The sequence below is a fragment of the Asparagus officinalis genome, chromosome 8 (assembly GCF_001876935.1).
Source record: "Asparagus officinalis chromosome 8, Aspof.V1, whole genome shotgun sequence".
NCBI classification, from domain to species: domain Eukaryota; kingdom Viridiplantae; phylum Streptophyta; class Magnoliopsida; order Asparagales; family Asparagaceae; genus Asparagus; species Asparagus officinalis.
The window spans coordinates 84,737,020-84,803,792 of record NC_033801.1 but is presented as its reverse complement, the minus strand read 5'-3'; the positions used below and the strand labels follow the sequence as shown (position 1 = coordinate 84,803,792).

At 37.7% G+C, this 66,773-nt stretch overlaps 1 protein-coding gene across 5 annotated transcripts; it reads left to right on the top strand.

Moving 5' to 3' along the window:
- Window positions 32,685-38,601, top strand: LOC109820056. 5 transcript variants are annotated; one of them, XM_020386112.1, is made up of 6 exons: window positions 32,689-33,158; window positions 36,612-36,689; window positions 36,782-36,880; window positions 36,991-37,101; window positions 37,707-37,987; window positions 38,179-38,594. In XM_020386112.1, the coding sequence occupies exons 3-6, from the start codon at window positions 36,809-36,811 to the stop codon at window positions 38,246-38,248; spliced, it is 534 nt and encodes a 177-aa protein (XP_020241701.1). In that variant the 5' UTR covers window positions 32,689-33,158; window positions 36,612-36,689; window positions 36,782-36,808; the 3' UTR covers window positions 38,249-38,594. The 5 variants fall into 5 exon arrangements, 3 of the variants coding, with proteins under 3 accessions (XP_020241701.1, XP_020241700.1, XP_020241702.1); XM_020386111.1 differs by having other exon boundaries at window positions 36,779-36,880; XR_002241712.1 differs by having other exon boundaries at window positions 32,687-33,158; window positions 36,779-37,101; window positions 37,707-38,030; window positions 38,179-38,601.

Sequence of the window (66,773 nt, the reverse complement as noted above, 5' to 3'; positions counted from 1 at the left end):
TCCACAAGGAGTCTGCCTTGCATATCGTTTACCCAAGAAGATATGCAAATCAAGCACAAGTATGACCGATCCTTATACTACACAGGGTATATCGGGTCTTCGAAGATCAATCATGTCCAAGTCAAACCGGGATCCGTCCTCAGTATTATGCCATATAGATTTATGTAGTTCTTGGGGATTCCTCTGCATCAGCTAAACTCAACATAGACCACTATCTTTGGCTTTAACGCTAACAGCACGCGATCCATGGGCAAGATCAAACTCAGATGCCAAATCGGGGACCTCAGATTGGAAGTGACTTTCTACATCATAGATATGGACACGTCCTACAATCTATTGTTGGGACGACCTTGGATTCATGCAAATTGTATTGTCTCGTCTACCCTCCATCAAGTGATGAAGTATGTAGATGACAAGTGAGAAGTCAGAACCCTGATAGCCCAGGGACAATCACTTAAGGGTGTGGAAAACTATCACACTAATTTAGTTTTCTACCTGGACTCCCAAGAGCCAGAGCATCCAAAAGAAGATTCTGATAGCGACAATGAAGCATACGACGAACCCAAACCTAAACCTGAGAAAGAATGTCTGTGAGAGTTAGATTTGAATGTAATGAGCCATAATGAGCTCAACAACAATGATGTGTCTAGTGATGGCGAGTGGTGCATTAATAAAAATTTTAACATGGCTTACTTGTTTGATGTATCCTCTGATGCAGGCGCAGGAACAGATCCATGGCATGCATTGTATACGGAAGCATCGCTTAGCCTACAAATCATCTTTCACTATATTTGAAGAGATGGAAGACGCCCATAGAGCCTTCTTCATAGTCCCAACCAAGAAGAGAGGCGAAAATCCAATCTATTTTGGAAAATTCAACCCTGGGCCACCTAATCAGGTAAGTTCAGAGGAAGACCTCAGAATCCCACAATTCCATCATTATGGGTCCAAGTCCCACGGTATGATGAAGAAGATGTGTTATGAATTTAATAACCCGAAAGGTTTAAACTTCGGGAAAGGAAGACGAGTACCAATTCGGTTTTTCACTCTAGAAGGAAAACCCTTTGATTATTATCATAAAACTGGGAGAGGATTAGGCTACGTTTCAATGCCCCCCTCTTCAAAAAATAAATATCTATGTCAAGACCACTCATTCAAAATATCATCATGGGACTCAGACGTTAGCATTGGTGCAATCTTCAAAGGCTTGTCCGTGAACATGACCTCATCTAGTCATCTAGACGATAACGAAGAGAATGACGAAGAGTTGATTAAATCGATTGGCGATCCTTTGATCAAACGCCTTAACATTTTATGGGATATGCATTTCGAGCAACACGAGTCACCCATGTAAGATAAGTTAATCCAGATAAACATGGGAGATGAAACCGATCCCATGCCCATTTTTATAAGTGAAAGCTTATCACCATCCAAGAAAGAGGATCTTTTATCTTTCATCCGAGAATATATAGATGTCTTCGCTTGGAACTATGAAAACATGCCTAGTCTTGACCCAAAAGTAGCCATGCATTGTCTCAACATTGATCCGGATACAAAACCCGTTAAACAATGACAAAGTCAGTTCCATCCAGAGATCATGAAAGCAATTGAATCAGAAGTCAAAAAACTTATCGATTCAGGCTTTGTCAGGGAGGAACAACATCCTGACTGCTAACATTGTTCCTGTAACCAAGAAAAATGGGAAGATCAGGATTTGCATTGATTTTCGTGACCTAAATGCCGTATGTCCGAAGGATGAATTCCCCTTCCCATCACGGATGTCATGATTGACAATACTTGTGAGTATGAGAGGATGTCTTTCATGGACAGATTCTCAGGGTATAATCAGATCAAAATGCAGCCCAAAAATGAAAAGCACACAACTTTTAGAACACCATTGGGGGTGTACTATTATACAGTAATGCCTTTCGGACTGAAGAATGTTGGTGCAACCTATCAGCATGCTATGAGCACGATCTTCCATAAACATCTATGCAAGAAGGTAGAGTGCTACGTAGAAGACATCGCAATGAAGAGCCAGAAGAAAGGCGACCATATCTCAGACTTGAAGATGATGTTTGACATCATGCGAGTACATCAACTGTAGATAAACCCTACCAAATCCTTCATAGGGGTATCCAGTGGTAAATTTCTTAGATTCATTGTCACCTCTAAAGGGATTTCCCTCGATCCAGAAAAGGTTCGGGCTATCCAAGAAATGCAGTCTCCGAAGAATATCAAGGAACTCAGAGGCCTGCAGGGCAGATTGGCTTACATCCAGAGATTCATATCAAATCTCTCAGGACGCTACCAGTCCTTCACCAAATTAATGAAGAAAGGAGTCTCCTTTGTTTAGGATGGAGACTGCCAAAAGGTATTTGAGTAAATCAAGTAATATCTCACTCAGCCACCCGTCCTAGTGGCCTCAGTGACAGGAAAACCATTCCTATTATATGTGAGGGCCATGAAACATTCTCTGAGAGCTTTACTAGCTCAGAACAATGGTGAGGGCTATGAGCAGGCAATCTACTACCTTAGCAGAATCATGATTGGAGCTGAACACTGGTACAATCTGGTATAAAAAGAATGCCTTGCCTTGGTTTTCGCCATTCAAAAAATGCAACATTACCTAGTTGGACAGACTATTCACGTTATCTTCAAAGTGAACTCTTTGAGAGTTCTTATGCTGAAACCTTCTTTGCTAAATTGTCGCCTCGCAAAATGGGTGATACTTCTATCGTAGTATTCAATGGCAGTTCATGCCTTAGAAGGCTATTAAAGGTCATGCCTTGGCAGATTTCTTAGCTACCCATCTGATGCCTGATTCTTCTAGATTATATGAAGACTTACCAGATGAAGTTGCAGAGGCTTACGTAACTCAAGGAGTCATGCAAGTATGGAAATTATTCTTCGATGATGCATATAGAGCAAGTCCTGACGGAGGAATCATAGCCGGTGTAGGGGTTGTGCTCGTATCCCCAACTGGTCAGGTGATCCCAAGAGGATTTTCCTTAATCAAGCAACGCACCAACAATGTAGCAGAGTATAATTCTTTACTACTAAGAATGCAGCTGGTCGAGGAACTCAACATCCAATACCTTGAAGTCTACGGTGATTCTCAACTCATCATAAATCAAGTTCGAGGAGAATACAAAGTACGTAAGGAGGATTTGGTCCCATACCACTTTACGGTGCTAAAGTTAGCCCAAAAATTTAAGAGCTTCTTTATCGGACACGTTCCACGAGCCCGTAACTATTATGTAGACGTCTTAGCTTCACTAGCAACTTCACTAGCATTACCACCAAAGGCAGAAAAAAGATACTCATGGTAGATTGTGATTTGTATCACCTTAAGTTCCCTCTAGGAAATCGCTCAGAAGAGGCAACAACAGAGATCGTTTGCGAAGCTTCCACAGGTCCTGAACGAAGAGATTAGCAATTCCCGTTCATTGACTATGTCTTGCATGGCATACTACCTGATGACTCTGAAAAAGCAACCACCATTAAACGGAAGACCCTTCGATTCTATTACGGTACGGTATCTTAAACTTTGTATCGAAAATCGCATGATGGAATTTTGCTTCGCTACCTTTCCAGGAAAGAGGTACAAGAAGCTCTCAGAGAAGCTCATGACAGAATGTGTGGAGCTCATAACCCTAGAGCTAAACTAGGGTATCGACTCCGTAGGCTTGGCTATTACTGGCCTAAAATGATCGCTGACACCGTCAATTATGCTAAAAGATGTCACGCGTACCAGGTCCACGGTGATTTCATTCATCAAGCACCAGGGAATCTGCATCCAACATCTCCATCTTGGCCATTCGAGATGTAGGGAATGGATATTGTTGGACCCATTTTCCCTCTAACATCCAAAGGGCATCGGTTTATCTTGGCAATAATCGATTACTTCTCTAAATGGATAGAAGCAGTTCCTTTGAAAGAAGTCAAGGCTTTGGACGTGGTCAAGTTTATCAAACACCATGTCGTCTACCGCTTTGGCGTACCAAGACGAATAGTTCATGACAATGGAGCCTAATTTATCAGCTACAGTTTTCAAAGATTCTGCAATAAGTTTAGAATCCAAAGTTACGTTAATAACATATTATCCGCTAGCTAATAGCCTTGTGGAAGCTTTTAACAAGACAATCGTGAAGATTCTCAAGAAGTTTGTTTCTAAAATCTGACGTGACTGGGACGAATGACTCGGTGAATGTCTATGGGCCCACCACACCATGGTGAGGACCTTGACAAAAGTTACTCCCTTCTCTTTGGTGTATGGCTGTGAGGCTGTACTACCATTAGAAATTTAGATCCCATCCCTAAGACTTGCCCTTATGATCGGGATGACAGATGAGGACCGTCATCAACTATGCCTTCGAGAACTGGAAGCGTTGGATGATAAGCGACTTCATTCTCAATAACAGATCGAGTTATATCCAACTCAGATCTCCAAAGCTTACAACAAAAAGGTCAAAGAAAGGATCTTTAAGAAAGGCAATCTTGTCTTAGCAGTCAGACAACCTATGGTCATGACGCACAAGACGAAAGGGAAGTTCAATCCCAAATAGAAAGGACCCTTCATGGTAGAGTCAATCTACTCAAATGGAGCCTACCGTCTCATCAATCAAAAAGGTGATAGGCTCATGATACCAATCAACAGGAAATTTCTTAAGAAATATTACCCATAGAGAATCATGGGACCCCCTTTCCTCGCCCCAGCTAGGTCTAAAAAGGGAAACTGAACTCACTTAGACTGGGGGTTGATTGCTTGGAATCCACTGGATTAAGAGTAACGAATCTTTTACATTGTTAAGTTAACATTACACTTCTGATGTTTATCATCCCCACAGAGTATAACACTAGTTTTCTTCATTCTTAATATGATAAACTTTTCTGATGACAAAATTCCTGTCATGTTAACACAACACTTCTGACAGTCAACTTATCAATCCTCTCTAATAGGATGATAAGTCCATAAAGTTATTCAAATATAACAAAATTCCTGTCATGTTAATACTACATCTCTGACAGTTAACTTATCAATCCTCTCTAATAGGATGATAGGTCCACAAAGTAGTTCAAATCACAATAAAATTCCTGTCATGTTAACACTACACTTCTGACAGTCAACTTATCAATCTTTTTCAATGGGATGATAGGTCCATAAAGTTTTTAAACCACAACAAAATTCTTATCATGTTAACACTATACCTCTGACAATCAACTTATCAATTTTCTCCAATGGGATAAAAGGTCCACAAAGTTGTTCAAATCATAACAAAATTCGCATTGGTGGGTTACAACCAGATCCCGTTGGTATGAAGTCCTAGAAGTCAATAACAATTGGAAGAAGTGTATTGGAAGAAAGGTAACTTGTCATTCTAGCTTTGGTAGGGGTTCTTTCTTACATTTGTGCTGAGCTCATGACAGCTTGAGACATTTCATTGATGTGGAGACATTGGGGCGACAAGATGAGATGATAGTTTTGATGGGTCGTTCCTTACTAGAGGGGATCGGCGTTGGTTGTCGAGCATTGGTTTTGGTTTTAGAGCTTCGACATATTTGGGTCATCTTGGTCATAGGTTGCCGACTGCTACGTGTAGAGATTTTGGATCTGATGGAGCTGCTTCAAATTTTGGGTTACGTCGGATATTTGGTTGCCCAACATTTGGTCACATCGAGGATGTGAGATTTGATCCGATTGCATGTTTAGGATTCAAAGGTTCGTTTGATTATCAGTTAGGAGCTTCTGATTTTGTTCTAAGCTGGTATGTCACATTTGACTCTTGGCAGGTGGAGAGTGTTGATCAGATCATTGGGATATCACAGTGGGTGAAGGGTGATGCTACTTCACATTGGGTGGAGATTACTGCACATACTCCATATCATACTACATCATTTGGGATTCTAGCTGAGGTGACACAGTTTGGAGATTATTTGGATTTGGATGCAGATGATGAGTTAGTTTTGGATTCGAGTGTAGATGGTGGACATGTTTTGGATACGACCATTGGTTCACCTCAGGTGGAGGTGTTTGATTTGTTTCCATTTGGGGCTATTAGGAGCGCTATCAGTTGCAGATCTATTGATGATATTGGTGAAGAGTTGCAAACTTTTCTATTTGATTAAGGGCCTTTGGAGGCCGTTTGGGTGAACTACGTGAAAGCTTGATTCCTTGGGCAAGAGGATACGTAGGTAGTCATTTATAATGCACCCGATTTGGTGAGTTGATAACGACATTTGGAGTTTGTTCGCATTCTCGTTTGGGTTCTCGACTTGTTGTGGATTGAGTCCGTTGTCGTGGATTTGTTCCACTTCATACTGGACGCAATAAGTGAGACGTTTGGTTGGTATTGGTGTCATCTTAGTTTTAGGAAAACTTTGCTGATATGAAGAATTGTTGAATAGCAGGTTCCTAATATGTTTCCTAATCTGTTTTGGTAATATGATTCTAAATCTGTTTTGATAACATGTTACTAGGATTCCTAATCTGTTTTGTTTTTTATTTTAGAATTCCTAGTATGTTTATGATTTTAGGATTTCTATATATATGGAACAATTGGAAGAGAGAATTGAGAAGAAAATTGGGGATATTTGGAGCACAGAAAAGAGGTATTTTCTGAGCTTTTGGTTAGGGTTTTGCTTGGAGAAAATTAGAGATTTGTTGGTGATATTAATTGGTGAGTTTGAGTGATTTGTAATCTCAGTTTGTACTCTTCTTCTCTATTAATGAAAAACTCTATCCCCTTCTTGCCCTGTGGACGTTGGCAACTTGCCGAACCACATTAAAATTGGTTGTTTGTGTTTATGACATTGATTTGGTTCGTTTGGCCTTCTCTCGACGTTTGTTTGATTTGATTTCTCGTAGCACGTTGGTTTGGTTGTTTGGCTTCCGCAGCGCTCAACATAGAGTAATTATTTAGAGGTGAGATACCATTCTAGAGGATTTGAAGCTAATTTATGATAGATTATTATACAGTTAAAATGTGGGCTTTAGAGAAAGTTTTCTTGCAACTTTTTTTTCTAGATCATTGGTCTACGATATCTCTTTTTTTTTCTTCTTTTACTAGCTTAATAGATATAGTAAATGAATATATATACTAAAGAACATATAATCCACGTGGTTCAGTGCAGCACAAGCCACACATTTTTACTTCTATTATAGAATGCCCGAACAAGGAGACAATATTTGAACTAAGATTCATTTATAATGAGAGCAAAATATTGATATGTAATGTGATAAAAAGAAGAGATGGTAAAGGTTATGTACCTTGCCAGGGACAGGAAGGGAGCTTGTAAGAGCTCTAAGTTGGCAAATTGTGTAGATTAACTTTGGAGTTTTGCAATAAACTTCACTGAATCTCAATAATTCACTGTAAGTAGCTTGAATTTGGTTTGCTTTATCTGTCACTGTTATTATTTTAATCAAAGAGACGATTGAGACAATAAAAAATAAAAAGAGTTTATAAATCATTATTGTTGACTTTAAATGTTTGAGATGACAAATAACTTACTCTTTGAGAAGAAGTCGAGACTCAGACATGGATCCGGATCCTCTCCTCATACATAGTGTTTCCTAATGTTTCCTAATGCATTCATCCCCTCCATCACCCTCCACCCCTCCGATGGGTCCCACATGTGTAAAATGAATGGCCAAGATTGAACATTAGGAAATATTAGGATACTATGTATGAGGAGAGGATCTCATTTCCTCAGGCATGTCCTCTGGATCAATTTTGAATCTTGTGAACATACTTGTCTATAGCCCATATCGTCCTATTTTGTTTTTTTTTTTCTTTGAAAAAATTAAAATTGATTAAAGAATGTGCTATTGACATGAAGACTATGAAGATATGTAGAGGGCATACCACGAAAGTTGTTTCCTCTAAGACTACTTGCAAGAATGACAAATTGTTTCTTAAATGGTAAGGTAAAGATTTTAGTTCTTTCATATTCTTCCTTCCAAATAGTAAGCACACAAACTTTTGGAAATATAGTCTCATCTGTCATGTAGACCTCAGCAAAGTGAATAAGTTTCTTCTTTGTATGTCTTATAGTTGGAGGATGGACATCAATGACAAGTGTCAATACATTTGTAGAAAGAAGGTAACATTAGCAAGTTTCTGAGCTTTTTTCTATGCATTTTCAAATCTCATTCACTAGTATAAAAGTCCATATATTTCTTGTATAAAAAAACTAAACAGCACACAATATATTAGAAAATCGATCAAATTAGCATGAAATATAATTACATAATGTGGAGAAGACATGCAAATTGTGTCACATTAAGAAAATTAAGAGAACATGAGATAGTTACCTTTCAAAAATTTAGTCTTTATAGCTTCTGTCGCTTTTAAACAATGTTTTTTTATTATTGGAGACCATGTAAGGAACTTATTACGCGCTTTTGTTGGTTCTGTTAGAACTGACTCTAGCCTCATGGCTGACACCCATGCCCTTGTGGGTGTTGATGCTGTGGTATCAGAGATTTATGCTAATGTTGCTCGGATTGACTCAAAGTCCCTTGTTCAATCTAATTGGGAAACATTATCCCACTCGGCAACTCTCAAACATGTGGGAAAAGTGGCATCTCTCTTATATCAGAATAATATTAGGCTCTCTCATTGCTGTTGTGAGATTAATTGTGAGATTTAATTTAATGCTAATAGGCTGTCCAAGCTTGGTCAAACCTTACAATATGTTCGGTCTTTGTATCGCATTTATGAGCTTCCAAATGACATTTTGAAGCTTACCGTCTAGGTGTCTTAGGTCACATTTATCTTCATCCTCCTTAAAGATTGTATTTTATTTGTGAGTTGTTTGTTGCTGACACGCCCACTCATCGCGGAAGCGAATCATATCGAGAGAAAAAAAACCTTGGTTGAGTTTACACAAACTCCAACCAGCCTCGATGTTCCTGTTTTGTTTTGGAAACAAGAACAGAAGTGAATATCTTAGCGAGGTAAGATATACACTCTTCCCGATATCAAATTAAGATCAGAATATCAAGGGAAAAACAAGCAATGACAAATACACAGAAAACAATACCCAAAGTAAATGTGGCGAGAGATATACGTGGTTCGGTAAACTTGCCTACATTCACGGGAGGGGTGAAGGGAGATTCCACTATAATGGAGAACACCGACGACTTTCACAACCCACAAGCTCGTCCCAAAGAGATGAAGCTTTAATTTTACCCAAAAGAAGGCATCCTCTTTTTTGTTCAATCCCTCTAAGTTCACTCTCTTTTCTCTCGTCAAGATCTCTCCTTTTCAGATACAAAATCTCTGTTAAAACTCTCCCCTTTTTATATCTATTATAAACCCTAGGAAAGAATGTTCCTATTTATACCAAATCATAGTCCAAAACCAATCTAGAAAATAAAACCGACTACTCTCAGATTCCAAGACACCCTGAGGTGTCTCGGGTGCCGAGACACCTCAGGGTGTCTCGCACGCACAATGCCGAGACACCCTTTCGTGTCTCGCGCCGAGACACCCTTTGGTGTATCACACTATTCACAAATCTCCATCTCGTATATTATTTGATAAACCTTAAATTTTAGACGAACACTAGAAGAACGCTGCGAGCATCATAAGAGAGATCTGAAACACCAAACCAGCTATACTATTATACCATGGCTACCTACGTACTCGCTGACCAGGGATCAAGCTAATCGTAGTTCTGCACATTGTTCTCCATATAGTCTCCACCTCACCCCATCACCGCCCCGAAAAGCCATGCCCTCTTGGGCAAATTAACACGGGCTGATATGAAGCAAGTCCAAGCAATACTGAAACTTGCTATTTGTCATTACTTTGGTCAACATGTCTGCGAGATTCTCATTTGTATGCACCTTCATGAGAGAAATATGACCTTCCTCTATGACATCCTGCACAAAATGTTACCTGACATTGATATGCTTAGTACGAGCATGATGAACTTGATTTTTAGTCAAATGAATCCGCACTCTGACTATCGCACCACAAATTCACACAACCTTGCTCAACCCCTAAATCATCTAGAAGACCCCACAACCATAATACTTCCTTCACTCCCTCTGTCATAGCCATATACTAAGCCTCTGTAGTAGAAAGTGCCGATGTAGCCTATAATATCAATCGCTAACTAACTGGAGCACCATTTATTGTGAACACATAACCTATAGTAGATCGTCATCTATCCAGATCGCTCGTAAAATCTGAATCCACAAACCCACTAATCTGACATGTATCTCCATCAAAATACAGACCCATATCAATGGTAACCTTCAAGTACCTCAGGACCCATTTCACTGCTTTCCAATACGTCTTTCCTGGATTCGCCACGAACCTGACAACACTGACCTCTTGTGAAATATCTGGACATGTACACACCATTGCGTACATCAAACTGCCGATTTCGTTAGCATAAGGTACACACTCCATGTGTTCCTTTTCTTCCACTGTAGTAGGAGATTGTTTACTTAAGAGCCTGAAATGTGAATCCAATGGAGTCACAACTAACTTAGTACTTTGCATCACAAACCTTGTGATAACTCGCTCAATGTAGCCCTTCTAACTCAAGAACAATCGTCGATTCGCCCGCTCTCTTCTAATATTCATACCCAATATTTTCTTAGCAGTGCCCATGTCCTTCATCTCGACTGAATCTATCTTTCTCCACCTTGCTTCTCAAAGTAATATGCATGTCATCCACATACAAAAGAAGATAGATATAATCACCTTCATGAAGCTTCCGAATATAGACACAATAGTCATAATCGCTTCTAGAAAACCCATGTTTTAGCATGAATGGGTTAAATTGCTTGTACCCCTGTCGAGGAGATTGTTTCAATCTATAAAGTAATTTTCTCAAGCAACATACATGATGCTTCTTATCCTCAACCTTGTAACCCTCAGGCTGATGCATATAGATTTTCTCCTCCAAGTCTCCGTACAAGAAGGTCATTTTGACATCAATTTGTTCCAGCTCAAGAACACTATGAGCAATAATACTCAATAGCACCTGAATAGAAGTGTGTTTCACCACATGGGAAAAAATCTTATTATAATCCACACCCACTCTTTGTGCAAACCCCTTAGCCACTAGTCTATCCTTATACCTTGTACCGCCAAGCTCGAAAAAATCCTCCTTTCTCTTGTACACCCACTTACAACCAATAGGTTTCTTCCCTATGAGCAATGAGACTACCTCCCATGTTTGGTTCTATTAGAATCGCTATCCATAGCAAAATCAAGGCATCTTGCAGAATGTGAGCCTCCTGCTCATTTGTATCCTTCTTTGGCGCTTTACAGACTGAAGACATATGGCCTTCTTGGATGCAGTTCCAACACTTTCCTTTGATAGACATAACCTTCGAGTTCGACCTCTTTTTCTTCAACTTTGACCGATTCATGTTCTGGTTACCCTTATTACGGCTTCACCCTATATGTTCGAGATTTAGGGCTAAACCTGAACCTTCTGATTCAGACGATTTTCTTCTAACCTTATCGGATAGAATCATACTAACAACCTTACTCAGCTAGAACGTCTCCTTCCCTGTCGAGTTGCTGATTGCGGTCACACAACCTGCCTAACTATCTGGCAACTATGATATTATCAGTAAGTCATGCACTTCATCATCAAATATGATGTCGACTGAGATGAGTTGATCAACAATCATGTTAAATTAACTAAGATGCAACGTGAAGGAATATCCTTCTGCCATCTTGAGGTTGAAGAGGGTCTTGATGAGATGCACCTTGTTTGCGGCTGACGATTACTTGTACATCTTTGCTAGCGCTTCCATAAGCCCCGCCGTCGTCTTATCCTTTAATATATTATGGGTAACTGATTTGGCGAGCGACAAATGAATCTGTCCTAAAGCCTTTCGATCCATTATTTCTCATTCCTCGTCTGATTCCTCCTTCTTTCTCTTAGCTTTGCCCATCAATGAACGGTAAAGATCATTCTAGTATAGATAGTCCTCCATCTACGACTTCCAGTATGTGAAGTCTAATCCGTCAAACTCCTCCATCTACGACTTCCAGTATGTGAAGTCTAATCCGTCAAACTTCTCAATCTTTAATTTTCTTCTTCTACCATCTCTTACACATATCTTCTGAACAAATCTTTGATACTAGTTGTTGGGGTTGAACACACGACAACATGTGCCCTTTCGGATCTTGTGTCAAAAGTATAGTAAGCAAAAAATCATAGCAAATACAAAAACTTGTAGGAAAGAATAAACAAAGAGAAGAACACCAGATTTAACGAGATTCGGCAAACGTGCCTACGTCCTCAAGAGCAACACCAAAAATTCTTTGATTAACTGAAGAAAATTACAAGGCTGCAAAAATAGGCTACTCTCTCTCAGATCTCTGATAAAATACTCTCCTTTGTTGTAGACCTTACCAACCCTAAAAAAATGTTTAGGGTTTATCTATAATCCCAAGTCAAAATAGAGTTCAACCCGATCTAGGAAACTGAAAAAACCAATATCGGTTGACTGATGCACATGCAATGGTTGATCGGCCACAACATATTTTTCAAGTGCACTGCCTGTGCACGTTATCAGTCAATTGATAACTCCCATTGGTCGACTGATGAGCTCCTATCAGTCGACTGATAAGTATTGGTCAACTGAGAAAAAACTTTTCTCAATTATAGAGGGTTTTGTCAGTCGACTAATGGCTTCTTCGGTCGACTGATAAGGGAATCGGTCGACTGATTTGCCTCGTCGGTCGACTGATCAGAGGCTTTTCCTACTGTCGATTTGTTTTCATGTTTCGGTCTTCACACATCTAAAACCAACACTTTTCTAGTCTTGAACACTATGACCCCTTTGTGACGGCCCAACACACTGCTTATTTCCTATCAATATGCATCATCGCTGTGAGAACGAAGATCCATTGAAGTGCTACTTTCCTGAATAAAGCATGTAACATTTTATCTAACTGTTATCCCTTATGTTTTGATGATGTTTTACAACCACCATTATCGGTACTAATGGCTTATTGAGTGAAAATGTAGTGAATACATATATCAAGCTTGTTAGTGCCATAAATGGAGGATTGGATGGAATATACGCTACAACGATGATATCCAAAGGAGGAGGAGGCATAGCGATGAAGCAACTTTCATTCAAGAACACTAAATGCAATAAGAAGCTTCATCCAACTCAAGCTATATCAAGACTCAAAGAATTATATTCTACGTGAGGATATTAGCTAGTTTTTATTTTCTCTCTAGTACTAAAATGTAGGCAAATAGTTTAGATTTAAATTGAAGCTATTGGGATATCACATACATGGTTTCATACTTATAGTTTTGAGCGTTTATTCACAAAATACTATTTTTCACAAGTATGAGGATCTATCGGCAAAATTCCTTTTCCAAACAATTTGTTTTTAGTGTTAGAAACATTTACAAAGTTTCACAATTTTTGGAAGTCAAATGAATATTTTACCGATTTTTTAAGTGAGTCAAAAACAAGTATTTTGAATGTATCAGTCTGCAGTCGACCATCACGGTCGACCACGCCTGTGTTCATTCGTCAGTGGGCAGCAGAAACTTTCACGGTCGACCGTGAGCTCGAAATTTCCTACGGTCGACCGCCACGGTCGACCGCAGAAGTCTTTGGACTTTTCTCAGTGTCTAGGCTATCTCGCGGTCGACCGCGAAAAAGGCACGGTCGACCGCCGCTTAATTCAAACGGTCCTCTGGTACACAATCTGAGTGTCGATTGTACACGATCTCAGCGCCGATTGTTTCCAAGTTTTGGGGGAATAGGGTATGGGTTTCAAACAGCTATTTCTCTTCTATTTAAATTCATAAACTTCTTCTTCCTCAGGTCCCAAGCTTTTGAAAAACCAGAGTTTCAGTTTTACAGAGAGCCAAAATTTTCAAAACCTGTTTTCTGTGTTTTTTCTCAAGTTCACATCCCAACTTCAGTTTAATCTTTCTCTTTGTCATAGGGACTTGTAAAGAGAGAGCTTTTACACCATTGCTACTGTTTGAGAGCTTGATCTTGTGAAGATCAATTGTATAGAAGTATGATCCAGTGGGGATCAACTGTGTAGTTGTGAGATTGTGAGGAGATCGTTGTGTAGAAGAAGTTCCGGCTTCCAAATCGGGTTTTGTAGTGGATTTCTCCTCGAGAGTGGGGAGCGGGGACGTAGGTCAACGGACCGAACCTCGTTAACACATCACGTGTCACAAGGATAATGATTTCTAACTCTATATCCTTTACATTAGTTGTTTTTGGTTGTAGTGTTTTGCTTATCTTATTTTTATTGCACATTTATTGCCACCCTAATCACCCCCATCTAGGGTCTAACACTAACAAGCGCCATTAATCTCTTCTCTCTATGTCCAACGGAGGCGAAAATTCATGGTTAATGGAAGCAACAAGAGCTAATGGTAGACCTAAAGAAAAAGGGTCAAAATTTATAGTTCATGGGAGAGATGATGGATGAGTGCAACTTAAAGCGAAACGGACAAATGAAGGTGGAAAATATGGTAACCATTCAACTTTCTGCCACACTTCTTGTTGCAAGCATTTCTTTGTGGCTTTTTGGCATTGATGGGGATAAATAAATCTTTTGTAGTTAACAGTTTGTTGGGTATTCGACGCAATCAATCGAACATGTGCCCTTCCGGATCTTATGATAAGAGTTTAGCAAGTAGGAAAATCACAGCAAATAAAAGAAAATAATTGTAGCAAAGATAAACAAGAAAGAACACACTAGATTTAACGAGGTTTGACAACATGCCTACGTCCTCGGGAGCCACACCACATAATTCTTTTATTAATTAAAGAAGATTATAATGCCCACAAATAGGTTTTTATCTCTCTAAGACCTCTCTAAAATAATCCTCTCAAAACCCTCTTTTTCACGTGTTCTACAAACCCTAAAAACATTTAGGTATATATAGGATCCCAGCCCAAAATAGTTTCCAAAACGAATTATGAAACTGGAAAAACTAACTTTAGTTGACCGGACCATGAGTGTCGGTCGACCGGCCAGAATGTAGTTTTCTTACAGGGTCTGGTGCACGTTTTCGGTCGACCGGACTATCACCTTCGATCGACTGGATGACCACTCTCGGTCGACTGCCATCTTGATTTGGTCGACCAGCTAGTGTGAGTTCCTGGGCTATTTTCTATAGTCGTTGCGGTCGACCGTAGTCACTATATCAGTTGACTGACCCGAGAATTTCTAGACTCGTAGTTTTGTTTTAGGTTTCGGTCTTCACACTTCCAAAACCAACAATCTCCCACTTGGAGACGAAACCGCCATTAACAAGCTCTCCTGAACTTCTGCCATCTTCGCAAGCATCTTCTCATCATCGGGTAAATCCATTCTTCAATCATCATCTGCTTGGCGATCCCGTCGATCCTCCTAGTATGGCTCCGCCTTCGGCTCCTACACGTGAAGGCCAATTAAAATTATGCACAACTCCAGTTTGTTGATAGTCATCGCTTCATCAATATATCCGTAGGATTTTGGCTCCACAAAATCTTCTCCAATTGTAACTTACCTTCATCAATCTACGAGCGTATGAAGTGGTATCGTACATTGATGTGCTTCGTTCTGGCATGATATACTTAATTCATGGCAATGTGTATATCACTCTGGCTATCACAATAAAGAACGTCGTTCCCCTGCTTCAAACCCAACTCTTCCAGGCACCCGGTCAACCAAATCATCTCCTTCCTGGCTTCAGTCACTGCGACAACCTCTGCCTCAGTCGTGGACAATGTTACTATCTTCTACAGACATAAGACCCAGCTTACTGTTGTTGACGCCAAGGTATAAATATACTCTGTAGTGCTTCACCTCATATCATGATCACCAGCGAAATCCGTATCCACGTATCCTCGTAGTACCAACTCCTTCATCCTCAAACACAATGATATATCTGTAGTTCCTCTTAGGTAACGCAATATCCACTTCACGACCTCCTAATACTGCTTCCCTGGATTGCTTGCAAACCTGCTCACAACTCCCACTGCATGGGCGATATCTGGTCTTGTGCAAACCATCACGTACATAAGACTACCAATAGCTGATGAGTATGTCACTCTACTCATGTTCTCCTTCTTCGTATCTGTCTTGGATGAATGCTTCTCAGATAACTTGAACTGGCTTCCAAAGGGCTTGCCGACGGGCTTAGCATTCTCTATGTTGAACCTCTGAAGTACCTTTTTGATGTATTTAGTTTGACTCAACTTCAATGTCCCTTCAGCTTCATCTCTACTAATTTGCATCCCAAGAGTTTACTTCGCTGCACCCAGATTCTTCATAGTAAACTCCTTCGCCAACTACTTCTTCTAATTGTTTATCTCCTCTAAACACGATCGTGCAACTAACATGTCATCAACATACAATAATAACACAATATAGCTGGACTCGAACCTCTTGAAGCAGCAACAATGATCTAAATTGTATCTTCCATAGCTATTGCTCTGCATGAAGTTGTCGAACTTCTTATACCACTGTCTCGGAGCCTGTTTCAATCCGTACAAGCTCTTATTGAGCTTACACACCATCTCTTCCTTTCCTTCTTCTGTAAAGCCAACATGTTACTTCATGTAAATTTTTTTATCCAAGTCACCATGAAGAAAGACAATATTCACATCGAACTGCTTAAGGTAGAGATCTTCTGTAGCTACTAAGCTCAACACTACTCTAATGGTTATAAGCTTCACAACGGGGAAAAATATCTTTGTATAATCTACTCCTTCCCGCTGTTGGAACCCCTTCACGACTAATCTGGCCTTATACCTCTTGCTTCCATCACTCTCCTGGTTGATCCAGTATACCCATTTGTTATGTAAGGCTTTCTACTGTGCAGATAGCTGGGCTAACTCCTATGTCACATTAGTGTGTAGAGAATCCATCTCTTCTTGCAACGCATGCTCTCACTATTGACATTCACTCACTTGCATAGCCTCCTCATTGCACTTTGGTTCTTCGCTATCTGTCAAAATAAATAATCTAGTGATGAGAGATATCTGGGATTTGGTTTGGGTATCCTGGATGACCTCCTAAGCTCCACGCTCTGGGTAGTATTCTCTCCACCTGGAGTCTCCTCCGTTCTTCGGTCAGAACTAACGTTGTCGCCCCTATCTGGAAGTTCCTCCAAATCTATGTACTTGGATCCACCTACATCCGTAGTGCTGCTCCCACTGTATTGGTTATCCTTGGCATTATCCCTATCCTTGTACATCACCTCCTCATTGAATATCATATCTCTGCTCCTGATCATTTTCCTATTCATCTCATCCCACAGAAGATACCCGAACTCATCAATACCATATTCAATGAATGTATACTTCTATGACTTAGCTTCTAGCTTATTCCTGACATGGTCACTGATATGAACATATGTCACGTAGCCAAATACTCGCAAGTGTGAGAAATTAACCTTCTTGCCAATCTAAACACCTTCTGGAATCCTAAAATATAATGAAACTGATGGTCCATGATTAATCAGATAAGTTATTGTATGCACCACGTCCGTCCAAAATGTCTTGGGTAGACCTGCATATAGACGCATGCTCTTCGCACGCTCCGTCAATGTCATGTTCATTATCTCTGTAATATCGTTCTGTTGTGGCATCCCTAAAGTAGTCCTCTCCAAACGAATCTCATTTAGAGCATATAACCTCTTGAACTCCTCTAGCTCGTATTCTCCACCGTTGTCCAATCTCAGACACTTCACCTTTAGATCTTTCTCGTTCTCCACTACGGCCTTCTACTTCTTGAAGATCCCGAACACCTCTGACTTGTACTTCATGAAGTATACCCACACCTTCCTTAAGTGATCGTCAATAAATGTGACATAGTACGTCGAATCGCCAAGAGAAGACACGCTAGCTGAGCCCTATACATCTGTATGAACAAGCTCTAGCTTCTGAGCTTTAGGCGGTCTTCCACCCTTCTGAAAGTTGATCCTCTTTGGCTTCCCATAGATGAAGTCTTCACAAACACCAACTTCAACTTAATCGATGCCGGTTATCTTTTTATGTGTGTGTAGAATCTTCATACCCTTCTCACTCATGTGTCCCAGTCTATTGTGCCACAGATCTGCACTCTCCTTGCCAGTTGTAATTGCGAGGGTATCACTTGCATGTGAAGTGAGGTAGAGAGTTTCTGTTTTGTTACATCGGGTAACCACCATAGTACCATTGGAGATTTTCTACGAATCCCCGGTGAATGTTAAAACATAGCCTTCTGCTCCAAGCTGGCCAACCGAAACAAGATTCCTCTTTAGCTTCGGTATGTGTCTGATGTTCTTTAAATTCTACTTAGAACCCTTCATCTGAATCTGCATGTCGCCTCTTCTAACAATACTGCAAGGTTCGTTGTCCCCCAAGTACACTTTCCCAAAGTCCCCTACTATATAGTTCTGAAGAAGCATCCTATTAGCAGTAACGAGGAATGAGGCTCCTGAATCAATTACCTATAAATTAGAATCACTATCCATAGCAAGTATCAAGGTATCTTGCACGATATGAGCCTCCTGCTCATTCGCATCCTTCTTTTGTGCTTTACAGACTGAAGACATATGGCTCTCCTGGCTGCATTCTAACACTTCCTTTTAATAGGCTTAACATTCGAGTTCAATCTCTTCTTCTTTGACTTTGACCGATTCCTATTCTGGTTTCTCTTCTTCTGGCTTCGGCCTCTCTGTTCGAGATTTAGGGCTGAACCTGAACCTTCTGATTTAGACGATTTCCTTCTAACCTCCTCAGATAGAATCATGCTAACAACCTCGCTCAGCTTCTACTTCTCCTTCCCCGCCGAGTTGCTAATTGTGTTCACGCAACCTGCCTAACTATCCAATAACTATGATAGAATCAATAGGGTCTGCACTTCATCATCAAACATGAATTCCACGGAGATAAGTTGATCAACAATCGTGTTGATTAAGTTGATCAACAATTGTGTTGAACTCACTGAGATGCATCGTGAAGGAGCATCCTCTGCCATCTTGATGTTGAAGAGTATTTTGATGAGATGCATCTTGTTTGCATCTGACGGTTGCTCGTACATCTTCGCGAGAACTTGCATAAGCCTCACTGTCGTCTTCTGCTTCAATATATTGTGGGTGACTAATTTGGCGAGCGAAAATCGGATTTGCCCTAAATCCTTCCTATCTAGTATTTTTCACTCCTTGTGTGATTCCTCCTTCTTTTTTCCCTTAGCGTTGCCTATCAACGGATGGTAAAAATCCTTCTGATACAGATAGTCCTTCATCAATAACTTCCAGCAGTCGATGTCTAACCCGTCAAACTTCTTAATTTTTGATTTTCTTTCCTCTGCCATGGTCTTGCACAAATCTTCTAAATGAAACTCTGATACCAGTTGTTAGGGATTCGAAATAATCAATCGAACCCATGCTCTTTCGTATCTTGTACGCGCTAAGAGTTTAGCAAGTAGGAAAATCACAGCAAAAAAAGGAAAAAATACAGGAAAGATAAACAAGAAAGAACACACCAGATTTAACGAGGTTAGGCAACGTGCCTACGTCCTCGGGAGCCACACCACATAATTCTTTGATTAATTGAAGAAGATTACAATGGTCACAAATAGGTTTTTTTCTCTCTAAGATCCGTCTAAAAGAATCCTCTCAAAACCCTCTTTCATGTGTTCTACGAACCCTAAAAACGTTTAGGCATATATAGGATCCCAGCCCAAAACAGTTTCCAAAGCGAAATAGGAAACTGGAAAAACTAACTTCGGTCGACCGGACCATGAGTGTCGGTCGACCGGCCAGAACGTAGTTTTCTTACTGTGTCTGTTGCACGTTTTCGGTCGACCGGACCAGCACCTTCGGTCAACCTGATGACCACTCTCGGTCGACCGCCATCTTGCTTCGGTCGACTAGCCAGAGTGAGTTTCTGGGCTGTTTTCCTATAGTCGTTGCGGTCGACCGGAGTCACCATGTCGGTCGACCGACTCGAGAATTTTCAGACTCACAGTTTTGTTTCAGGTTTCGGTCTTCACACTTCCAAAACTAACATAGTGAACTAGTCTCTCATCAATTTGTAACACTCGAGGCAACTGATGTGTAATGTGGTCCACACTATTGGCCACTGATTGGCAGTTCATGATCAAACAAGAATCCTGAGTGAAGCAAGTGGATTGCCATTTTGTCCTTTCTGATATAAAAGCTGTGAACGCGTGGGACAGCCTGGCAAATTGTAGGCGCGTGAATGGGTAAGGGCCTGGCATCTCAAATCACGTGAACGGGTAAACATCTAAGGTCCAGCGGGTAAACATCTAAGGCCCAATGTTTTCTCCTATAAATTGTCTATTGGTCCCTAGGGTTTTATGAGTGGGGAAGTTTACTCGGCTGCAGGAATTAAAAACGCCTGGGAACAGCAACTTGGGAAAAGCTGCGGGAAGAAAAGAAAACAGAGAGAACCGCTGGGTAATTTTTGAGCGGCTGGGTACTTGAGAGGAGAGAGAAAATAGGGTTTTACAAAAGAGAGGTTTATTTCTTTTGGGTAAAAATCAGATATTTTTTTTCTTTGAGATGAGCTTGTGGATTGTACAAGTCGTCGGTGTTCTTCCCATAGTGGAATCTCCCCTCACCCCTCCCGTGGACGTAGGCAAGTTTGCCGAACCACGTAAATCTCGTGTCCCCTCACCCCTCCCGTGGACGTAGGCAAGTTTGCCGAACCACGTAAATCTCGTGTATTTACTGTTTTTTGGGTTGTTGGCTATTGCTTGTAGGTTCCCTCAATATTCGGTCTTAGAGCTGATGAGAGGAAGAGTGTATATTTCACTTTGATGAAATATATCACTTTCAATTCTTGTTTCCTTTGAGAAATAAGAATTTCATTATCTATTCTTGTTTCCTTTGAGAAACAAGAATATAGAGGTTGATTTGTGCTTTTGGGACAACAAAAGCCAGGGCTTTCTCTCAGGTGATATCGCTTCCGCGGCGGCGGACGTGACTCTGCGCCCAACAGTGTTAGTTGTACTTCATCGCTCTAATGCTAACTTGCATATAACGGTGACAGATAGAATTTAGACGGAATGTACTATCAGTTGCAAAAACTCATAAGCCCATGCAACCAGCATCTCAATGGCTGCCTATTTGAGAAGGAAAAATCTCTTGAGTTTTCCACTTTATAAATTCCTGAAGGCATCTCAAACATGAACAGCAATGGCAATCCTAAAGGCTACGGTGGTGCTGCTCATGCTCGTCTGTGGGAACTTTGCGGATGCAAAATCAGCCCTTGGCAACCCAAACAGCAGAGTGGATTTATCCAAGTGCAACAGTCATTGTCGATCAACAATGAACTCCTGCATCTCACACTGCAAGCGTTACTTCTTAGTGGGATATATGAGGTGTCGTCACAATTGCGGATTGCAAGAATCAAATTGCTACAGTACATGTAAAGAGAATGGACATTACCCTTAATGGATTGGCTTACTCTATCTGTTATCACAAGAATCAAGCTCAACGCAGCTATCTGCAACCTCAAAACTGGAATTATATGCTTGCTATCAATAATGAAAAGTAAATGCTTAAAAACCCCATATATTTTAAAATCCCTGCAGTTGTACAGCGTGATTAGTGGGATGCATGTCAAGAATTTGCGCTCATGTTCTGCTATTCATTAGACTAGTTTGCGGTCCGTGCAAAGCACAATATTTTTTTTTGCTACAGTAATCCCGCTTTTTTTAATATGCGTGTTTTGAATTTTTGGAAGTGCTACAGTATCCCGCTCTGCTACAGTACTTTTTAAATGTTATACTATACCAGTGTGCTACAGGCACATTTTTAATTAATTATTAACTACAGTAATCACGCTACAGTAAATGCTACTGTAGTATTTACTGCAGCATGAACAGTGAATCTATGATCCTCCTATTTGTATAAAGGAATAGATACATCACTGTAATTTCCCATTCTAGTTTGTTCAGAAACTGCTATATCAGGACAAACCCTAGATTAAGGGATGTTATTCTCCAAAACAATCAGTAGAAAGTGCATATAAATTTTGCTGCAGATTGTGTATTCTGAAGGGAATTATATATTATACTAGCTGAAACAAACCAGATAGACAAAATGATGAGGAGGACTATACCTTTAATCAATAAAACATGTGTTACAGGAAATCACCCCTAAAATGATATGCACTAGCTAAGAAAATATGGAGAATACAATAAAAAAGAGAGACGTAGATATAAATGGTTCAACTTTTTTAGGGATAGTGGAAAAAATGATAAATATGTTTTTCGAAGATAGCAACTAAAAAGCTATCCTTTACAGAGCGTGAAAGCATGAGTTGTTGAATTACTATGTGAAGGTTTTAATAGGTTTAACTTTGGTCACATAAATTTGAACTTTGGTCACATATATTTGAACCCAACACTTTTTTCTGGATCAATTTTGGCATCTAATTATCATCAAACCACTGCTTATCACTGGCAGGGGTTATCATGGTCATTGAAATATTCATGATTATCATGACAATCTCTGTCATTGGTCTTTTACCAAGATATTTTATCTTGATCATCACTATGCGACTATCATCAATCAACAAAAATGGTCAATCTTTGATGCTAAAGGACAGGTTGAAGGCTAATGGATAGCAATATTTGGATAAAGGTTTGCAGAGTTTGTGCCTAACAGAAACCAATTCTCGGCTCTGATTGTTTAAACATGAACTTCACAGATGCCAACTGATTAGCAGAACAAAAATCAACTTCTGAACGCAACAATTCGACAACTAATCCATCATGAATCCTGAAGAGAGGAAATATTCATGCTGGAAAAGCATGGAGTTACCAGAAATTACAGTGTCATGCAACAAGTGCCAGATGCCAGAACAGTTGTCTATCTCAAAGAAACAACTTTCTAGCTTTCCGGTTAAAAAACAGTGAGGACATCTCAGAATTCTGTAACAGAACAAGAATCGATTAAATTTTGAAGACTGTGAAGTTGATCTTCATACTCAACAATCACCAAGTAATACTGATTTAATTTTAGCTAGCTGTCTGGCTAACATAAATGAGAATTGCAAAATATTACCGGAATTTATATGGTAAATTTCAGAAGCTACTTCAATCTATGGCTCACTATAATTTATGTAGATTACAGTTGATTCTCTTTAGGGGCTGTTTGTTTTACTAAAAAAAAGAGGGAAATCAAAGAAATAGAAAACTATTAAAATGAAGAATTGGTTTGGGAGTGTTTGGTTGGCTAAAAAAAGAAGGAAATCAAAAAAATGGAGATGAAATAATGTTAGTTGTTAAATTATTATTGGATGATGTGAGTGATTTTTTAAGAAAACTAGTTTTGATGTTGTTTGGTTGGCGAAAAAAATAAGGAAATAAATTATAAGAAACTTATTTCCTGTAGTTTTGTTGTTTTCTTTTGTTTGGTTCATTCTTAAAAATAAGAAATGAAATGAGATGAGGTGAGTTGTCATTGTATTATTGGGTGATGTGAAGAAAGATTAAGAAAAGTGTTTTCATAACTTTTTGGGATGAAAATGGAGAAATGAAATGTTAATGAGATGAGGTGAATTGTTATAATATTTTATTGGATGATGTGAGTGATTTGAAATGATGAAAAGAGATGAGTTGAGTGATGTTTGGATGAAAATAATATTTTATGAGATGTGGTGGATGAGTTGTTAGATGAAAATAATATTTTATTAGATGTGGTGGATGAGTGGTTAGATGGAAATAATATTTTATTAGATGATGTGGATGAGTTGTTGGATGAAAATAATATTTTATTGGATGTTGTGGGTGAGTTTTAGGGATGGAAATGGAGGAAATAGTATTTTTTGAGATTTTCATGTTTTCCATTTCCATTTCTTGGTTTTCTTGGTTTTTAGGAAACCAAACAAACAGCCCCTTAGTTGAAATTGGAAGTAAACAACTGCCAACAGTCTTTTCCCTGTGACGATAACTAAGAAGTGAATGTTGATAGATTGTTGCTATTTACTGTAGACTAAAACAAAAGGAACCATGTACCAGCAATCTTAATTTCCTAAATGGAACGACTTTGGTACTAAGAAATATTTTATGGCTTTGCATGCGACTTGTATGTAAAGGACAGAATAAAAAAAAAATGATGGAACCTTAGACAGACTGCATTCTCAGCTCCCATGCAAAAATATACAATGACATGCAACAAGTACATGAACAGTTTCCTATTTGAAAAGGAACAACTTCTGAGTAATCCTCTTTATAGAGTCCTAAACGCATCTTAGCATATTAGTATCCGAGCAAAACCAATGAGATTCGTAAGCGCTACAATGGTGCTCCTCTTGATCGTGCGTTGGGTCTTTGCTGATGGAAAACCATGTACCATCAACCCACAGCTTAAGCTGGATATGTACAAACGTGTGAAAGTCATTGCGAATCATTGATGATGTACTGCATTCCGCAATGCAACAGGTTTTCTCTTGAGGTCCGCATTTGGTGTCATCACAAAAGTGAGTGGGAGGAATCAGTTTGCTACCAAAAGTGCAAAGAGGATGGCCTTCATCCTTAGTGGATTGGCTTACAAATACTAACCTTAGCATCGAGCCTCATGATACAACTGGCAACAAATACACATAAGAAGAACTGGTATTCCCATGGTTAGCCTGTTATATAAGAAGGTTATATCTACTGCACTAATTATGTGTGACAATCAAACAATGTAGTTGAGCAACAACTCAAATAGCGTTAGAATTAATATCCATGGAACTGCATTGTACTATTGGCAATTGCCATTCTTCTTCTATTTTTCCAATATATACGTCACATAAAATATAATGGTAAGTTCCTGCTTCTCGGTTCGTGTAGGATGTGATGATTCACACATGAGTAATTTGCTAATATCTTTTTGGATTTCCACCTGGAATATTGGAGATGAGTTACCACTTCACTTCCAAATGCTTTTTCTGCAAGTTTTTTGCTATGCAAAGGGCCTACTACCTACGGAGATCCCCCCCCCCCCCCGAACCCACCCACCTCTCCGGAAAACAACTTTCAAGCTCTGACTGTAATGGCATGAACACAGTTGCCTAGAATGACTAGCACAGAAAATCAGCATTGTTTGCACCAAGATAAACTTCCCTAACTTCGAGCATGCGTAAAGAAACAGTTGGCATTCATGAATATAAAAGAGGAAAAGCAATGATGTGAAAAAACAGTTCTAACTGGTGTTGCAGTTTTGAAAAAATATAAGCATCACGTAACAAATACCTGGAAGCAGTTATGCATTCGTGAATAAGTAACTCTGTATTAATCCTGGAAGCAACCACAAAGCTTTTCTCCACCTCGTACATCATTTGATAAACCTCAAATTTTGGACGAACACCAGAAGAACACCGCGAACATCACCAGAGATATCTGAACACCAAACCAGGTCAAAACCAAGTCAAACCAGGCCAAACCAGCTGCGCCACTTTACCGCGACTGCCTACGTACCCTCTACCGGGATCAAGCTAACCGTAGTTCAGATTTTGTTCTCCATATAGTCTCCACCTCACCCCATCACCGCCCCGAAGGGCCATGCCCTCTCGGGCAAATCAACATGGGCTGATATGAAGTAAGTCCAAGCAATGCTTAAACTTGCTACCTGTGACCACCTTGGTTAACATGTCTGCGGGATTCTCATTCGTGTGCACATTCATAAGAGAAATATCACCTTCCTCTATGACATCCCGCACAAAATGATACCTGACATCGATATGCTTGGTACGAGCATGATGAACTTGATTCTTCGCCAAATGAATCGCACTTTGACTATCACACCACAAGTTCACGTTCTCCTGCTCAATCCCCAAATCATCTAGAAGACCCTACAACCATCAGCCTCTATAGTAGAAAGTGCCACTGTAGCCTGTAACATCGATCGCCAACTAACTGGAGCTCCATGTATCTTGAATACATAACCAGTAGTAGATCGCCGTCTATCTAGATCGCCCGCATAATCAGAGTCAAGAAACCCATCAATCTGACACGTATCTCCACCAAAGCACAGACCCATGTTCACGGTACCTTTCAAGTACCTCAGGACCCATTTCACCGCTTCCCAGTGCGCCTTTCCCGGATTCGCCATGAACCTGCTGACCACACTAACCGCTTGTGAAATATCTGGACGTGTACACACCATGGCGTACATCAAACTGCCAACTGCACTAGCATAAGGAACACGCTCCATGTGTGCCTTATCTTCCGCTGTAGTGGGAGATTGTTTACCTAAAAGCCTGAAGTGTTGAGCCAATGGAGTTACCACCGACTTAGCACTTTGCATCCCGAACCTCGCGATCACCCGCTCTATATAGCCCTTCTGACTCAAGAACAATCGCCAATTCGTCCGCTCTCTTCTAATCTCCATACCCAGTATTTTTCTAGCAGCGCCCATGTCCTTCATCTCGAACTCTTTATCAAGTTGAGATTTTAACCTATCTATCTCCACCCCGCTCTCAGAAGCAATAAGCATGTCATCCACATACAAAAGGAGATAAATATAATCACCTCCACGAAGCTTCCGAATGTAAACACAGCAATCGTAATCACTTCGGGAAAACCCATGCTTCAGCATGAAGGAGTCAAATCGCTTGTACCACTGCCGAGGAGATTGCTTTAGTCCATAGAGTGACTTCCTCAAGCGACATACATGATGTTCCTTATTCTCAACCTTGTAGCCCTCAGGTTGATGCATGTAGATCTCTTCATCCAAGTCTCCGTGCAAGAAGGCCGTTTTAACATCGAGTTGTTCCAGCTCAAGATCACCATGAGCAACAATACTCAATAGCACCCGAATAGAAGTGTGTTTCACCACCGGAGAAAATATCTCATTGTAATCCACACCCTCTCTTTGTGCAAACCCTTTAGCCACTAGCCTAGCCTTGTACCTTGTGCCACCGAGCTCTGAAGGATCTTTCTTTCTCTTATACACCCACTTACAACCAATAGCTTTTCTTCCTACAGGCAATGAGACCATCTCCCATGTTTGGTTCTTCCGAAGAGATTCTATCTCCTCCTCCATCGCAGCCAACCAACTCTCACTATCCTTGTCCCGAATAGCTTCCTTGAAGGAGACCGGCTCATCTTCCTCCGCCGAGAGTGCGCATTCAACCAAATTAACCTGCCCATAGTGCTTCAGGGGTTGATCAGCCCCCAGCTTCTGTACCTGCTTGTATGCTCGCGTTGGCCTAGTGGAAGCCAAAGTATCCTCGAGCTGCTGTTGTTGTAGTGCCTGTGTATTCTCCTACTGAACCTCCTCTTGCTCAAGCTCATCATCTACCTGATTTTCCACTTGAACATGACTAGAACCTGGTTGGTCTTTAGGTTCTATCTCAATAACCTGGGACTTTGAAGTCCCAACAGTCCCAACACCATCATCCTTGGGCGCCCTAGCAATCATGGATTTTTCATCAAAGGTAACGTCCCTGCTGATCACGAACTTCGAATCTTCTGTACACCAAAGGCGGTAGCCTTTTACGCCCTTTACATACCCCAAGAATATCGCCTTCTTGGCCCTCGCGTCAAGCTTTCCCTCGTTGACGTGATAATAGGCGGTACATCCGAAAATTCTGAGCCTCTCATAATCCGCATGTTCCCCTGACCACACCCTATAGGGTGTATCACCATCCAATGTCGAATGTGGAGAACGGTTCACAATGTAACATGCTGTAGCCACCGCTTCTGCCCACCATTCGTTGCCCAATCCAGCATAAGATCGCATACTCATTGCCTTCTCCCGCAATGTTCGGTTCAGTCTCTCCGCGACCCCGTTCTGCTGTGGTGTTGACCTGACTGTCCAGTGTCGAACAATGCCCTCTTGATCACAGAACTTCTTGAAAGCACCATCTTTATACTCTGTACCGTTGTCAGATCTCAGTGTATTCAATTTCTTGCCTGTCCTGTTCTCAACCATTGCTTTCCACTTCTTGAATGTCTCGAATACCTCATTCTTATGCTTAAGAAAATAAATCCAAGCATACCTAGAATAATCGTCTATGAACGAGATAAAATACCTGGAACCACCCTTGGAAGTTGTCTGAGCCGGACCCCAAACATCCGTGTGCACATAATCTAGTATACCTCTGCTCTTGTGATTGCTTTTCAAGAATTGGACCCTGTGCGCCTTTCCATACACACAATCCTCACAAAAATCCATACAAGGTTTCTTCAGATTCTTCAGCAAACCCTCCTTACCAAGCAGAACCAGACCCTTCTCTGACATGTGCCCAAGCCGCCTATGCCATAACCGGGTGTGCTCACATGGGTCTCCACCACTTCCATCAGTTCCAACCGCTGCATCTCCTGTCACCGTCGTACCCGAGAGAGTATATAGATTACCGTGACGAACACCCTTCATCACTGTTAGGGAACCTCGAACAACCTTCTTTACTCCGTTCTCTGTAACAATCTTGCAGCCACCAGAGTCCAATGCACCCACTGAGATAAGATTCTTCCGCAAGTCGGGAACGTGCCGCACGTCCGTTAGGGTTCTGACCACTCCATCATGCATCTTGATTTTTATATCACCGAGCCCAACCGTTTTACAAGCATGGTTATTTCCCATCAATACGGTTCCACCATCAATGCTTCTATAGGTAGTAAACAACTTCCTGTTTAGGCACATGTGGTAAGAGCAACCCGAATCAAGTATCCACTTACCGGAGGTATCTTCGCCACCCGTAACAACATAGCATTCTTTATCGCTCCCTTCCTCCGATGCGTAACTCGCCTCTTCCTTGCCTTCTCTTCTCTCGGTCTTGTTGTTGTTCTTTTTCCCACCTACTCTCTTGTTAGGACAGTCGACCTTGAAATGCCCAACTTCACCGCATTTGAAGCACGCTCGTCCCGCAAGGGGTCTCGATTTAGATCTAGACTTTCCTCCCTTGCCTTTTCCTCGCTCATTGCTCCTTCCTCTAGCAAACAATCCCTGCGCTTGTTCTTTGTTACCACCAGTAGTCATGTCACCGGTTGCAATCTTTCGAAGGTCATCCCCTAGAAGCGCCGTTCTAGTCTCATCCATCGTCAAATTGTCTCCCACAAGCATCAGTGTTTGCACCAGGTTCTCATAAGATTTCGGCAGAGATAGAAGTAGTAGAAGCACCTGATCCTCGTCTTCTACAGTCACATCGATGTCCTTCAAATCCGATATTATCCTATCGAACTTGTTGATGTATTCCCGGAGTGATGAGCCCTCCTCCATCTTGCAAGTATACAATTTGGATTTCAAATAGATCCGGTTTGTTAGACTCTTCGTCATGAAGGTGCTTTCTAACTTCAACCACACGCCCGCAGCCGTTTCCTCTCCATCTACCAAGAAAGCTACATCCCTTTCAAGGCAAAGGATAATCGACGCCCGTGCTTCCAGATCCAGCTCCTCCCAATCCTCATCAGACATATCCTTGTGCTTCTTCTCTTTTCCCGCCAAAGCTTTGTGCAATTTCTGCGAAATCAACGTGTTCTTCATCTGCATCCTCCAATAGGAAAAATCATTCTTCCCATTGAATTTTTCAATCTCGTATTTTCCCACTTTAACTGTTTTACTTGTTGACGCCATTCTCCGCTTGTATTAATAAATCTGCTTCTCTCAGGAAATTGTCGACCTCAAATCAGAAGCTACACCACTCCCAATCTGAATAACAGCTCTGATACCAATTGTTGGGCGCAGAGTCACGCCCGCCGCCGCGGAAGCGATATCACCTGAGAGAAAGCCCTGGCTTTTGTTGTCTCAAAAGCACAAGTCAACCTCTATATTCTTGTTTCTCAAAGGAAACGAGAATAGATAATGAAATTCTTATTTCTCAAAGGAAACAAGAATTGAAAGTGATATATTTCATCAAAGTAAAATATACACTCTTCCTCTCATAAGCTCTAAGACCGAATATTGAGGGAACCTACAAGCAATAGCCAACAACCCAGAAAACAGTAAATACACGAGATTTACGTGGTTCGGCAAACTTGCCTACGTCCACGGGAGGGGTGAGGGGAGATTCCACTATGAGAAGAACACCGACGACTTGTACAATCCACAAGCTCGTCTCAAAGAAAAAAAAAGATCTGATTTTTACCCAAAAGAAATAAACCTCTCTTTTGTAAAACCCTATTTTCTCTCTCCTCTCAAGTACCCAGCCGCTCAAAAAATACCCAGCGGTTCTCTCTGTTTTCTTTTCTTCCCGCAGCTTTTCCCAAGTTGCTGTTCCCAGGCGTTTTTAATTCCTGCAGCCGAGTAAACTTCCCCACTCATAAAACCCTAGGGACCAATAGACAATTTATAGGAGAAAACATTGGGCCTTAGATGTTTACCCGCTGGACCTTAGATGTTTACCCGTTCACGTGATTTGAGATGCCAGGCCCTTACCCATTCACGCGCCTGCAATTTGCCAGGCTGTCCCACGCGTTCACAAATACAAAGTATTATTTACTTACTAGTCTCTTGATATCCAAGGACATGAGTACTTAATTATGACAACTTGTAGAATAGTTCCTTTACTTAATAGTAAACCAAGAAGCCCGAAGATTTATATCATAAGTCACTATTTTCTTGCCTGATGGGTGTTTGATGGTGATTATCAAGACTAGATATTATGCGTAGGGATTACTGGCAACAATTTAGCTTGGAATGTAGTTAAAGCTAACCATCTATATCTAGTAATCACTATAAACCATACCAGTAGCAGTAGTCTCAGATGACGGTTGCAGGTGCATAATGTTACTGGAGGACTCAACCTTTGGGTCCTCATATATATATGTGTGAATGTATTAATAATGTATATATCGTATGTGTGTGTGCACGCATATAATCACACTCATGTATATATCATATACATATTCACATATACACCGACACACACATGCATACACACATGCACCCATCATGCCCACCCACGTGTGCACGCATGGGCATGCACACACTCGTGCCAAGCACACAAACCTATGCATGCCCTGTATACGTACTTGCCTCCACACCTATACGCACACAAACCGCACACTGACACACACACACACACACAGAGAATTGAGCTTCAATCTACTTAAGTGTACAAGAGGACTTGTCCACCTAACTTCCTACCCATTAAAGTTTTTTAAAAAGATTTGTGATACACATTAATACAATCTTTGAGATGTTTGTCTTGATGTGCATCACATACTAGCAAGAATCTCAAAGCAAAATCATAGGTAAAAAGTTAAGCGGATGAGAGGTTATGCCTTTAAGTGGATACTCAACTCTGTATGTGTGTGTGGGTATGTGTGTATGTGTGTGTATCTCTGTGTGAATATGTATATCCATAAAGTGTATATTTACACATTTATATTATTATATATAGGGTAAATTTCACACAATCTCCTAGGTTTGTCCACTATAGTAAGAATCGGCCGACATGTCGCTATATTGACCGATATATCAGTTTTAAAGCCCTCTCGCAATGATATTTATGAAATTATAGTGTTTTTTGATTTTTTTTTTACCATTTTCCGATATATGCGAAATATTGGCTGATATTTTCTTGAGCAAATATCGGCCGATATTGGCTAACATTTTGAAAGGTTGTTACTGTGTTTGGTTTTTGGTTCCCCACCCGACCCATAATCCTAATAAAACACCCAAATACCCTAATTGATCTCTTATGTTTAGAAGACATTAAATATGTTTCTATAATTAATTAGTCTTCCTAAATGTTATCATTATTCATGAAATGTTTTTATGCTTTAGAATATTGTTAAGATGTTATTGATATCTGGTACTAGTAGATTTAGTAGATATAAATTATGAGATATTGTTGAGTATTATGAGATGTGATTAGATATGATTTTATCTTATATCTATTTTGTAATTTCCTCCTAACCTTTATTTAAGAGAGATTGGGATTAGATAAATAATCTTTTGCCTTTTTTATTTTCTGTACATAGTATATCAGAGCCAACCCGATCCTTGCAACTTCTCCCATCTTTTTAGATTTTGAGGCCGTCGAGGGGGTTTTGCATAGCCTTCATGCTTCCCTCGGCAGCTATGACAAACATCTTCGGCGGCTACGACAAACAACTTCGGTGGCTCCGACATGTTTAATTTCTACATTATTTATTTAATAAATCTTTATTGAATCTCAATAAAAAATCCCTACCCTTGGAAAAGACCCCATATCTGTAGCAACCTAAACAAATATGGTATTAACGAAATTTCCAAACGAAGAAAAACATTCTTGAAACGTCCAAACAGCATCAATGATAGGTGCCTGCTCGCATAGCCTGTGGGAGGTGCTCCATATACCGATGAAAAATAGGTGACTACTCATAGTTTGGAAGGTGTAAGAAGGTAATAAGGGGGGAAATATATGAGCTGTAAGGTGCCGTGAGGGGTAAATGATTGTTTCTTTTGGTCTAGGAAGTTATGGGCTTTTGATTTTTCTCCTGAGGGCTGGGCGGATATATTTCTAGATCCAAGATGCTACAAAGCAATTTAAATTGCTTCTAACTGCTCTAGTACAAAATAGGATAGTCCAAACTAGTGTTAGAACAATTTGGACAAGTCAAAACAGTCAAAACGGTTTAAACCATTTGGACTGTGTTATCCTAAACGGTTGAACCCGTTTGGGTTATTAGAAAAACCCAAACGAAGAGCCCAAATGGGTGAAACCGTTTGTGAATATTAGCACAAACGGTTGCACCCGTTTATAAGTTATGTTAGGGTTTTTAAGAAAATTTTTCAATTTCTGTCGACCCACACGCACCTTCTCCCCCAAAATTTTCACTCAGCGGCGTCAAAAATTTCACCCTCTCAAATCCGCCGCCACCACCTGTTTCAAAAAAAAAAAATCCTAATTCACCTCCACAGATCGACTCTCAAATCCCCTCTCCCTCGTGCCGCTGCTCCAGAGATCAACGTCTCTCAAATCCGCTCTCTCTCGTGCCGCTGCTCTAGAGATCGACTCTCAAATCTGCATCACTCTCGTGCCGCTGCTCCTCCGGTCGCTCCTCCGCTTGTAGATCCTCTTGAAGCTATATTCGCCTAGCTCCTCCGGTACGTCCTCTCAGATCCGCTTGCAGACCCTCTTGAAGCTATCTCCACAGTCGTCGAATCCTCAGCTCCATCCCCCGCGACCATCAAATCCAACCATCTCCGGCGATCTTCCTACTTAGCCATCATCATCCATCAACAAGAGGAACTCCAAACCCTTGGTAAAAAAAAAAAGAAAGAAAACCCTGATTCACTTGCCCTATTTTTTTTTTTTTTTGTTTTGTGATTATATCATCATATTTTTTATTAAGGTTTTTCCGATTAAAGTTTATCTTTTATGTTTTTATGATCATGGATTGTGTATGAATTAGTACTATACATCCATTTGAATGTTGTGCTTAGCGGAATTTGACACTCTTGTTTAATGTTAAAAAAAACTTTGATGATCTTATGAGGAAGTTATATGCTGAATCTTTCTATTTTTTCCTGAGATTATACAGGTTGAAATCTAAATGTTTACAAATCTTGAACTTTTTTCAATGATGTTTGGGCTGAAGAAGATAACCATGTATAATCCCAAACGCTGTTGAAATCTAAATGTTACCATTTTTCCAACGAACTATTCTTTTCAAATGTATGTTCCACATATAGATATACAGGTTGACAAGTGTTTTAAATTAAAACATATATCATATAATTGAGCATATGTAAGAATAAAAGTATGCATATATTCAAGGAGTGTTCATGAAGTTTGGGTACGGGTAAGTGTCGGGTACGTGTTGGGTATGAGTACAGCTTCATGATAGAAGTACTCGAGTAACATATGAGCGACTATTGTTTTCCGCTAGACACTTCTTAAATTATGAGTTACATTAATACCTCATGATTTATATAATAGTTACATATTTTCTATTTTATTTAATAAGATAAACGTTTTTAAAGTTTTTGGCTTTTAATTGTAACCCTATATTCGAAGCAAAGTTATGATCATGCTTAGCTTATTCCCTAAATCCATGTTTTTAGAAGTCATTATTGATAAATCATTTTATTTAGCATGGCCTGTAACTACATCAGAGATAAGGATTGGATGTTTTGGGTCATGGAGAACGCATGCAATCTATATTTGTTAATGGAGTTAGTGCTTTCATGGACTTTGTACGTAGACACAATATGGTCCGACATGAGAGACTTATTTGTCCATGTAAATTATGCGCGAATAGGTTGCATCAATTGGAGGAAGAAGTAGAACTTCACATTGTGAAGAATGGTTTTGTTAGCGATTACAAAACTTGGGTATATCATGGACAAATTAAAGGTCTCAGTGATGCAGATGAAGAACAAGAAGAAGAAGACGACTTATTTCTTGATGAGGAAATGGAGGAAATGGTTGAGGTAGCTCTTTGTAACACTAACCCTAATGAAGATCCTCCTTTCGGAGGAGGACATCGTGAAGACAATTATGATAAATACATGAATGATGCTAGGAGGCCCATTTATGAGAATGCAAAATACTCAACGCTGTCATGGTTCGTCCATCTATTTCAGATTAAATGTCTAAATAAATGGAGCAACAAGTCATTTACGACGCTCCTCAAGTTTCTTAAAAATTCTATGCCTCCAGGAAACCATGTGCCTGAGAGTTGGTACGAAGCTCAAAACATAATGTCTAATTTGGGTCTGAAGTGTGAGATGATACATGCATGTCCCAATGATTGTATAATTTACTGGAAAGAAAAATTCAGATAAGACGGAGTATCCTACTTGCAGAGAGGCTAGATATAAGAAGAAAGTACATGGTCAGAAGAAGCATATACCTATTAAGATAGTACGATACTTTCTCATTACACAGAGGCTACAGAGGCTATTCAAGTGTAAGAAGACAGCAGTGGTGATGACTTGGCATCACCGTGCACGTCCAAGTAAAAATGGTCGAATGAGTCATCCTAGAGATACGCCTGCATGGAAGGATTTTGACAGTAGGCACCCAACATTTAGTCAGGAACCTCGTAATATCAGGTTGGGATTGGCTAGTGATGGCTTTTGCCCCTTCAGCTTTAAGGGCAATCCCCACAGTACATGGCTCATTATGATGATGGTTTATAACTTCTCATTGTGGTTGGCTATGGACCAATCATATTTCATGATACCTCTTCTTATTAATGGTCCAAAGTTACTGGGAAACAATATTGACGTCTATCTTCGACCTCTTATCGAAGAGTTAAAAGTCTTTATTCATCGATGGTGTGGAGACATACGATGCAGACACAAGGATAAACTTCACCATGCGTGCAGTCTTAATGTGGACAATCAACGATTTTTCTCCCTACGGAATGCTATCTGGTTGGTCTGTACATGGTTACACTGCATGTCCTTACTATGATCTCCAGACAACATCGAGAAGACTACCCTTTAGCAATAAGACTTGTTATTACGGACATTGGCACATGTTGGATGAAATTCATCCATACAGAGATGACATCATCCACTTTGATGGTACTAAAGAGAATTGCCCGCGTCTAGACTCATTATCCGAAGAGGATATACTTACTCAGTGGAATGGTAAAAACAACGTGACTTTCGAAAAAGTTAAAGGAAGGTAAGAAACACCATAGGGATAGAACAAGAAAAATATCTTCTTTGAACTACCCTACTGAAAGACAAATAAAGTGCGACACAATCTAGATGTTATGCACATTGAGAAGGGAGTATTTGAGCACATACTTAACTTACTTCTTTGTAAAGATGAAAAATTAAAAGATAACCTCAAAGCTCGAAAGGATCTCCAGGCGTGGAACATTAGAAAAGAGTTACATCATAGACAAAAGGCAGGCAATCCTGACCAATTTTTACTCTCTAATGATGTGTATCACATGTCACCAGATGAGAAGAAAAAGTTTCTTCAGGTGTTACATGAGTTGAAGGTTACTACGGGGTTTTCAGGATCATTTAGTAAGAAAATAAAGATTGTTAAAGGCAAGATCGAAGGGTTGAAGAGTCATGATCACCATATTATTATGGAGCATCTTCAATAATCAACGATCTTTGCAGATACTTTCGGGAATTGTGCGTTAAAAACATTGAGGATGATAAGTTGAAGAAGCTAGAGGCTGAAATTCCCTTAATTTTGTGCAAGTTTGAGCCAATTTTTCCTCCATCATTCTTTGATATCATTATACATCTGAGTGTTCATCTTGCAACCGAGGATAGGCTTGCCGGACCGGTACAATATTGATGGATGTACCCCATCGAAAGGTACCTTTAGTTTTTCAGATAACATAATCGATATATTTTTATTTTACAGCTTGAATGCGATAATTTAGTGTAAGCTTTTGTAGGTACCTTCTCACTCTGAATAATTATATTTGTAATAGAAATCGACCAGAGGGTTTAAATATGGAAGGTTATCTGCTAGAGGAGGTAACCACTTTTTGTTCCCGTTATCTGGATGAAGACATTGCGACAAAACTCAACAGGCCTGTTATGATCCATGACGAACCATCTAAAAAGCCGAATTATAATAGAATAACGCATGCATTTATCAAGAAGATTAATCGCTTTATCCTTCTCAATCTCAAATGCCTTGGAGAAGTTAGAGAGTATGTCTATTTCGCATAACTATATATGTTTATATGACATAATATACTTCTCACATTAACTACTCATTTTGACATTAGATTACACAAGGATGAAATACGTGCAGTGCATAGTAATTGGAATGAGGCACATGTTGAAACACATCAAAGGACAAGAAGGTGTGTAGTTTAATTTAAATCAATTGTTTAGTTAGTAATTAATTTTGCCTTTGTTTGATTACAAATCTAAATATTGTAATAACATGCAGAAGGCGGCAAGACGTAATGCGCAGAATCGGATGTCAAATTTGCATGGTAGAGCAACCTATACAGGTGACTCGAGGAACATGTGTCGGGCTATGGAACAATTGGTAAATTTGCTTCTTACAACTAATTAAAATTCAGACTATATAATTCTTAAATGTTTTGATCGATTATACAACATATTTTTGGTGAATTGCAAAAATGTCAAATCATTGAGGATGGTGGCACAACTACAATGTTGAAACTATATTTGGGTACCCACTCGTCATCAGTAGATAAGATCACCAGAGAGTATACATATCCGGACAACAGGACTAAGGAGTATTGTGTAAGTGTTCTAGATGAAGCCTTATGTGCTTTTATATTATAATCATACTTCTATTTTGCTTTAAAAATCACTTATATTTGTTCTCATCTTGTTTATGTAATTGAACAATTGATGCACGTGAATATTTATCTTGTATACAACCTTTCTAAAGTTTGTGCAAACAAAGAAGAGTAATTTTTAGATGAAGCATTGTATGCCAATATTTTTTATCTTCATCAGCAGGGACTAATGTTTTGGCCATTTGCATTGTATGCTAGTTACATTTTGTTATCATGGGTTACTTAAAACACTCCTGTCACTGTTTTTGCACCAACCTATATTTTCATTGCAGCCATTTACACTTTATGTCTTGCATGTTCTTTCTAACCATCTACTTGGGGAATTTTGCATGAACAATATATTTAGCATCTTACATGATACATTTGCAACCTCCCTAACTGCTAGTATTGTGCACGGGCAATACATGTATTTGGAAGTGATTATTTCTTTTTTACAGTCATTTTTCCATTTAGTAGAGTGCGTTTGCTGATTAATCTGCTATAATCATACTTCTATTATGTTTTTAAATTTTTCTTAAATATATCTGAACACTTTGTATCGTATAGGAGCGGGTCATCGAAAAGGTAACCTCATCAGGGGTCGATTCAACCCCAGAGGATAATACACTTTCTTTCACCCAGATGTTAGATTCCCTGCACGGAGGGCATCACGGTGGTTATGAAAGAGCCATGGACATTGGTGTCACTCGGTATTATTTGAGGGTGTCTAACATAACAGAAATTGACACTTCTAATCAGGAGCTACATCGCGAGGTTGCTCATCTTAGAGCTCGGGTACCTGAGATGGATAGTCTCAGAGATCGGGTAGCTGAGATGGATAGTCTCAGGTAGGAGCTTAGGTCTCAGATGCATTGGATTAATAACAATATGGTAAATATGCTAATATACACACTCTCGCATACATATGTGCACTAGCATACACAAATATGCATACATCTGATACTTATATACACATAAACATACGCATAGACTTCACACTCAGGCACGTATATACTCATACATTGCTATTACTTTACAGGTTAATTCTCAGGGCGATTGTCCTGCTCGCACTCCTAATGATCCATCATCTTTTACTCGTCCTGCTCTAATTCCTCAGCCCGCAGCCTATATACAACATTCTGCTCGTCCTGCTTCGACTACTAACACTTCTACTTCCAGTTCTCAAGGTTTATCACAGGAGAATCTTGTTAGGATATTTGCAGATTGAGGCGTTTGGGTTTGTCTCAGGAGGACATTCTTCGAGGAATTTCTTCTGTTCCTTTACTGGATATATTATGTTGGACATTTTGGATATTAGAGACAAATATATAATATTAGATGTTTTTCATTGTGAGAGATTGGAAATAATCATTGTGTATGTTTATGTTTATCTCTAATATTGTATATTAAGTAAACATTGTATATGAATATATAACAATGGATATTTAGTAAAGTTTGAGAATACTTTGATTTTATTGTGAGATGTTGAGTAATTATTGTGTGAGATGTGTATATAAACAGGTAGATAAATAAAAAAGTCAAAATTAAAAAATAGTAAAAGAAATAGCCTAAATGGTTGAAACCGTTTGGACACTAAACAGGCCAAACAGTTAAAACCGTTTGGGCGAAAAACTGCACAAACGGTTTTAACCGTTTGGGCTAACATTTGGCCAAACAGTTTTAACCATTTAACAATTTATTAAATCCCAAATGATTATAAATGTTTGGGCAAAATCCCAAACGGTTACAACCGTTTGGGATTTTGCCCAAACGGTTACAACCGTTTGGGATTTTGCCCAAACGGTTACAACCATTTGGGCGACCGTTGGGGTAGACTTTTTCCCAACGGCTTTAGCCCAAATGATTGTAACCGTTTGGGCAATTCCGACCATTTGCGCTGTCCTGTTTTTTACTAGTGAGCTAGCTGGGTCTGGAAATCTATTCGTCCACACCCCTGAAAAAAATTCATATGCTCACAAGCCCCTGAAATCAAAGAAATATCTCTTTGCCTCCCTACAGTCACTTGATAGCTCATCAGTTTTATTCTTTTCCATTTCTACCCTTTAATTATTTTCTTAGCTTCATTCTCCTTCTATGGCTAAAAAATGCAGCCATTTCCTCTCTGTTATTACTCTCTCTTCCGAGTTTGGCTCTTCATTTTGAAACAATCTAGAGAGGAATTTTAGCTTTGATTTGAAGAAAATGATGTAATATAAAGATCAAGCCAAGAGATCGAGATCAATGTGATGAGGTTCAGTATTTTATTTTTTAAAATTTGAAAGCTAGTACTGTTGGATATGATCGTGACATCGTTTGAGGAGTCATCGTCACTGGCGACTGTACCGGAGATGGTGCGGTGGCAAAGATGGACAAATTTTGACTCATTGAATGTTGAGATCTCGAGCACTGCTGGAGAAGAAGAGTCTTGATCTATGCGAATTCTAGAGTTTTAGTTCGAGAAAAAAAGTAATCAAGAGGATGAAGAGGTTGAGAATTTCATAAAGAATGAGCTTTTTTTTTTAAACTAGGGATAGTGAAAGTGAGCAGTCTAAATTAGGGGTGCATTCGGTCCAGATACAACTTGGATATGATACTTACCATATCCATATCCGCTTACCCATCTCGGATACGGATACACATACTGATATATATTGGTAAGGAAAATTCCTAACCATATCCGCTAAAATCAGATATTGATACAGATATACATGCGGATATATAAGCGGATATGCAAGAGAATATAAATTGGAAATGAGAAAACTAGATGATATTGAATAAATATATATAGTTCCTAAGCTAAAAAATTGTTCCTTAATATGTTCATTATATCTAAAAAGCTAAGATTAGACATCTTGATCATCAAAATAACCTCAAATCCATAATCTAAGGATTAAAACTATCATAATACGATGACTAATATGTATTCGGATATTCTGGATTTGGATCCAGATCTTTCTCTACAAAACCATATCCGTAATCATATCTTATTGTTTGTAGATTTGAGTAACCATATCCGTATCCTAATGGATACGATTATGAATATTTCTTCGAATACAAATACGGTTTAGCACCCTTAGTCTAAATCTATTAATGAACATTGTAGATGTGTATAGTCAAGTTTACTGCTCAACAGTTAAGATAATTTTAGAGTCTACTCAATATGTAAACTCATTGTCACATCTAATTTGATCATTTTGACAATAATGATGAATTCTAATCAACCCATTTGCCAAAGTGCTTGATGAAAAAATAGATTATAAGCCACTTTTGATAGGAGATTGTTTTGGCTTACGAGGGTTTGGAATTAAAATGTTTGTGACTTCTGGATCTTACATGTCATATTTGTTACATTTTTATTTTTATATTTAAATGTCATATTTAGTTATTAATGTATGACGCAATAAAAAAATAAATGTTTTATTTATTAGCAAAAAATCACATGTAAAAAACAAAATGTAACATCTAATGATCTAATATCACCAATAACAAATAAGTATTCATACTGACATATAAAAAATTAGTGGGGGTAATAAAAATGTTAAAAGATTGGGGGATTTCTCATTTTAACTATAGTTAAGATGGCAAAGAACTAATTTAATAAAAGAGATATTTTTTCTTTTCTTCTCTTTCTTCTTCTTGTAGAACTTTATACATCTACCATGATATGTATATGTATTCATACATAAAACTCTTAGTAAGGGTGGCAAAAAAGTTAAAAAAAAAGGTTGGAGAACATATCCTCAGCTTATTTATAGTTGGGAGGGCAAGAAGGTAATGTCATTAAGGAGATATTTTATTTTATTTTCTTTCTCATTCTTTTTCTTCTAGAATATTCCATATCATATCTTCATGTGTATATGAAAGAACTAACATTGACCTGTATTTATATTATGATAGGAACAAAAATGATAAGTTTGTTTTAGAAAAATAAAAAGTGATAGAAGAAAGTGGACAGGAATAGTGTTTTTTTTCTTAAAACAACAATTATATATCATCACACACATCCTCTCTTCATATATTTTGAGAATCAAATGCACACTTTCTTTACATATAAATATATAAAATATTTTTAAAACTTTTTCATATCATGTGCAATTTTACATGTTAAATTTCTAGTACTATTTAATATTTTAGTGTCTTAAATAGCATTTAAATATAACTTTTTTTTGCTAAATGTTACTGATATCTAACTTTTATCAGTGAAAATTGCCTCTTTGTCCTTCCTTTTCTTCCTCTTCACAAACGTTAGTGTTTAGAAGTAACAATTGAGCAAAAAAAGTAATGGAAATGAGTGAATGAGTCTTCTTCATCCTTTCAATCAAGGGAAATTCAACAACTTCATCCATTACAAGTGCGCAAGGTATCTTATTACGCTGTTAACTATGAAGCTTCATGAATTCTATTCAAGAAATGAGAACATGCATTTAATCAGATCAAGTGCATGTTCTCATTTCTTGAATAAGAGAAGCAATACTTCAGTTAGCATAAACTGATAATGACTCCAAAATAAGGAGTGAAACAGATTCTTTAGCAACACATGGAATTGGAAATTTTAAATTTTTATTAAGTATAATTATTTGGTATGATATATTGTTTGCTTTTAACTTACTTAGTAAATCTTTACAATCTAAAGACATGCTTATTGATATTACTATATATCAAGTAAAATGATTGATTAGGTTTTTTGAGGATTATAGAGAAGTTGGGCTCACACAAGCTATGACAATTGTTAAAGAAATTGCTACTGAAATGAAAATTAATTCTATATTTCAAGTAAAACGTCAAATCTATAGAAAAATATAATTTGATGAGAATGTTAATGAGCAGACAACATAATCAGCTGAAGAATATTTTAGAATCAATTATTTTTGGATATTGTAGATCAAGCTATTGGTTCACTAAAGAAAAGGTTTGAGCAATATAAAGTATTTGAAGATATTTTGGATTTTTATTTGGTTCAGAAAAGTTAAATTCATTAGATGATAATAATTTTGAAAGCATGTTGTGATAATCTTAAAAATTTTCTAAAATATAAAACATTTTCTGATCTTAATGGGAAAGATTTATTTGGAGAACTAAAAATCTTACGAAATATTTTACCAAAAAAAATAAAGATGGCTATTGATATACTGAATTTCTTAAAAATACGAAATTGTTTTCCAAATGCATGTATTGCTTATAGAATATTATTGACTATACATGTTATAGTCGCATATGTAGAAAGAAGTTTTTCAAAATTAAAATTATTAAAATCTTATCTAAGATCGACCATGTCACAAGAAAGACTAAATGGACTAGCTTTGATATCCATTGAAAATGATTTTATAGATAAAATTGATGTAAAAGGCTTAATTGGTGATTTTGCAGCTAAAAATGCAAGGACAATTATTCGATGATACTTTTTGATGCTAAAGGCTTCGATATCTCTTATGAAGTTAAGCACAGATACAAGAGGAACATAATATGCAAGTATTTCTTATTATGGACTATTTGCTCTATTGGAAAGCTTTATTAAGGTTGGATCACATGCATTTATCTGATCAGTAACATTTTATATAGGTGACCGAAGAGATGAAGAATGGAAAATAGCACTTGAAAAGTATATTAAAGACTATCCAGATACAAAAAATTCAGGTAACATTTTAATGTCTGATCAGTAACATTTTGTTCCCTAGCATTTTAGGGATTCAAATTAGAATTTATTAAAATTTTGTATATAGAGAAGGGCATGTGTTTACTTTTCGTACAGGGCCCTTAAAATCTTAGAACCGGCCCTGTTTGATCCATGAGTATGTTGAGAGAGGGAGGGGAGCTTGCCCAAAGTATTATATGAAGATGAAGGGGACAAGAAACTCATTTGGGCCCAAAAGGTGAAGCTAGTTGAGGGCATCAGCCCAGTGCTTCTCATCGGATCAGGCCACGACCGCACCATCTCCTCCATCTTCATCATTGGCGTTATCTCAACCCTAATCTCCTCTGATTCCACAACCACCACCTCGTCCTCCGGCTCCGCCCGCACTTTGAAGAAGATCAAAATCAAGCTTTTCGGGTTAGGGAACTTTAAGAAGAATAAAGACTTAGAGAGGGAAAGAAAGTGAGACTCTCCCCTTGAAAGGCACGTTGAATTGATGTGACGTCTGGGGAAAAATGTGTATTTTAGTTTTTATTTGTAGCTGAATACAGTCACAAGGGGTTTGTTGCATACAAATTTGGGTCAAGAGGGGTGTCAGCAAATCTGGAGGGCTAAAAAGCAATTTTCCCTAAAATCAAATGACCTTTCATGCAGAATGTCAGTTCTAATTTTCTGACAACCAGACAGTCTACAAGTCGAATGAAGTAAGTTTGGAAACTAGCATCATAAGCCCAACACATCATAACGTTGATATTATTGTATTTGTTAGTAGTAGGTTTAGTCCTACATCGGTTACGAGAGAACATCTTACCCTCCTCTACTTGTATATATATATATGTGTACACATTCAATACTTAATCTAAGGGAAATTTACTCCAAGACTCTCTCTCCTTTAACCTGATATCAGAGTAAGGTTAATCTTTTACCAAATCTTGGCCTCGCCACATTGTAGCCTCTTTGTTGTCGCCTCCGTGCTTGCAGCATCGCGGCCTTCGTACCAGCCGTCTCTCGGCCTCACACGAACGGCATCGTCGTTTCACATTCACTAACGACATCATTGCTTCAAGACCATCTCTCTGTCTCAAACTAATGGCATCATCATTTCAAGCCATCTCTCAGCCTCAAATGAATGACATCGCCATTTCACAGTCAGTAACAGCATCGTCGTTTCAATCCATCTCGACATCTCAACGTCTCAACATCGGTGTTGATCCGTCGTGGGTTTCATTTTTTGTGGGCCTCCCCGTCCATTATCACTTAGTTGTGGGCGTTCCNNNTCTCCTTCATAAATGATCCCAAAACAACCTCAACCCCTCAATGATCAAAGTGATAGGGTGGGGTGGTCCATCATTGTCACAAATGCCTTATGTGGTGCTGGTCTGTTTGATCATCTCACCAGTTCTGGACCAGTTTTACTGTCCATCAGCATTGTTACTTCCTCCAGTATTATTACATCTGGTAGTGATGATATTGATCTTCAAACCGCACGTGTTCTCTGTATCAAGGAGAGTTCGGATTATCAGTTGTAGGAATTTCGTTTCATGGATTTTCTTACTTGCTGTGTTGGATATGGTCTCACACTGCTATTCAAGTTGGTGCCAAAGACGAGAGAGTAGACCATACAGATCCAGATAGACACGAAAAGGATCAAGATTGACTTGCTTTCCTCTGCTCAGACCATGTGGAGTCGTCTCACAGAGGGCTTCACAGAGTGCTCCGGTGTGACGCCTCTGGGTTCACACAAGGCTGCAGTCTAAGGTGAATCTAAGGATGTGAAACTTGCCTTGCACCCACACAATGCATTAACACATTTCACCAATCATAGTAATATCCTCTAGTGAAATCAAAAAGAATTATAGGTACAAAACAGTCAGATTAAAGAAAATAAATACAATAGACATGATATAGAAAGATATCTCATATATGAAATCATGTCTCAACTGAACAATCTGTAATACATCTGAATAAATATGATGTAACTCAATCATGAGTCAATTGGAAACAAAATTAAAGCACACTTCCTTTACAATATGGAAACGAAACTTTAATGTTTGAATGAAAATATAAAACTATAGTGGATCCTCTAATGGTAAAATCATGCGACGGCGACTATGCCAGAACTCCGTCATCCTGCAGCTCTTTGGACCTCTGAGCTGCCTAAAAAGAAATTTAAAACATAAAAATAACAACAAGAGCGTCAGAGCGCTATAGCAAGATTACCTCTATCCGTCCCCAGGTGAAGGGCTGCTAGATGAAATGGAGACTCTACCTATTAAGCATAGTCTACCTAGATTATTTTCCTCATATCTAACGGAATTAATATTTAGACACATACAAAGCGAGATGTAGTACGTCGAGTGAAATAATCCAAATAAGGAAGCCCTCATGTATATATCATATGTCTCAAATTGTAGATACCGAAATATTAACATCGAGCTAAAGATAAACAATCTAAAGAAAATTAATAATTAGAAGCCCACAACATGAGACTAGTACATCGAGCGAAATAATCCAAATAAGGAAACTCTCATGTATATACCATATGTCTCAAATTATGAATCGCTAATCATTGATCCCAACTAAGAAGTAAAGAGAAGCAATTCATGGAAGTAAAATCATACCATACTCTTAGGTAACTAGCATGGAAGCAAACTACAATTATGTGTGTGTGTGTATATATCTTTAGTAAATAACAATACTCTTGTAAGGTTCTCACAATATCATATGGATTTTACGTTATTACTCAATCGTTCTATGGCAATAAGTTTTATCTCCCCTATTCCGGATGATGTATCCAGATGATCGTACAACGGAATGAATGCGTATTAGCCTAATCTGGAAACACCCCGATCATCTTTGAGTATTGGTACCACCGAGGTCTCATTACGGGAAAACGTCTAAATACTCCTAGTGTGGTACAACCGAGGTCTCATTACGGGATAAATGTTCACACTGAACATCCCCCATAGATAGGTTATGCATTATCATGTGTTATTCCAACAACTATCAACTCAAACATGTGTTATGCATCTCAACGATGCATGTATACTCAATTTTGAAACATGTATTCAAGTGTTCGTGCATGTATCTCAATGTACGAACCTATATCTTGTGTTCAATACACCTCAGGTGTTTAACAGACCATAAACATCATAATATAACTTACACAGATCGGGAAAAATCCCTCAAAATCAGCGAACATGAGATAAAAGATGCACATACTCGGGTATGTCTGGCGGTCGACCGTGCCTTATGCGGCGTTCAACCGACTTGAGGTCCTCAGCCTGCTTACTGCAGGTTCTTGTTTGTGTGTGCTTCATGATTCTAACTTGTTTAACTTATTTTAAAACTTGTATAGAACGTTGCAAATACTAAATTAACATCTCTGAAGAATATTCAACACATGAAACAAGAATCACAATATTAAATATTACATGTAAACCTTAAACATGCATGAAAACATCAAAACGTTGATAGAATCATCAAAACAAAGTTAAATCACATGTTTAATTATTTTCAAATCTTAGTTTACTTCTGAAAATTCATTCATAATCTTTTAAACACAAAAAATATTTAATCTTTAACTCATATTTTATAAAAGAACTATTTTTATACTCAAAATAGTTTATTAGGCTCAATAAATCCATATTAAAACTCAATAAAACATCAAACTAGGGTTTAAACATGTCCTCAACATTATTAACATAATTAAAATGAAATTAAAAATAACACTAATGATCATTATCACTTTTTTATCATAAACAACAAGAAAACCATGTAGATCTAACATTTGTTTACAGTTTAATATTAAAAATCTAATCTTTTCACATTAGATTAAGTTCTAAGCATCATATCTGTCATATTACCTCATAAAAACATATTTATAAACTATGGGTAAGGTTTGGATGTAGATAATCTTGCCTTAATCTCATGTGCAAGCCTCTGAATTGAACAACAAGCAATCCAAAAGTGCAAACAACCCGTTCTCCCTTGCCACACGTCGATGATCTCGCCCTCGTGTCTGTATTTTGCTTCACAAAGCTCACAAAGCTCACAAGAAATTGATCTAAGATTTTTGAGAGGAGAGGGTGGCTGCTAGGGTTCATAGATATCGTCAAAGAGAAGAATTTTTATGAAAAACACATGTATTTATGGAGGCAAATCCGAAACAAAACCCGTTTGACCCGAACCACGAAACCTAGTTTGACTGGAAAAAATACCTTCGGTATTTTGGTTATAACGTTCTTCTCAAACCTCCAAATAAGGTGATTTAAGATTTGTTGGAAAGTTGTTAAAGAGACCTACAACCTTTGTCTTTTGAATTTTTCTAGATTCAAACTGCATCGGTGTGTAAAACACGTATACTCTTAACTGGTCGTTTTTCCAGATTTCAGGTTCGTGTATATAGTGCATGATTTCACTCCTACATTCAAATATATACATTGAATTGATCTCAAATCAATTTCTAGCATACTCAAACACCAATAAATGCTATTTAATATCATATAACTCATTTATTATTATTTATCACTATATTTTCAAATTCATGGGGTTTTACATTCGGTACACGTGAGGTATATCTTCTGCAATGCATTGCTATACAATGCAAAGGTAGTTCCTCTCTGCTGTCTCATTTTGGTCAAAATGCAATCCTATTGGATAGAATTATGCTCCATAATTCCTGGACGTGATTCCACATACGAAGACTGGCTAGCCTTGTATGAACGGCACGAGATGCCTCAACTGTTTCCTTCCCTTCCTGAATATTCAACTATGGATGACCAACTACTTCATCAGCCTTAATTTTTAACTTTGCTCTCAGTTATGGGAGCTCTCATTGCTTATGAGATACGACAGCAGACCACACAACTCAATTGACAACAGATGCTCCTACCTCTTCACTCAAGACTGTTTTGTATGTACCAGTCACTACTCCTATTATGAATCGTACTTCTCAACAGGCTCGATCTAAGCTTTTTTGCACATATTACAAGAAGGAGGTGTTAGATATAGGTACTCTGCAAGCAATAATTTTATATTGTAACAAGATCTATATGAATATAATATCCTTGTTCAAAATAATAGTATGCTATTTTGGTCATATTTATCTAGTATTTTAATACAGATAAAGTCCTTATAATGATACTAGACTATCAGACATTTCGGATATGATCGTAATGAAGAGATCTCATTTGTCACTAACGTATATTCTAAAATGTTCCTAGTCGATGAAGCGTAGAAATGGAATATTATCACTTTGAGAAGACTAGTGTATACTCTATTTCTCCTTTGGTAGGATGATGATCCATCTCTTGGATCATTGATGTGAGATATCAAGATATAGTATACAGGTGACTTATTAGTGAATGAGTTGACTGAATGACTCATTGAGAACGTCTAGTTGGTAATTAAACTTAACTGTCAAATAGAAGTTCTAAAGTGATACACTACAAAGTAGTCTCTTGATTTGAGGCATGAGTGTAATATCTTACATGTCAGTATAGATGTACTTAGACTTTTACCTAATCACATTTCTCATTGAGTTGTGCATAACAGTTCTTGTTGGGTTGAGACATAAGTAGATATTGAGATGTTAAAATGGGATTCGTCTCTCCTAGTATAGGGGGTTGATGTCACAAGATTGTTTGATATAACTATAGCCTGGAAATCCTTGGCCAAGGTAAATAAGATAAACTGAGTGTCAGTTTGATCTTAAAGGTTATGAGTTTAATATCAACAAATACTAATCAAGTTATTAGGGTTTGACAGTTTACCATATCCTAGGCTCGATACTTTGACATTGTTTGACGAAGAGACCGGACTGTATAATATTATCACTGAGTGGTCCTAATAAAACTATGTAAGCATCTTGCAGACATTTATCACAACTTATACCCGGGTAGTCTTCATGTGTAGCTAGCATCTCTGTTGTACTCGTGGATATGATCCACTACCGAGTCTTAAGTTAGGCCCTAGAGTCACACCAAGCGCGTACTTGAATCCTATGAAATACAATGTAGAGAGTTCAATGCGTATGATTGATACACATATCTAATTTTTACCGGATACACATAAACGGTTATATGTATCGGTAAAATCAGAATGCTATGTGCTTAAGAAATGAATTCTAGTATTTTTTCCATAAAGTTAACTTTTAGTCAACTGGTTGACTTTTTGTTAACTCATTGATTTTTTTGATCATATGATGACTTATTGGTTAATGATTGGAAAAATTACGCAATATCGTATTTATGAACCACCGTATTGATATGGCATTTTTATTTATAAAATACACACTTCATTATACCTTGATGAATGAGTCTCTCGAGATGAGTCATTAAGGTGATATGGTTTGAGCACATGGTTTTAGCACATAGTTTTGATTCTTCATGACTCTTTGCATAACTCATGAGATGAGTCATTGCATGACTCATGAAAAGAATCATTACATTTAGATGACTCATGGCATGACTCATGAGATGAGTCATGACATATCTCACTCTATATATATAAGTTCTCTCTCTCTTTTGGAAAGGTTAATGAAAAATTGGCTAAGTGGTTTTTTCCATAAGAGAATAAAAGAGAGCTCTACCTCTAACTAAACGCTAGTAATCTTTGAGTAAGAGGAAGTAGTAGTATTTTGAAGTACCCAGGGGTGGATATCTTACCTTGTGTCTCAAGAATACTCTGATTTTATCAAGCTCACTTGAAGACTTGGAGATCCACTACAAGGAGGTTTACAACAATAAAGAGAAAGAGCTAGGGGTTATTCGATCTACCATCGAATCACGCTTTGAAAGTAATGCTTCAAAGCTCTTGGTTGCTCTCTTTTTTATAGGGATCGTGTTAGATTTAATTAGGATGGTCCTAGTTTGTTTTTCATGCTTTCTACATGCTTAGTATTATTATAGATACAGTCTTCCGTTGCGTATTTTGCATGTATTTAGCACAAATTTCCAACATGATATCAGAGCCATGGTTCCATCTAATTGAATCTTTACATGTATATCTAACTCATAGAGGACTTTGTACTTCCTTCTAATTACTAGTTTAATTAAAAGATGTTTTAATAAAACTAGTTAATTAATACCAGTTGTTTTGTAATTAGTTATACTAGTTGTTGATTCAAAAATGTTATTTTTGGTTCATAAGTTTTTAAGAGTAAAAACACTTGTATAAATTACAAAACACTTATTTACAACTAGTGTAGTTGTATGTTAGAAGCATAATAGTCCTATTTGAGTTAGGATAATCCCTATGTTATCTAGTTTTTTAATTTGTTACATAACTAGATAGATGCATATTTCTTAATGTTGATTAAGTTATATGCTTTATATCATCTTGCGTGATTGTTATGCTAAGGGATGGTAGTGGACAACGATTCTCTTGTATTTATTGTATTGATGTAATATAGCTAGAAATGTAATATTATTTATGACCTCTTCCCTCCCCGGGCATGGGCTACGCATATGGGTTTAGGCACTTGCTCACCGATCATGGGCTACGCCTAAGGGTATAGGCCCTTGTTCGGGTGTGAGGGGGGGGGGGTATGGTTGTTTAGTTTAGTTTTTCCATTTATAGCTTTTATTTTACATTTAATGCAATATTATTACCCATCCTACGAGATGGTTTTTTCATTATAAATAGGGCTTGCACGTCCTATGTATACGTGATTGTAATAATACAGGATTTGCAAGGGAGCTAGCATTACAAGGGGTTGCAAATTGTTTACTAAAATGTAATTAGTGTAGTTATATTTTTATTCCTTTAGTTATCCACTACCATTTCATATTGCTTTTTATATATATATATATATATATATCAATGTTGGTTGTGCCCCAATTGTAGATGTCAATACAATTGAGTGCTATATTCTGCAAAGTTAATATCTCTATCTCACTAGAGAAATAGTTTTTTATTATAAAAAAAAACTTATTTTAAACTTTGTGAGACATGGCAATAAGGGTTATTGACCAAAGAGTGGTGAGACTGACATTAACATAGCGTTAGTGTGAAAGATAAATAAACCTAAAGGAGTTAAAAGAAATGTATTTAGAATAAACTCTTAACTAGTGTCAAGGAAGGTAATTATGAGATATAGCTCATGGGGTGATGCCCAACTTAAAATTAGGGGTGATGCCCAATCTTTCACGCTATAGTCTTAAAGAGCGGTGGTTACTTAATTAAGGTCCGATGAATATTCCTGGTGAATATCTCGGAACTCTCCCACCAATCTTGTACTTACCTGGTTAGTTTAATTGTTGCAAGTATAAATATAGAGCATCTTTAAACTATATCAAGTTTGATTACAGTAAAAGATTTATGAAATTGTCTGTAGTCCTCCATCATTTCAGTTGAATACTACACAGCTTATAAATACTTTGTTTGTTGGCTATCGTCAAGGCAATACTATTCTATGTCTAAGTAGCATTCATCTGTATATAAGATATAAGGATAGCTTAAGTTGGTTATGTAACTTTGTTCGCCTTCGTCAAGAGTATGCATAAGTTAAATTTAAGCCGATCAAGAAATGATGGGTCCAAACTTAACTAGTTTTTTAATGTTTTTTTGGCCATCGTCAAGGTCATAAAAGACTAGGGAAAAAAATCATATTAAGAATTACAAGAATATAAAAGACAAAAATTGTCTACCAATTATTGAGTATATTGATTTGTTGGCCATCGTCAAGGTTGATACATTCAATGATAATTGGATCTTGATCCCACTTGAAAACAATGGGTTGTTTTCCGATCACCTCTTATAAAGGTTTTGAGGGACTCAAAAAATATAGGGAGGCATAACTTAGATAAAAAAACAAACCAAATCTATAGTATGTATTGAACATTTGCTAAAATATTTTTTCTCTCTCTCTTTCAGCCCATCATGTCTGGCTTAAAACTCATACTAGAACAGAACAAGTTAACCGGTCCTAACTACAAAGACTGGTTGAGGAATGTTAAAATTGCCCTAGCTTATGACAAAGTAGCATATGTCCTCACAACACCGGAACCCGTTCTAGGCCCAGAACCCACTGTAGCAGACAATGAAATCCGCATAAAGTGGGATAAAGATTGTTCACTTGCTCAATGCCGCACAATTGCCTTTATGGATTTGGTCCATCAGAGGCAATATGAGAAAATGGATGTCAGATCCATATTTTGTAATACAGAAGAACTGTATGGCGAGCAACTACGACAAATGAAGTACGCGGCATCTAGGAATTTGTTCCAGATGAAAATGTTTGTAGGATCTTCTGTTGGGGACCACGTCTTCAAAATTATCACCTATGTCAATGAGCTTGAACTTTTGAACGTAGGCCTAGATGCAGATAGATATATAGATATCATTCTGCAGTCCATGACACCAGCCTACTCCCGATTCATATCACAGTTCTTGATGATGGATCTGGAGCCCACTCTTCCTGTCCTGCTTAATTTGTTAAAACAGGAGGAAAGTTCTATAAAAAGGGACAAACACCAGCCTTGGTTATAGGGAAATCTTCTTCCACTTCTAGCAAACTGGTTGCCAAGAAAAAGGGAATGAAGAAAACTACTAAACCAAAGAAAGGTATTAATAAGGCTGTCAAGAAGGACAAAGATAAAGCAAAAATGACGACTACAAAATGCTTCCATTGTCACAAGTCAGGACACTGGAAAAGGAACTATCCTGAATTCCTAACCTCACTCAACAAAAAGAAGCAAGTTATTGCTTCATCTTCAGGTTCGTTGGTTACTCAAAATTATTTTTCTATAAATCCTACATCTTGGGTATTAGATACCGGCTCAGGATCTCATATCTGTAATTTGTTACAGGGGTTGAGAAGTTATAGAAAGCTTGATGCTGGAGAGATGACCCTACAAGTTGGTAATGGTGCAATAGTTGCAGCAGATGCGGTTGAGGATTTTTATCTAGCTTTACCAAATGAAAACATTTTGATTTTCAACAGCTGCTATTTTGTACAAACTATGATGTGTAATATAATATCCATATCTTTATTAGATAAAGATGGATATATGTTCAAGTTACATAATAATGTTATGAATATCGTATATAATCAAAAGTTGATTGCTTATGGAACATTGTGTAATGACATCTATATTCTCAATCAAAACACAATTTTGAATACTCATCACACTAATAAAAGAAAGCACTCAGTTATAAACGTCGCTTTCTTATGCCATTGTAGACTTGGTCATATTAATAAAGAAAGACTTGGCGAGCTACATAAGCATGGATATTTAGATCCATAGACTTGGTCATATTAATAAAGAAAGACTTGGCGAGCTACATAAGCATGGATATTTAGATCCATTTGATTTTAAGTCTTATGATACTTGCAAGTCTTGTCTTAAAGGTAAAATGACCAAGACTCCATTTACGAGAACTGGAGCAAGAGTTACAGAACTCTTACGACTGATACATAGTGATGTATATGGTCCTATGTCTACAATGGCCAGAGGTGACTACTCCTACTTTATTACTTTTATTGATGATTTTTCAAGATTTGGACATGTGTTTTTGATGAAACACAAGTCTGAAGCATTTGAGAAATTTATCGAGTATAAAAATGAAGTAGAGAACCAAACAAGCAAGAAAGTTAAAATTCTTCGATCAGATCGTGGAGGCGAATACTTGAGCTCAGAATTCTTAAGGTTTTTAAAAGAGAATGAGATTCTCTCTCAGGTTACTCAACCCTTTACACCACAGCTTAACGACATGTCAGAAAGGAGAAATCATACCCTATTAGATATGGTACGTTCTATGATGAGTAACGCTGAGTTACTTTTTTTTATTTTGGGGGTATGCGTTGGAAACAGCAGCACACTTACTGAATAGGGTTCCAACTGAAGCAGTGCCTAAACCTTCATATGAGATATGGTATGGGATGAAACCACATCTTAATTATATTAAGATTTAGGGATGTCATGCTTATGTAAAAAAGCAAGATCCCAAAAAGTTAGAGGTACGCTTAGTATTATGTAAATTTGTAGGATATCCAAGGAATTCCCATGGATATCAATTCTACCACATCGATGAACAAAAGATAATTATTTCTCGGTATGCTACCTTCTTAGAGAAGGAATTTCTTGGAAAAGAAATTAGTGGGAGCATGGTAGAACTGGATAAAATTTTAGAGATACAAATCAATACTGATAATTTAGTACAACCAGAAAATTCAGTTGTACTAGAAAAACCTCAACCACTCCGCAGATATCCAAGGCAATCTCATGCACCTAAGAGACAATATGATTTTCTTGTTGAAAGTAGCATGTTAGATCACATCATAGATGATGACGAACCTTTGAGTTATCATCAAGCCTCTCAGAGTAAGGACTTTGTTACTTGGCATGATGCAATAAAATCTGAAATAGACTATATGTACACCAACAAAGTATGGGTCTTAGACAATGCTCCTAAAGGGGTGATACCCATATGTTGCAAATGGTTGTTTAAGAAAAAGTTAGGTGTAGATGGAAATTTAGAGACTTTTAAAGCTAGACTGATAGCTAAAGGTTTTTGTCAAAGACCTGGTTTGGACTACGATGAAACCTTTTCTCCAGTGGCTATGTTAAAGTCTATTCGGATGCTACTTGCTATAGCTGCTCACTATGACTAAAAGATCTGGCAAATGGACGTAAAAACTGTATTTCTAAATGGTGATTTAGAAGAGTGTATATATATATATATGTCTCAACCAGAGGAATTTGTAGTCAGTGGGAGCGGTGGAAAAGTATGTAGGTTGCTTAAAGCCATTTATGGACTGAAGCAAGCATTACGGAGATGGAACATCTGTTTTGATGTACCTATCAAAGAGTTTGGTTTTATTAAAAATCCAGATGAACCATGTGTGTATAAAAGGATAATTGGGAGTATAGTATTGTTTCTTATTTTGTATGTAGACTCTATGTGTGTATAAAAGGATAATTGGGAGTATAGTATTGCCTCTCAGAGTAAGGACTCTGTTACTTGGCATGATGCAATGAAATCTGAAATAGACTCTATGTACACCAACAAAGTATGGATCTTAGACATTGCTCCTAAAGGGGTGATACCCATATGTTGCAAATGGTTGTTTAAGAAAAAGTTAAGTGTAGATGGAAATTTAGAGACTTTTAAAGCTAGACTGATAGCTAAAGGTTTTTGTCAAAGACCTGGTTTGGACTACGATGAAACCTTTTCTCCAGTGGCTATGTTAAAGCCTATTCGGATCCTACTTGCTATAGCTGCTCACTATGACTATGAGATCTGGCAAATGGACGTAAAAACTGTATTTCTAAATGGTGATTTAGAAAAGAGTATATATATGTCTCAACCAGAGGAATTTGTAGTCAGTGGGAGTAGTGGAAAAGCATGTAGGTTGCTTAAAGCTATTTATGGACTGAAGCAAGCATTATGGAGATAGAACATCTGTTTTAATGTACCTATCAAAGAGTTTGGTTTTATCAAAAATCCAGATGAACCATGTGTGTATAAAAGGATAATTGGGAGTATAGTATTATTTCTTATTTTGTATGTAGACGATATACTCTTAATCAGTAATGACATATCTTCATTACAAAAAGTTAAAATTTGGCTATCAAAAAGATTTTCCATGAAAGATTAGGGTGAAGCATCCTGCATACTGGGTATTCAGATCTATAGAGATAGATCTAAAAGGATATTAGGATTATTCCAATCTATATATATTGGCAAAGTGTTAAAACGGTTTAGCATAGAAAATTCCAAGAAAGGTTTCGTACCTGCATCTCCTAGAATCTCTCTCTCTAAAAAGATATCTCCCTAGACTGATGAAGAGAGGAAACGCATGAGTCTAATTCCTTATGCCTCGGCAGTAGGATCGATCATGTATGCCAGTCTAATTCCTTATGCCTCGGCAGTAGGATCGATCATGTATGCCATGTTATGTACTAGACCGGATATCACTTATTCACTCTCGATCATGTATGCCATGTTATGTACTAGACCGGATATCACTTATTCACTCAGTTTGGTAAGTAGATACAAACCTAATCATGGAGAAGAGCACTGGAAAGCGGTCAAAAATATACTTAAGTACATGAAAAGGACTAAAGAGTTGTTTTTGATATACGGTAAAAGTGACTTCCAAATGGAGGCTTTTTCCGACTCTAGCTTTCAGAGTGATATCGATGATAGTAAATCTATTTTAGGATATGTTTTACCCTTAGTAGAGGGTCTGTCAGTTGAAAATTTCCAAGCAGGACACAGTAGCAGACTCTACTATGGAAGCTGAATACATTACGGCAAATGATGCAGCCAAAGAAGCTGTCTGGATGAGGAAGTTCCTTTCAGAGTTGGAAGTTGTTCCTACCATTAAAAATCCAGTACCTTTATACTGTGATAGTAATACTACAATAGCTCTGACAAAGGAACCCCGGTCTCACCATAAGTCCAGACATATTCTGAGGAAGTATCACTTGATCAGGGAGCTAGTTGATCGCCAGGAGATCAAGATTGAAAGAGTAGACACAAAAGATAATATAGCAGATCCATTCACAAAGGCAATTGCTCGTACACAATTTTTAAAACTTGTTGATCTATTGGGTATTAGATACTACAATGATTGGCCTTAGTGCAAGTGGAAGTTTGTTAGATAGACGTGCCCTACAGGTAATAATTGTATATTATAACAAGACCTATATGAATATAACATACTTGTTCAAAATAATAGTATGTTATTTTGGTCAGAATTTATCTGGTATTTTAGTACAGATAAAGTCCTTAGAATGATACTAGACTATCAGACATTTTGGATATGATCGTAATGAAGAGATTTGATTTGTCGCTAACATATATTCTAAAATATTCCTAGTCGATGAAGTATAGAAATGGGATATCATCACTTTGGGAAGACTAGTGTATACTCTATTTCTCCTTTGGTAGGATGATGATCCATCTCTTGGATAATTGATGTGAGACATCAAGATATAGTATACAGGTAACTCATTAGTGAATGAGTTGACTGAACGACTCACTGAGAACGTCTAGTTGGTAATTATACTTAACTGTCAAATAGAAGTTCTAAAGTGATATAGTACAAAGTAGTCTCTTGATCTAAGGTATGAGTGCAATATCTTACATGTTAGTATAGGTATACTTAGACTTTTACATAACCACAATTCTCATTGAGTTGTGCATAATTGTTCTTGTTGGGTGCATCCTGAGACATAAGTAGATATTGAGATGCCAAGATGGGATTCGTCTCTCCCAGTATAGGGTGTTGATGTCATAAGATTATTTGATATAACTATAGCCTAAAAATCCTTGGCCAAGGTAAATAAGATGAACTGAGTGTCAGTTTGATCTTAAAGGTTATGAGTTTAATATCAACAAATACTAATCAAGCTATTAGGGTTTGACAGTTTACCATACCCTAGGCTTGATAGTTTGACATTGTTTGATGAAGAGACTGGACTGTATAATATTATCACTGAGTGGTCCTGATAAAATTATGTAAGCATCTTGCAGATATTTATCACAACTTATATCCGGGTAGTCTTCATGTGTAGCTAGCATATTTGTTGTACTTATGGATATGATCCACTACCGAGGCTTAAGTTGGGGCCTAAAGTCTCACCAAGCGCGTACTTAAATCCTATGAAATACAATGTATAGGGTTCAATGCGTATGATTGATATGCATATATAATTTTTACCGGATACACATAAACGGCTATATGTATCGGTAAAATCAGAATGCTATGTGCTTAATGGTATGTTTGGGAGTTTACTAAGGGAAGGGAAGGGAAGGTAAACAATGGGAAGGTAAGGGAAGGGAATTGTAATATGTTGTTTGGGAGTTGAGTAAGGTGAATGAAGGTGAAAGAAAGTAAATATATGTAAATTTACATAAATGACTTTATACTAATAACACATCAGCCCTTTTATTTGTTTTAATGGGGGTAAGAATGTCATTACACCTCTTTACCCTCCTTTACCCTCCTCTACCGCCCAAATCGGGGGGAAAGAAAACCAAGCAATTTTACCCTCATTTCCCCTTCCTTCCTCATCTCTACCCTCCTTAAAAAAACTCTCAAACAAGGTGAAAGCCTCATTTCTCTTCCCCTCCCCCTCTCTACCCTCCATCCAAACAGGGCATAAGAAATAAATTCTAGTATTTTCCCCATAAAGTTAACTTTTAGTCAACTGGTTGACTTTTTGGTCAACAGTTGACTTTTGGTCAACAGTTGACTTTTGGTCAACTCATTAATTTTTTTGGTCATATGATAACTTATTGGTTAATGATTGAAATATTTACGCAATACCGTATTTATGAAACACCATATTGATATGGTATTTTTATTTATAAAATACACACTTCATTTTACGCAATACCGTATTTATGAAACACCATATTGATATGGTATTTTTATTTATAAAATACACACTTCATTATACCTTGATTAATGAGTCATGAGATGAGTAAAATACACACTTCATTATACCTTGATTAATGAGTCATGAGATGAGTCATTAAGGTGGTATGATTTGGGCACATGGTTTTAGCACATAGTTTTGATTCTTCAAGACTCTTTGCATAACTCATGAGATGAGTCATTGCATGACTCATTAAAAGAATCATTACATTTAGATGACTCATTGCATGACTCATGAGATGAGTCATGACATATCTCACTCTATATATATGAGTTCTCTCTCTTATGGAAAGGTTAATGAAAAATTAGCTAAGTGGTTTTTTCCATAAGAGAATAAAAGAGAGCTCTACCTCTAACTAAACTCTAGCAATCTTTGAGTAAGAGGAAGTAGTAGGATTTTGAAGTACCCCTGGGTGGATATCTTACCTTGTGTCTCAAGAAGACTCTGATTTTATCAAGCTCACTTGAAGACTTGGAGATCCACTACAAGGAGGTTTACAACAATAAAGAGAAAGAGCTAGGGGTGTTCGATCTACCATCGAATCACGCTTTGAAAGTAAGGTTTCAAAGCTCTTGGTTGCTCTCTTTTTTATAGGGATCGTGTTAGATTTAATTAGGATGGTCCTAGCTTGTTATTCATGCTTTCTACATGCTTAGTATTATTATAGATATAGTCTTCCGTTGCGTATTTTGCATGTATTTAGCACGAATTTCCAACAGGAGGGACATCGCATTGAGACATGCTTCAAGCTTCATCCTGAGTTACGTTTCCTAGGTACCGGTCGTGGTCGACGACCCCCTCAGTCTCAATTGTCTCGCGCACCATGATTGCTAGCCAATGATATACCATCTACCACTTCTGACACTACTATTCAAGCTATTGAAAATCTTTGCCGTCAACATGATGCTTTTCAACATACCACCTCTACATCACTGTCTGGTTTTGCTGACTTATCGACTACACAAGTCTCTGGTATGAATGATCTTTAGATTTTTAACTCTGGTTGTTCCTTTCATATGACTCGTAATGCCTCACTCTTATCCTCTGTCTTCACTTCATCTTCTCTTCCTACTATCTACACGGCTGCTGGACAACCATTGCCTATCACTCAGTATGGCTTTATCGTCCTACAAAATGACCTATCTGGTCGTCTAACACTTGGCCCCGTCTATATGGCTTCTCAGTTGTGCTTGAATTTAATTTCTATTAGTTCTTTTTGTATGACTGGCCTACTTGTCTCATTTTTTTCTGATACTTGTCTTGTGCAAGATTCACAGATGGACAAGACTATTGGGGCTGCTCGTAGGAGGCACAAGTTGTATTTTCTAGAATATCTTTACCTTCCAGAGTCCATACATCCACATTCTCTAGTTGCTTCTGTTTGTGCATCAAAACCTTCTACCTCGCTTCCCGCTAATTTGTGGAATAGATGACTTGGTCATGTGTCCAATAAAAAACTAGAGTCTTATCCAGTCCGGAGTACTTGGTCCTGCTTCATCTAGTTCTCGTATTAAGTCATGTACTGGTTGTAAATTGACTAAATTTACTGCTCTACTATTTCCAACCAGTACATCTGTCTCCACTTCCTTATTCGATTTAGTCCGTTCCGATATTTGGGGGCTAGCTCCTCTACCTTCTTCATCTGGCTATTTATATTATGTTAGTGTTTGCGTCAAAAGTTGCATTTTTCATTGTCATTAATTAAACCTGTTATATCGTTTATCGATTACAAGTTCAAATTGAAAGAAAAGTTGATCTTTTTATAAGATCTTCTTACATAATAAAAAGGTAAAAATTACAACTTTAACAAATAATACGCAATATTAGTTTATCTCTTGCTACTTGCGTGAGATCTTTTGCTTGTGCCGGGGACGCGTTAGTCCGTGGACCACCACGATTCGGATCCGGTTGATAAGAGTTAATTAATGCTCTTGTTTCACAAAGAAAACAATTGCGGAAGTGAAAATCCCGACCAAGCAAGATTGTGGCTCTTCTCGAGATCAAAACAAAGTTTGATCCGGAAGAAAAAAAGAAAAAGAGTCTCAGATCTTTCAAAGGCTTCCTCTTTATGATGAAGTTTGCCAAGATTTACCAACTCTCCTCTGAAATCCGTAGTCTACTATTCAAATTTGACATCATCTATAGTTAATAACCGCTCAACCATACTTAGGGATAGCTTCTGGACAGTTGGGAAGGTCCTGGAATAAAAGAATCCTTAAAAAACATCAAAACCCGTGTTTTAAGGAAGTTTTGGGAGCGGGCCACCGCCTGGTGGCTCGGAGCTATGCGAGCCACCAAATGGTGGCTTGCAGCCTTGCGACGCAGCCTTGCAAGCCACCAATAGGTGGCTCGCAGCTTTGCGAGCCTTCTGGCTTTGTGTGTTGTCTTTCTGACAGTTTTGGTTATCATAGCCTCTTCAATTCGCTTGGTTTGAACCTGTTTTGTGGTGACGCGTGTTTTGTCGCTTCGTTGACTTGTGTCCTTTAGCGATTCACTTGTTTCATTAGCTTATAGGTGGTTGTCAAACGCGTGGGCTACTCAAAGCTGGCCGATGATCGTGTGGGCTTGTTGTCATGTCCTCAATGCTTAGCCACTTCGTTGTTTTGACGGTTCATCACCACGTCATCTTGAACTACGTTCGGGACCTATAGGCAGTTTTTGACGCCAATAGATACCATTCCAAAGTGTTTCAGTCTCATTCTTTTATAGAGGAGCCTGGAATACTTTGGATACGATACGTTTAGCCTTAAGTTCTTTGACTTCTTCAGCTTTCAGTCTATTCATTATTTTGTCAAATAGCTAAAATTCTTCTGGTGCTACGTTTATCATCTGACCATTATCGAAGTTTCAGACTTAGACTTGCGTGCTGATATCTAAATTAACTCGTGTCGTTGAATCGACGTTGAACCGATTATCTTCGTCGGGGATTCGTATCTGAATTACGATTGAACTCCCTAGGATCATCCTTTGACCTAAAATTGATCTGAGTCTTGTTTCGGCTAAATTATCGATGCATTGACCGGCATCGACCTTTACTATAATGCGTTGACTAGTGTTAACCTTTGCTGTAACGTGTTGACCGGTATTAACACAGTTTATACTCGTACGTTTACTAGAGTCTACACAGTTTAAGCTCTTAAGGTGTTGGAGCGTGGCGGTCCCAAATGTCAAGGCTGCAGGACTAACTATTAAAGCTAATTTATCTACATGTATGGATCTTATCCTGAAGTTGTCGGATCCTTAAGTCACGAGACCAATTAATGGAGCTGGTGTGTCAATGACTCTCACATTTATAGGATTTTTGGCAAACTCTCAACCATCAACGGATTTAGTGTGCCTTTACCGATTACTGTTTGAGTCCGGCTAGCATGCGGATTATTTAAATTCGTTCCGCATGTAACGTTGTGCTAAAAGAGTTAACTCTTTTAGTGCTATGATATTAAATACATAGATTTTGTCTTTCTTTCGGGAATAGATTACCCGGCAACACGTGTTAAGCGTTGATTTATCCCTACTTAGCGTTCAGGATAAAATTCTCCAGACTTGGATTCTGGTTTCTTTTTCACTCGGTAAAAGACTAAATCGGTAATGTTTGTTAGGCGTTGGCTTACACCTACTTAGAATTCGGGATAAAATTCCCCATACGTGTGAAGCACGGATTTTGAAGTTAAAAGATGGTGTCTTCTCTTGGGGCAAAGACGAACCCGATGCTGAAGAAAAAGAATTTTATATTCTATCTCTAGGTCTTCTTTTGGGGTAAAGACAAACCTGTTGGCCTTCTTGTTTTGATGATGTTTAACAAATAATTTACCACTAATGTTGTTTGTCTAGTATTTGTGTATTCTTATTTATTGTAGACAAACAACGTAGTTGGAGGTTGGATGGATTGCGCTTCAACGATCATATCAAGAGGAGGTTGGCGGAATAGTGGAGTGAAGTATTGCATTCAAGTTCAAGATCCAAGTTTTAGCTTCATCCGCAAGTGTACCAAGATAGAGCTTCGTTGAAGATCACAAGCTTGGGTATATTTAGTTTAGGTTTTTATACTTGTGTGTTGATACTTTAAGCTCATATTATTCACACACACGTATTTGTTGATTTTATCAAAATATAGGTGTTTTTGTGAAAACATTATTTTATTAGTTTATAGACTTTAATATCAGTTTATACATAGTTTATAAAGTTTATAAAATCATTTTGTAGAGTTTCAAAAGTTTGTTTAAATCAAATGTCAAAACATGTATGTTTTGTTTTCATGTTTTTGGACATATTTGAAAAATGATGGGTTTTCACTATTGGGGAATGCAATTCCAAAAATTCTTTTTGTAACATGTTTATTATCATGTTTATAAACATTTTCCAAAGTTTCATAATTTTTGGAATTTATTTGTTATTTTTAAAGGCACTTTAAAAATCAGTTTTCCAGCATGAACAGTGCCTGTGCATGTTTATAAGTCGACTTATAAACCCTGACAAGTCGACTTATGAACTCCTCTAGAAAGTGCATTTTCTCCTCTGCTAAGTCGACTTATAAAGCAAGGCAAGTCGACTTATATAAGTCGACTTATAACTTTTTATAAGTCTACTTATGAAGTGTTGCACAGTTATGTATTTTTGACCAGTTTACAAAATAAATTATTTCTCTCAAATGGGAAGTGATATTTAAGAAATTCCTTCTCTAACATGTTCATATACACGTTTAGAAGCTTCCCTAAAAATTTTATAATTTTTGGAGTTAATTTACTGTGTCAAATTGATTTTAGAAAATCGGGTGTTTCAGCAGTTTTTAGAATCTGAAATATCTGTATTCAAATATTCATTTCTCACAAATGAGAAGTGATATTTCAGAAATTATTTTTGTAAAATGTTTATTTACATGTTTAGAAACATCCCTCAAAATTTCATAATGTTTAGAGTTGATTTACTATTTTTAACTGATTTTACAAATCCAGATACGCATAATTTTCAGCATCTGCCAAAAACTGTATATGTCATAAGTCGACTCTAAGTCGACTTATCAGAGAGCCGTTGCACAGTAACGGCTAGTTTTCTGTTTTGTTTGTTTTTGGGTTTTTGGTCATTTCCTTGGGGTTTTGGCTGATGTCTTGGGTTGTTATAAATACCCCATTGCATTTACCTCTCCCATCTAACAAGAACAACAAGAGAAAAGTTTTTAAGAGGTTTACAAGTTTTGTTTAAGGGTTTAGTGTTTGTTTAAAAAGCTTTTAAGCATTTACAAGAGTTTGATTTGTGGAGCAAATTTCACAAGAGCAAGTGGAGATCATCCTTGGTGTTTGAGCATTCATTCTTCTCCCTCTCTCTTGTCATCTATAGAGAAGTTTCCTTAAACTCAATTCTAGCATTTTATAAGTTTGTTCTTAATTTCATAAGCTAGATTTCATATTGAGTTTATATTGTTTTATCTCTTTGTTCACACACAACCTATTGAGCTTATTGTATTTACATTCATAGTATAATTTGGGGTTGTGGGTTTGTGACTAAGAGTTGTGCTTAATTGAGTTCTCACCTTGTTAGAGAGAACAATCATTTGTCATATTGTGCCTAATTGTGAGGATTCACTTGTAATACACTTGTACACCGAGAGAAGTGTGTGGTGAGAGACGGGGTCGAATCCAAGAGGAGTGGCGTCGGTTGACGTGCCTAGGGAGAGGTTGTAACCGAGCACTTGAGGAGGAGGACACGGGCTAGGACCAACACTTAGTGTGTGAGGTGTGATTACATAGTGATTGTATTGTGAGGTGTAAACGTTGTTCGGGTGAACGTAGAAAACCCGGTTGTGATAGTGGAGATCTCCTCGAGGTGAGGAGCGGGGACGTAGGTCGTGGGGACCGAACCTCGTAAACATATCGTTTTGTTTGTGATTGCATTGGCGTTCTTATTCTTGTTTTCATATCTTATATCGCCTTTGTGTATTGCTCATCATATTACCCTATCACTTGTGTAGATTGTTTATTTTACCCTTGTGTTAGTTCATATATCCTTGCTCATATATTTGTAATATCTCATTGATAGGATATATTCATTTGTTCATATTGCTTATCCTAGCTTACGTATCTTGTTGTATTTTATACTTGCTAGGATAACTTATTAATTAGTTTTAATTGGCATTTAATCGGATTAGATTAGCATAAGACCCTAATCACCCCCCCTCTAGGGTCTAACAATTGGTATCAGAGCTTGGTGCTCTTTGATTTAAGGTCTAACCACCTTGAGTTAAAGATCCAAGTTATCTTATTTGTGCTAATCTAGTTATGATTGCATTTGTCTTGCTTGCATATGTTCATATATATATCTTGAATATGAATGTATTTTGTTTAGGCTATAAATCCAATGTTGCTCCTAAATTCATTAATTTTCCCTATGCACAATGGGCTTCTAGATTTAAACTATTTGTTGAATCTAGAAATATTGACTTATGGAAAATTATTGATTGTGCTTATATTGTGCCCACATTGGAGAAATCCAAGTGGAGCGATCATGATAAGAAAATGTTTAATATGAACAAGTTTTTGTTAGAGTATTTGCTTAATGCCTTTGACTCATCATTTTCTAACAAATTTGTTCATTTTGATAGTGCTTACAATTTATGGAAATTCATAGAAGCACATCAAGGCAACTTGGAGGAAATCCGACGTAGTTTGGAGGATTGTTCTTCAAGTGAGTGTGGAGCATCATCATGCACACGGCCACTAGGCGATAGCCCTAGTGTGGTAAGCGATTCGGAATCCGAAAGTGATATATCCATCAATGAACTCGCTTGTGCATATGAGAAATTATTGCATGCCTATACAAAATTACAAAATAATTTTATTGATCTTAAAAGCAAGCATGTAGAATTGAAATCCGATCATGAGAAGCTAGTGTCCAAATTTGACATCATTGAAAATGAAAATATAATGCTTAAAGAAAACAATGATATGTTAAATTTGAAAAATAAAAAATTAACCTCATCCATCACTAGCTTATCTCATGTTAAAAATAATGCCATGTTAGAAGTAGAGAACATACAAAATGATACCGCTTCTTTTATAAATAACAATATATGTTCTACTTCTAATAACAATACTTGTATGCATAATGATGAGTTGAATCATGTTAAGGATCACATATCATCTTTAGATTCAACCCTTAAAACATGTATTGTTAATCATGATAAGCTTATGAACATGTGTGCTAAGTCTCATGCTAAAACATCTAAACATCCTATTCATCATGCACACATGTATAGCAAAGTCTACAAATGCACAAATTGCGGTCGTAAAGGCCATCTTGCTAGATTTTGCTATGATGCACATAACCCCACCAAGATTCACTTTAATCCTCCTTGTGCATCTCATCAAGCTTCATCATCACATTTTGCACACACACATGCACATGCATCTATTTCTCATCATAAGCATGCTAATGTGTATAAATGTGTTCTATGTGGTCGTTTTGGCCATTTGGCAAAGTTTTGCTTTGATTTGAAAAAGAATTCTAGTTTGCCAAATGTTTCTAGTAGAACACATGTTTTTAAATGTGATGTTTGTGGTAGATTTGGCCATTTGGCGAAGTTTTGCTATGATTTGAAAAAATGTTCAAACTTGCCAAATTTCTCAAGTAAACCACCTTTGCTTAAAAATGTTTTACACTTGCAAAATAATTTTAAAAGACCATCCATGTTTGCAAATGATTCTAATGTTTCCCGTGCACAACCGTTTGGTCAACATAAGCAAATGCTTCCTTTCCATTGTACTTATTGCAATCGGAAGGGTCATTTGAGTAATTATTGCTATGACTGATCCCGTGCACCATATATGTCCAAGAGGGTTCATAACCCTAGGACTTTGAGCTTTAATGATAGGGGTCATGTCCCTAATCTCTTAGGTACCAAGAGTAATTTGGTGCCAAAATAATTTTTAAAGCCAAGAATTTTAGTGTTTTTTTTCTTTTCTTGATTTTGAAAATTATATCTTTAAAATCTTTTAGTTATGAAAACAATTTTTCTTGTATCAAAATCTTTTGTTTTCATGATTATTTTTTTTGTTTGATGAGAGGACTATGTTTATATAACCCTCCGGATTTATTGGGTGTTTATTCCCAAATCATGTTTACCGGATGCTAGAATGATTATATGGGTTGAAACAAGCTTAAGAGCTTGATATATTGTTGCATCTCTTGAAATTCTTTTGTCAAAGAGTTTGTTTTGATTTATTGCTTTGAATTCATTATATTTCACTTATATGATGATATTTATGTGTTTGTGCTTATGGATCATCTATTCGTGCCTTATAATGTATTCCATATGTGGTTTGATCAAATCCCACAAAGAAAATTTTCTTGATTGATCAAACATCGTTTTTGGATTTAAACTTTGATTTATGATTTCTTTTGGTTGATTTGTTTTCAGTTGAAAACTTTTTGCATGATTCTCATGTTCCTCTTCTTTTGATTTCATAAATCTATTCTTATACATGGTTTTTTATAATGAGACACTATCTTTATAATGTCATATCATTATGTGTCCTCATTGTATCTTGTTTGTATGTGAGTGATGCTTAGCATATCTTTTCATTTATGCTCGCTCACATATTTGCCATGATCTTT

Bases quoted from the DNA above. Each gene is read 5' to 3' on its own strand.
- LOC109820056 (XM_020386112.1), top strand. From the start codon at position 36,809: ATGTCAAATTTGCATGGTAGAGCAACCTATACAGGTGACTCGAGGAAC. The intron at 37,102-37,706 runs GTAAGTGTTCTA...TGTATCGTATAG, and splicing joins ACAGGACTAAGGAGTATTGT to GAGCGGGTCATCGAAAAGGT. The intron at 37,988-38,178 runs GTAGGAGCTTAG...ATTACTTTACAG, and splicing joins GCTGAGATGGATAGTCTCAG to GTTAATTCTCAGGGCGATTG.